This window comes from Coregonus clupeaformis, chromosome 10 (genome assembly GCF_020615455.1).
Source record: "Coregonus clupeaformis isolate EN_2021a chromosome 10, ASM2061545v1, whole genome shotgun sequence".
In the NCBI taxonomy this organism is placed as follows: domain Eukaryota; kingdom Metazoa; phylum Chordata; class Actinopteri; order Salmoniformes; family Salmonidae; genus Coregonus; species Coregonus clupeaformis.
The window spans coordinates 42252821-42313768 of record NC_059201.1 but is presented as its reverse complement, the minus strand read 5'-3'; the positions used below and the strand labels follow the sequence as shown (position 1 = coordinate 42313768).

The 60948-nt window shown below is 43.7% G+C and overlaps 2 protein-coding genes across 8 annotated transcripts in view; both read right to left on the bottom strand.

Annotated features, from left to right (window-relative positions):
- Positions 1 to 2866: 2866 nt before the first annotated feature.
- On the bottom strand, positions 2867 to 52382 carry LOC121575984 (transforming acidic coiled-coil-containing protein 1-like). Of its 3 annotated transcripts, none has more exons than XM_045223035.1 (13): positions 52243 to 52382; positions 27398 to 27501; positions 13470 to 14868; positions 12399 to 12459; positions 11568 to 11775; positions 7673 to 7725; positions 6423 to 6563; positions 6006 to 6082; positions 5816 to 5859; positions 5408 to 5574; positions 4733 to 4839; positions 4315 to 4435; positions 2867 to 4048 (listed from the first exon to the last, which is right to left on the bottom strand). In XM_045223035.1, the coding sequence occupies exons 3-13, from the start codon at positions 14837 to 14839 to the stop codon at positions 3980 to 3982; spliced, it is 2418 nt and encodes an 805-aa protein (XP_045078970.1). In that variant the 5' UTR covers positions 14840 to 14868; positions 27398 to 27501; positions 52243 to 52382; the 3' UTR covers positions 2867 to 3979. The 3 variants fall into 3 exon arrangements, with proteins under 3 accessions (XP_045078970.1, XP_045078969.1, XP_045078968.1); XM_045223034.1 differs by lacking the exon at positions 52243 to 52382 and adding an exon at positions 37564 to 37812; XM_045223033.1 differs by lacking the exon at positions 52243 to 52382 and adding an exon at positions 28646 to 29298.
- A 1933-nt stretch (positions 52383 to 54315) lies between these two features.
- Positions 54316 to 60948, bottom strand: part of LOC121575095 (phospholipase DDHD2-like) — a 10921-nt gene continuing 4288 nt past the window's right edge. For 2 of the 5 annotated variants that reach the window (XM_041887935.2, XM_041887936.2), the window contains exons 8-18: positions 60863 to 60948; positions 60456 to 60664; positions 60050 to 60111; positions 59809 to 59937; positions 59635 to 59724; positions 59252 to 59398; positions 55994 to 56149; positions 55785 to 55890; positions 55391 to 55549; positions 54873 to 54996; positions 54316 to 54776 (exon numbers count right to left, since the gene is read on the bottom strand). The exon at positions 60863 to 60948 is cut by the window's right edge and continues 56 nt beyond it. In XM_041887935.2, the coding sequence (XP_041743869.2) occupies positions 54710 to 54776; positions 54873 to 54996; positions 55391 to 55549; positions 55785 to 55890; positions 55994 to 56149; positions 59252 to 59398; positions 59635 to 59724; positions 59809 to 59937; positions 60050 to 60111; positions 60456 to 60664; positions 60863 to 60948 (1335 nt within the window). In that variant the 3' untranslated portion in view covers positions 54316 to 54709. The remainder of the gene's footprint in view (positions 54777 to 54872; positions 54997 to 55390; positions 55550 to 55784; positions 55891 to 55993; positions 56150 to 59251; positions 59399 to 59634; positions 59725 to 59808; positions 59938 to 60049; positions 60112 to 60455; positions 60665 to 60862) is intronic. The other 3 variants (XM_041887937.2, XM_041887938.2, XM_041887940.2) reach the window with 3 other exon arrangements.

The window sequence follows — 60948 nt, the reverse complement described above, 5'->3', positions numbered from 1 at the left end:
AAGGGGCCTAGCCCGAACCATGAAAAACAGCCCCAGACCATTATTCCTCCTCCACCAAACTTTAAAATTGGCACTATGCATTGGGGCAGTTAGCATTCTCCTGGCATCCGCCAAACCCATATTTGTCCAATGGTGGCGAGCTTTAAACCGCTCAGGCCGATGCATGGCATTGCGCATGGTGATCTTAGGCTTGTGTGCGGCTGCTCGGCCATGGAAACCCATTTCATGAAGCCCCCCTGACGAACAGTTCTTGTGCTGATGTTGCCTCCAGAGGCAGTTTTGAACACGGTAGTGAGCGTTGCAACTGAGGACAGACGATTTTTACGCGCTATGCGCTTCAGCACTGGTTCCGTTCTGTGAGCTTGTGTGGCCTACCACTTCGCGGCTGTGCCGTTGTTGCTCCTAGACGTTTCCACTTCACAATAACAGCACTTACAGTTGACCGAGGCAGCTCTAGCAGGGCAGAAATTTGACGAACTGACTTGTTGGAAAGGTAGCATCCTATAACTGTGCTACATTGAAAGTCACTGAGCTCTTCAGCAAGGCCATTCTACTGCCAATGTTTGTCTATGGAGATTGCATGGCTGTGTGCTCAATTTTATACACCTATCAGCAACGGGTGTGGTTGAAATAGCCGAATCCACTAATTTGAAGGGTAGTCCACATACTTTTGGCCATGTGTGGCCTTAGTGTATGTCAACATATACACCAAGGCTGGGATTAAATCCAAGGCGCGTTAAAGGGCAGCACATTGCTCTTGACTTTTGAAGGTCAGCTGACATGCGCAGCGTTTACTGTGAATGGGATCTCCGTGAATGACGGGGAAATTGCCTTTAGGTACATCGGCTGTCCAGTGCGCTACTCTATAGCGTGCCTCGAATTGAATCCCAGCCTCAAAGTTTTCATCAAAGTTTTACCAAAGTAAACAAAGTTCACAATAATTATCACTTTTATTCAGGAAATGCCTTCTGCACAAAATATATATATATCAATCAGTAAACATCATAGAATCTGTGCACGTTTCGTTCCTCCACTTTACAAATACTGTATGAACAATCAATAAAATAATATTATTTTCATACAATATAAAATGTACACATACTGCAGTGATAGAATGACAAGCAGTTTCAAACAAGGACCAGTCAGACCTTTAAATCATTTGGCAGTTGAAGGTACTGATGATGATGACGATGTTGACAATGATGATGATTCATGAAACAAGTATGATAAGGCAATGGCTCCCAAACTATGACTCAGGTAGGTAGCACCTAAAGTGGGCTTGGGGACAGCTCCATGTCCACATACTGTACTGTAGGTCCTTGTAGTCCTAAAGGTTGATAGGAACCGGTCCTAGACATTGCCATTACATTAAAGGAACTAGTCGTTGTGCTGTTTGGCCAACAGTTAGCTTTTTGTTCGCTCTGACAACATCTATCTAAACAAGAATCCACATCTGCATTAGTACATAGTTTACAGATCCATCATAATCTGTAATAATAATTAGTGTTTTCTGGAAAAGTTATTCTCAGAGCCTACAACATTAACAGTGATGGGCTTTGAGGGCAAGGGAAATATTTGGCAACCCAAGGATTATGGAGATGGTAGAAAATATTTGTCCTGTTTTCCAAAGGTCTGGAGAGAAACTTAACTGTGGCTGCACTACAGAAAGCCAAGCTTACAAACACAGCTCCCTATATAAAGGAAAGAAGAAAACAAAACATGTCAGTTTCAAACTATTCTTAAATAGAGCAAAACTACAATTATAACAGGATATGTCACTATTCCATTGATGGATTTGTTAAGATATTCTTGTCATAGTGCTCATTTGTTCAGCTACATGGGCTAAGGGGTAAGACACAAGGAATATGGATTAAAGCCTATATTGTCTATATAACAAAACATATTTGTTCAAACAACAAATACTGTAACAAGAGTTTTTCCAAATAATGTTGCATTGTTAATACAGAAAACCAAGCACCTCCTCCAGAAATGTGGTGCCACTGGAACACATCTATGAGACTTTAAGTTTGTTTTACATTAGAAACATGGATGCTCATCATTGGAGTTATGCTGATACAGTGAGGGAAAAAATTATTTGATCCCCTGCTGATTTTGTATGTTTGCCCACTGACAAAGAAATTATCAGTCCATAATTTTAATGGTAGGTTTATTTGAACAGTGAGAGACAGAATAACAACAACAAAATCCAGAAAAACACATGTCAAAAATGTTATAAATTGATTTGCATTTTAATGAGGGAAATAAGTATTTGACCCCCTCTCAATCAGAAAGATTTCTGGCTCCCAGGTGTCTTTTATACAGGTAACGAGCTGAGATTAGGAGCACACTCTGTCAAATCTTGGGTGAGAACCTCCTTCCCTCAGCCAGGGCATTGAAAATGGGTCGTGGATGGGTATTCCAACATGACAATGACCCAAAACACATGGCCAAGGCAACAAAGGAGTGGCTCAAGAAGAAGCACATTAAGGTCCTGGAGTGGCCTAGCCAGTCTCCAGACCTTAATCCCATAGAAAATATGTGGAGGGAGCTGAAGGTTCGAGTTGCCAAACATCAGCCTCGAAACCTTAATGACTTGGAGAAGATCTGCAAAGAGGAGTGGGACAAAATCCCTCCTGAGATGTGTGCAAACCTGGTGGCCAACTACAAGAAACGTCTGACCTCTGTGATTGCCAACAAGGGTTTTGCCACCAAGTACTAAGTAATGTTTTGCAGAGGGGTCAAATACTTATTTCCCTCATTAAAATGCAAATCAATTTATAACATTTTTGACATGCGTTTTTCTGGATTTTTTTGTTGTTATTCTGTCTCTCACTGTTCAAATAAACCTACCATTAAAATTATAGACTGATCATGTCTTTGTCAGTGGGCAAACGTAGAAAATCAGCAGGGGATCAAATACTTTTGTCCCTCACTGTATGAGCAAACAAACATACTTTGATATATGCTGTACACATGAAACATTGATTTGCCTTCAAATTATTATAATAATTAATAAGGGTATATAGAGTATATCTAATGGAGCTACATAAAAGATCTAGAGCATTGACCACAAACTGCAGTTTGAAGTTAATATCAAATAACAAGAAGCTACATAGTTATTAAAATAAATGTGCAATCCCATGATCGATTTTTTAAAGAACTTATACTAGCATACCCCTAAAAGCATTGTCCTACCTAAAGAAAGGTACAAAACAATAGAAGATCAACTGAGAGTAGATAGAAATGGTAACTCTATAAAACAAAAAATGGATCGCTCTCCATCTCTAGTAGTTACTAGAATAGCAGCAGAATGATTGTGTAAAGTCTAAACCCGTGGAACGCAAGCGATTGAAAAACAAGAGCCACCAACTCATTGATTGTTGATCTCTTTCCCTGTATCAACAGAAAAATGTCCCCCAATCCCTTTCTGGATCACACGTCTCTGTCTCTTTCTTCAATACTGATAATCCATGATGTGGAACATACTTTACAAACACACCCCACAGTACGCAACGCAACAGGTTACTAGCAGTTACATTTGACATTTAGCAGACGCTCTTATCCAGAGCGACTTACAGTTCCCTCACATAGCCTTACAACAGGGAGAAATCAACAGTAATGTCCATACTAATGCTTTATTTATGCAAAAGTTACGATTGGGCCCTACATGCATATAACAGCTGCACATGCACATTACAAATTGCCACATCAATACTTAATTGGTCCTAAAAAAAAACATATACTCATAGCTGTTTTGCTGTTTATTTGTTCCAGTTGAGAGACAACAGGGGTGACTACTGCCGTCACTCCCTGTGTGTATGAGTAATATTAGCAGAGAAGGGTTTAGATTGTGTTGAAGTGTGCACAGTCGTTTACTAGTGGTGGGGATGGTTAGGCCTTGGCTGCAACGGTAAGGCAGAGCGGAGAGATGTTGGTGGAACAGTACATCCAAGAACTCCAAAGTTCATGATATCAGGTATCAGTCTAATGTTCCGAGCTTTGCTATTAGTTCGTCACAGATCTTTGTGAGCTCCTCAATTTCTTGGTTCTGTGAAGAATAGAGAGATAGGTAGAGATGGTTCAATCAAAGATTCAGCATTTAAATTGTTTTTTTGTGACTAACAAATGCGACATCGTGAAACACTTCCTGGTCGAAATGCGACATTTTGTGCTTCTCATTGGGAACCATTGATAACTAACAGAATTCTTGTATCCAGTTATTATTTTACTATCAATGATTCCTACAGACACATTTCCCCCTAGGGACAAAGTCAAGCCAAGTCAAGTCAATTTAACTCAAGTCAAGTCAAGTACCTTCTGATGGAGAGCTCTCTCCAAGGAGTCTACCTTCATCTGCTCCTTCCTCAGGCTGGCATGAAGAGCCACACTCTCTGAGTCGGCCCTGGAGCGCACTTGGGCGATATCTTCATTTGCCCTGCAACACAGCAGAGAGGGGAACATTAGAGAAAGAAAAAGAAAAATAGAAGACCTCACACAGAAATGAGAGAGAGAGAGAGATCCATAGAAAGATAATGTCCCTCGCCTCAACAGTACATAGTAGCCAAATGAACAATAGGCTAGATAAGGTGTATTTATATTTAACATGATCAGATATTTAACATTTAAACATTTACCGTCTCAATCTCTAGAGTCAAGACTCAAATCATATAAAACATCTGCTGAAAAAGCAGTCGAGATACAATAAATACTAAATTAATGTGTCTGTCGTTACTTGTCTAGTTTTTCCTCTGCGTGGATCTTGAGTGTGTGGTATCTCTGTTCCTCCTGTCTGACGCGGACCAGGTACTCCTGGGCACACTTCTTCAGCACCTCTTCATTCTGCACACACACACAGACAGTAAAAAAAAAGGAAAACTGAATAACCTTGTATCTCCATTACAGGTAGTCATTTTGTAAGCAACAGTCAGTTACAGAAAAAACAGTGACACTAATAATACCATTTCATCCAATTAATAAGTGCTTTTCTAAACATAAAAGGACTCTGTACATCATAACATCAACAAAAGAAGAATAAAAAGTACAAAAGGTACAAAAGGTTCAGTTCAACGTCTAGTTTTGATTTACATTTGGTTGAGTTGTCAACTAACGTGAATTCAATGTGAAATCGACAAAATAAATTGCCATGTCATTGGATTTAAGTTAAAAGTTGGATGAAAAAAATAAGAAATGCCCTTACGTTGATGACTTTTTGCAAATCCAATTAGTTTCCAAGGTTGACTCAGTCATCACATAGATTTTTTGGGTTGAAACGATGTGGAAACAACGTTGATTAAACCAGTTTTTGCCCAGTGGGTCACTTCTTCAACAGAACCTCTCTAGTCTTAATCTAACGTTACACTCACGTTCTTAAACCTTCTCTCTAGTCTAGTGTTAACACGTAGCCTACCTTCTTAAAGCCTTCCAGGACGGTCTTCATGTTCTCGTAGCGTCTGAAGAGGTCAGAAAGTGAGCGCTCCACAGAGTTGAGGTCAGCCAAGGCCTGGTCCCGCTCCAGGATCACCTGCTGGATGCTCTTTTGGGAGCCCAGGACACTCCTCTTGTGCTGCTCGTCCTCTGTAAAGGTCACAGGTCAAAGGTTAGATAGTTGAGGTACATCCGAACAAGGATGTTGGGTCCAAGGGTGTGTCTCAATAGTCTAAGGCTTGTTACTGTTGTCTAGTTCCATGGATTTGCACTGATTTGGAATTAAATGGGTTGGTGAAAGCCATAAACTGGTAGGCATCCACCATATTGCTTTCACCTATCCCATGATTTCATATCAGTGCAGATCAAATGAACTCCTCAATGAACTTACCAATCATCTGTGCAACGGTTTTCTCGTACTCTGCCACTATTTTCCTACAAGAGACAGATAAACACAGGAGAGATATAAATAAAAATGAAAAGGTTTCTTTTCAGTCTAAAAGGTTTATTGTGAGTTTGTCTATTTTAAATATGATTAACTCTGAATTATGGCAAACTAAAACAACAGTGCCATATAATACCTCATCTCTAACACCTCCATGCGGCTTTCTTCATACTTTCTCTTCCATTCATTGGCTTCTATCTCTTTAGTGATTATCTGTTGGGGAGAAAACACTCTAGGGTTAGAAGAAGCTTGACAGCCAGGCATCCATTTGCTTGCTACTTGTTGATTATTTATGTATGTTTACTATAGTATAATATAACAGAAGTACTGTATTATGTGTTCAGTATTACAGTGACAGTCGGCAATCAGGGAACTGGGCCTTTAGCTCAGAGGGCTAGCTCTTGGTGTTACCTAGGTTGTGTTCATTAGGGCAGGCAACGGGAAATGTTTTTTAAAGGAAAATGTGCCTTTCTTATTAGTCAAGGTAGCCCCTCCCTATTTCTGTTTGGTGCCTAATGAACACGACCCAGGTTTTATCAGTCAGTTACTGTACCTCCTCTCTGATCAAGGTGAGCACTGCTGCTTTGTCCATCTCACTTTGCGATATGGTATCCAGGGAGGAGGGACTGCCTTTGTCATCGTGACCCTCACAGCCAATCAACTTTGGCCCTGGGGTGATTGACAGCTCTTCACTCTGTAGACACCAAGGACAAAACATGTCAGTCTGGGCTCTAATGCAAACTGGCTTCTATTGAAAAATCATGACGACTAACAAATCAAAAGATCTAGGCCAGGGATGGGCAACTGGCAACCTGCGTGCCGCATAGCTCTTCTTTTGTAGGCCCGCAGATCAATTTCCAAAAACAGGGCCCCAACCCAAATTATTTATTTATGTAAAAAAATTACATGTAGCAACTCAGTCAGGGTCTCAACTTACTGTTGAGAGTTAGAATAGTAGAATTCACAAGGTGCAATTTCTAAATTTGGTTGTGCATCAGCAGTTTTTATCTTGTTATGTCAGTCACTGACAGTCACTCAATTAGCCATTTCAGCTAACAATGTTTAGATTGGTAAGTTAGTCTAGACAGCTATCGAAACTTGTAGTAATCATGGCCGAATACTGACCGGGCATGCAGGGCACGTGCCCAGGGGCCCTGACCTCCAGGGGGCCCCCATTGATTTTGCAAGTCACTCTCACTCAGATATCATATTAACGTGGCATAAGTAATGGCAATATGTGTAGAATTCCAGGAAATTAGCTTTAAAACTATAAACATTTCTCTCCATCCCATGGCAAAATGGATAGAATTGCAGGATATTAGCTGTAAAACTGCATATTTTTCTCTCTGCCTCATGGCAAAATGAGTAGAATTGCATGAAATCTGTTAAAACATTTCAAACTGTTCACTCTGCCCCATGGCAAATTGTGTCGAATTGCAGAAAACGTGCTTTAAAACTGCAAGACTTTGTGTAGAATTGAAGGAAATGCTAAATTTCTCTCTGCCGTCAAGGCGGGGCCCAATAAAATGATTTGCCCGCGAGGTGGGGGGGCCCCCCAACCACATCTCGCTTAGAGCCCCCAAAAGGCTAGAGCCGGCCTTGGCTACTGGTATAATACATTTAGTTAGCAGAGTTAAGTAGTTTAACTGCACAAATGGATTGCACAAATCAGTTGACTGCGTGTGTGGGTATGGATGAGGGTACACTGACACGCGAGCCACTGCGGCCCCCCATGATGAGTTCAGATATTTTGTGGCCCCCACCCCCATTAAAGTTGGCCAGCCCAGATCTAGGCCTACTTACCAAAGTGCAAATGTCTTTCTCATCCATACAGTGTGTTATCCTCGCCTGTGGACCTGAGGGGGAAAAAATAAAATAATGAATCAGTATCATGAATCAGGGGACGGAGATGGAAAGTCATTTTACTCAACACTTGATTTTCAATGGCCACTAGGTGGCAGTAAAACCTATTATGAGATTCAACAATCCAAGAGGCTCTCCAGAAGCTGTTTTTCTGCTTTGTCTGTCCTCTAGTGTAATCTAATTGAGCTAATCTAATCAATTGTCTAGGACTGCTTCTGGCATTTTAGCTATGTTTGTTTTCTTGCCCCTTTAAGCAGAGTCCCTTTGACTAAGACTTGATTATTGGATACATCTAAATCCAGGGTTCCCTAACTTTTTCACTCAGGCCCCCCTTCCATCATTGGGGAACATCCTGTACATCTTATATGTATTCATGTGATATCTGAGTGACTCAAACATTACAACAAAATCAATGGGCTAAAAAACCTAGCTAAAAAACATTAGCTGACATGGGCTAGTTGATCTGGACATTTCTAACAAGTAAAAAATACTGTAGCTCTCTTAGGTCTGCAATGACAAGAAGAAAACTGATGATGTACTACCCAATTTCAAAATTGCACCTTGTGCATTCTATTATTACAACTTTCAAGAGTAAGTTGAAAGCCCGACTGAGTTCCTTAAAAAAGGAAAAGGAACTAATCTAATAATATAACTAAACTCAATCACAGTTAGAAAAACAGACAGTTCTGTACAATGCATGCCTGAGTGCGCAGACTCTTCACACTTACTAGAGTTTCGCAAGAATACCCTCGGCTACACATTTACTGCAATGTAAACTTGCGAACTTGTCAAGTCTCGACCACAACACTCGCCCGACAGTTGCCCCCCCTTTAAGCAGGGCCATGTAAACAGAATTGTCTCGTTGAGCCAACACTCTTACAGTACAAATTGTAATAGCATAGCAATGTTTTTAAAACAGCTGAAATGTACAGACATTTTCCTTATTTTTTTTAACTTGTTTTATTGAGTTTATACCTGAAATTGTAGCCTTAGCTTTAAATCTGTGTTTCTTTTTTGCTTGACTGCACTGAGCTACTGAGGTCCAGGCAAGAAGCAACACAGGGAATTATCAACATTTTCAGTCGCAATTTCCTTTGACCTCATAATGACTTCCATGTTATTGATAAAATGAAGCCTGGTTTGTTCTGAGGTAACTTTAATACTGTAGCTAGTGTAAGCCTAAGAGCTCCTGTCTAGCTATGGTTCAGCTAAACGTCAGCATTCAGCTACAGCTAGCACGATTACGTGAGGATGCAGAAATGATTTTGTTTCGCTAGCTTGCTAGCTAACGTTACCTAGCTGTGTAGCCTATATTATAATATGAATGACACTGTATGATAGCTTTACTGTACTTTTATATTCGTATGGGAGGGTAGCTGAGGAACCCTCAACTCTGTTCTCTTATATTGAGGCGGAGTTGAGTTTTGATAACTGATCGCTGTATTTACTAGCAACAACATTGAGTCACTATCAGTAGATTTAAATAAATAAAACATCAATTCTGAATACACTTCACGGTACTTATGTTTTTCCTGTACAACTGCGGTCCTTCCGCGGGGTGCTGAAACTCATATTTCGAATAAAATCTTTTAGCGAATACAACCGCCAACCTTTTCCTCGTTGCTCGTACTACATAAATTGAGATTCAATTGGGTCCGTGCTATCCATAATCGTTGGGACGTCCCTACCCTAAATCCTAACCTTAACCCCTACCCTTACCCTAACCTTAATCATTACCCTACCCTAACCTTAACCATTTAAAAGTTCAACTTCAATGTGGTAGGGACATCCCAAGGATCCCGGATAGCACGGACCCAATTGAATTTCAGCTTACGTAGTACGAGCAACGAGTAAAAAGTCAGTGGTTGTATTTGCTAAAAGCTTTTAGAATTGACTGATGGTGACTCAATGTCGTTGATAACAAATCCTGCGACCAATCATCAAAACTCAACTCCGCCTCGATATAAGAGAACAGAGTTGAAAGTTCATTATTTGATCATGAAGCATGTTGTTAGTTAGCTGTGTATGGACGAGAAAATAAACCCTTTAATTGTCTGCAACTGCTTGGGGATTGTTGCATTATTCAATATTGTAATATGTTTTAGAAGAAAAGTTGCTCAGATTGTTAAATGGTTTGTGCTTACTGGCTACTGTGATATTTATGGTCAATTTGAGCTGCGGACGAAGAATGTCACGTTGCCAGCCACAACGAAAGGTAAGGCAAATATGTAATGTGAAGTGAAAAGTAGAAATCTCTTTCGCCACTCTGCTCCTCAGACGCTGCTTAATCTCTCGAAGTGGGAATAGGGCCTATAGAACAGTAAGGAAAGTAGCTATTGGCTGTCCTAAAAGTCGCTAAATGACATCATCACCTAATTTGCATAATTGGCCATGTGCATGTAATTGTGATGGATGCTGTAGGAGAGAGGAATAACGTTGTGGGAGAGACAAAAAGTGAGTAAAAAGCTGTGTGAGGACTGGGCCACCTGTGAGTGCTTTGGGAGGGGGGTGGGGCCCGTAGCACCTGCTGCTCGTTGAGAAGAGTAAGAATGATACGTGCTTTCACGTCAGAGTCTCCAATAACACCAGAAAAAGTCGCTAGATTTGTCGCTAGTCGCTTTTTTAAAAATGTGTCTCTAGAGGGGTCTGAATACTCGCTAAATATAGCAACAAAGTAGCTAAGTTGGCAACACTACTATAGAATAGGCCTAATCAGCTATGTTTCTTCTCCTTTAAGTGCTCTGCTATTTGCTGCATGCTTAAAATGATCTACAGCTCATTTTTAAAAGAAGCTAATGATCATCTGTGGCCAAATCATGCTCTCTGGTGTAGTATTTCGAAAGATTGTATTTATTTCTCTATAGGCACAAGTAATTATATAGCTAATTTGGGCAAATTAAATTTACTTTAAGGGAAGCTTATTTTACCCTAGCCTATTACACGTGCCACCTGTGCCGACATCAATGTGAAAGTAACCGGTGCATAAAACAGCTGGCCTCGAGGCTTACAAGACCAAGTTCAATGCCGATATCAGATTCAAAGCAATCGGCTGACTGACAAAGCAAACTCTGGCACTGTCTCTGCTTTCTTAAAGTGGGAGAAAGGCATGCAGGCTGGCAGCCAGTGTTGCCAACTCCTCAGTAAGGAAAGTAGCTATTGGCTGTCCTAAAAGTCGCTAAATGACCTCATCACCTAATTTGCATAATTGGCCATGTGCATGTAATTGTGATGGATGCTGTAGGAGAGAGGAATAATGTCATGGGAGAGACAAAAAGTGAGTAAAAAACACCCTACATTTACATCCCACCCTGAATGTAAGCCAGGGCGGGATCAGCCAGCAGCGGCTTCCCGCATGCGCGATTCATTTGCAGTCTGGACGCGGAGGGGTGAACATCTCCTGCTCTGACTGCAGCTGGGAGGGACTGCTGCGCGAGGACTGGGCCGCCTGTGAGTGCCCGCTGCTCGTTGAGAAGAGTATGAACGATACGTGCTTTCATGTCAGAGTCTCCAATAACACCAGAAAAAGTCGCTAGATTTGTCGCTAGTTGCTTTTTTGAAAATGTGTCGCTAGAGGGGTCTGAAAACTCGCTAAATATAGCGACAAAGTCGCTAAGTTGGCAACACTGCTGGCAGCTTCTCCGAGCGATGCTCTGCATGGTCCTAAAGCCAGCCTATCAATACGCTAAACAGCCTTTACATTTTAATTGGGATTGGAATGATTTGAGTCTACTTTTTTGTAGCCTACTTTTTTCTTTTTTGAGAGAAAAAAAAGGTATTGAGCTAGGGTATGGCGACTGCCAACTGACATCCCTGCCTGAGAGCAAACCAAATGTACCATCCAGCAGCGCCTGGCTTTTGACATTGGCTGGGCCTTTAGCTGGGCTTTTGGCACACGCTGAGTCTTCTTCTTCCTCCACCTCCACCTCGGCCTCCTCCTTGGCTTTCTGGCCCATGATGCCACTGCAAGCCAGCTTTTCCTCATCGGTGGCATGGCGAACACGGCGGGGCATTCCTTGGACCTGGGACACCACAGCATCCTCTTCCTGTAAACAAGAGAATGCAGTGCCAGCGTGCTGTCAGTCTAGAGGACGATAGAACACTGATGTGATGGTACTAACTGTCATTGCCGTATTAAATTCAATGTATTCCATCTGATAGGCAGTGATAATCATTCTATAATTAAAGCCATAATGTAAAATGTGCATACTGTACCCTCAGAGAATAAGTCCACCAACAAAAAATTATAAACAATGCAGCAATATTCCAAGGTGCATTCCATATGCATTTCAACATGCAAATAGTACTTGATTTCTATGATATTATAGTATTTCTGTTTGGTTTCTCAAAGCATTACATTTGGGGGTCACTTTAAGTAGTTTGATAGTCTATTGAAGTACAATGGGAGGTCATAAAACTTGATGGCACACGGCCTCTATAGACTGATAATCAGTGCTGAAAGATGAGTAATGCATCTGTCAACACGCCAGGGTTGTACTGCAGTGCTAGAGACACACTGATGAGTGTGTGAGAAAGGGATGCACTGGTCAGCATGAGAGGGAAGTGTGTGTGTGTGTGTAAATTAGATGAGGTAACCTACTGAGTAATAAACATTGCAGTGCCACTGCAGCAAGGTTATATTCAGCTGATATTACACACACACACCTACCTGATTGCAGACATCCAGGACCAGGGACTGGTTTTCATACTTCTTCACCTTACAAGAATTCCTAGAGGAAGAACACAGGCAGAGGATTTGTAAATAAAAAACATAGCACTGGTTATTGGGGCACTTGGCCAAGATGAAACGTTTACTGGACATGTAATTGTTCTGGACAGGTATCTAATAAATAGCTGTTGTCTAAATGTGGATGACATTGTAAACACTACAGGTCCCATTGGTCTAGTCAGAGTTGCACACTACAACACTGTTAAAAATCCTATGCAGATAGAAATCTGCTGTTTAACTTTGCAAAGAGTAACAAGGTAACCGTTCAGGAAATAGCCAACTAGCTAATGAAGCTTTTTTTCAAGGAGGAGGGTTCACGTGCCAACAAGCAGTAATGCAGGTCACTAAAAGCTTCTTCACTGAGCTCTCATCATAACAACACATGCAATGGGACAGAAAGCAAAGACGGCAGACCAAGCGAGAGAGTGAGTGGGGGAAGAGAGAGTACTACTTACAATAGAAAACAGAGAAACTTCACTTGTTCAGTGGTCCTGAGGCAAACAAACACAAGGTGGGAGGGGAAGCAGAGAAGGGGTGCATGATAGACAGACAGTGGAGGTTGGTTGGGTGGGAGGGAGGAGGTACAACGGTGGCACAGAGAACATTTTGGGAATGAAGGATGAAGGAGAGAGAGAAGGAGGAGTGAGTAGAGGTGTTCTGCTCAGCATTAGAGATGAAGGAGTTAGGTTTCTAGGGGGCTGAGGGTTTGGCAGCGGGCATCTGACACAAACATTAGGATGCCAGTGACTTTGCAAAAGGCAAAAGGAGATCCACCACCTAAAACAACCTGTGTATGAGTTTAAACTAGTGTGAAAACCATGAGGGAAGGTTTGATATCACATACTGTAGGATAATGAGCAGGAAGACAATTTTAATGTTTTTCTTCTTGCTAGGACAAAGCACATTTCTGAAAACAGAATTACCCTGAAGAAGGCTATACTAGTGGTGGAACACAACGCATGCTTTGGATTGACGTGCTGAAATGCTGAGCTGTAGGTGTAGTGGACTTACTTGATGATCCTGTCCTTGCTTTTCTTTGGAGGCTGGCACGTTTTCTTCTCCTCCTCCAGAGGGCGATCCAGCTTTGGTTTCACTGCTTCCTCTGCTGGCCTCTCAGGGGTATCCAGGGAAGTTGGGTTTTCACTGCCCAGGGCTTTAGACAGCTTAAATGTGTCCACTGAGTCGTCAAAGTTCTGAGGATCAAAGCTGTAGGATCCTTTGGGCAGAACTGGGGAACCGCTCATTTTGCCACCACCACCCCCAAAGGGGTTAAAATTAGGGTCATCCCACTGGTTGGGGTCAAACTTATAAGTGGACTTGGGAATTGGAACGTCATCCAAACTTAAGGAGGCACCTGGCACGGAAAGCGGTTCGGAAGCTGTTTCTGAAACTGTCTCTGCTACCGGTTCAGCTACGACTGGTTCGGGTGTCGGCGTCGGAGCAGGTGCTGTCGTCGTTGCTTTGGCCTTTGGCTTCTTGACGGCGAGCTTGCTGCCAGGCTTTTTACTCAGCCTCCTCGGCTGTGTTTTTTTTACCTCGCCTGCCTCGTCTAACCCAAACTCCATCTTCACAGGCTTGGGCTCCTCTGATGCCTCCGACGATAACTCTATGACCTCCTCAACCTCCATTTTACGTGAGGAACTAGTCCTGCAAAGCGGTGGAGAAGAGCTACGTACAGGCAAAGGCTCCAGTTTGGGAAAGGAGCTACTTACAGGTAGCGACTCAAGTGTGGGCAGGGCATCGGCTGCAAAAGCTGGCGGGGAGTTCTGTATCTTGGAGCCTCCAGTGGCGAACGGGTTAAAGCTGTCGTCAAACTGGTCCGGGTCGAAGTTGTAGCTAGCTTTAGGGATTGTGATGATGTCAATGTCCCCATCCCCCAGTGTGCTAGCCTCGCTCAGGGCTGTCTTTATCTTCAGGGAAGGGGGCTTGGTTTTAGTGGTTTTAGGGATTTTAGTGAGTTTGGCCTGCGGTTCAGAGATGGTCTCAACGGGGTGTCCATTACAAACTGTCTCTGTGCTGCTGGACAGTGGCCTCTCTTCCTCGGGTTGACCTAAGTCCAGAGAAGTAGCCAGTGGCTTCTCCTCAGGTAGGCCTAAGTCCAGAGAGGTAGCATTTGGCCTCTCATCAGGTAGACCTAAGTTCAGAGGAGGGCTGGTCATTGCTTCTCCATTGGCCTGTGCTGGTGGGTCTGCTGTGGAGGGTTGAACCTCTGCAGTGTCTGTTGTGTTGGGAAGTGTTTGGGGCCCATCCTTAGGGTCCACGGGGGCCTCCTCCTTAGGGTTCACAGGGGCCTCCTCAGGAGCCAAGGGGGGCTCAGCCTGGCCCATGTTCTGGTTAAAGAGGAGGCTATGAGCTGGATCCCCAGCTAGGCCAGACACCATCAGCTGTTCATCCTCCTCCTCCAGGGTATCTGGTGAAAGCAGGAGAGAGGATATGACAAATTGACTCAAAAAGCATTAGTAGCTGCCGGAACATAAATACAAAACATAGCCACAAATACAAAAGACGATGATCAAAAATGTAATTTGGAGTGTGCTGTAATTTCAACAAAAAAGCCTTCTCAAGGCAGGATATTAAGAGATGTTAATATTCCTTGGTTGCTACCAATCTCACAGTAACATACAGTTGCATCTGTTTCCATGGTTACGCTTTTCTTTAAAAACCTAATAACATAACAATACATTTGCGTGTTCTGGAAACTCTAATAAGGGAATATGGAAAAGCCATAACAGGTCAGATTGAGAGTGTATGGGTTGAGGGAGCTGTTGCTGTTGTTGATTTTGCAACACTGCCCAGAGGAATGTACAAATGTTTCCTGATGGCCGTCATCCTCACAGTTTTCATGCAACAGTCTGTTGCTAAGAGACAGGGGGCAGCAAAGGCCCTAGTTTATTTATATACAGTGGTGTGGAGGAATTCATATGCTACAGTGTTTAATGCAGCGTTGATCCTCTTATTCAAAATATTTAGAGCTAATCATCACTAAGCAAAGTCAAATCTTTCCATCAGTATGTTTACGTACGTGTGAATGGGTGCTTCAGTGTGTGTGTGTGTGTGTGTGTGTGTGTGTGTGTGTGTGGAGAGAGAACAAGAGAGGGCTGCAGAGAGAGGTACAGTATAACTACAGACGTAGGATCTTAATTTGAGCCAGTTTGCTACAGGAGGAAAATAATCCTGCAGCAACAGGAAATGTGAATTATTATGTGGATTATAATTAATGGACATTTTTGTAGGGGTTGATACATTTTTCATAAGGCAAAATCAAGTCTGAAAAAGTGGAAATTACAAACTTCACCCTTACAAAAAAAGATTGCAGTTTTGAAACTGCAGTAAAAGTGCAGTAACTGCAGTCAACTGTTTCATTAAACCTCAAATACACTACAAGTTTTACATTTCCTGCATTGCAAATTAAGATCCTACATCTGTACAGCTTGGACAGAGCAGATCTGATTAACTGCTCTAGAATCAGTTAATCAAATTTCAGATCTCTGTACCCAGGGAATCAAGGTTATGTTACTGAATCCATCTTTATTGGAGATAGAGAACATGGCTATATTGCTATATTAACAAGAAGACATATTTCTGATAAGAAGTTTTGCTGCAGTGTCATCATTTGTCAAAGTCTCTACTATGCCATTATTAAGTTGGGTCTTGATACTGCAATAATACTAAGGCTAACTCTCACTGGACATAAGTACCTTTGTACTCATTTGATACAAATAATCATAGTATAAAGGAAAATACAGTTATATATTTTATAATATACGTTATACTTATTGTCGGCATTAAGGTTTTTAGTTCAACCCTAAAACAATATAGCACTCGCTTCTTTTGCTGCAGTAGCCAAATGCAGCGCTAAGGACCTATAGTAGAACAAGACTAGACAGCAGGGCAAGCCAATACATTCCCCAAGTTAAGAGTGGTTATATAAGCTCTCTCACCAGGTCTGAACACTTGCAATCAACTTTCTCTTAACTTAATGTTTTCAATTGTTCCTTTGTTCCTCCACAACTCCGATAACATTCACATGGACAGCTATACTGCACATATTTTTGAGAGATGGCTGCTTTTGTCAGTGACTTCTATTCTATTTGAAAAGTATGATCTCCTGCTACTGTGGTCTGACATTGAGGCATGTTGAATGCATTATCCCAGGCCGATAATAGCTATCTATCGTCACAGCGACAAGAGGTTGAGCTTATAGCAAACAATATGTGACTCGTTTCAGGAAACAAGGCATATGTCGGTACTTTACAGGAGAGCCATTTGAACGTAAACTTTTTTTAAAAATCAAAATGCGTTTTTTTGGCAGAAGTGCCTTCTGGAACGTGAACTTTCATGTGCCTTAATAACAAACTTGTATGCCATCTGTAAATACAAATAAAATTGTTAAATTACGAGCCTAGTTGGTTAAGCCACAGAAAAAGACAGCAACCTTCCCACTAGCCATGATTGGCTGAGATAATGAGTGGGCTGGACATGCCGAGAGAGGAGTTCGGATTGGTCTGCCATATAGCATGCTTCTGTCTATTTGAGCTGGTCAGTATGTGTAGGTAATAATGTCTAACGCTGCTTTTAAATTTTTTTATTGTGTAGTGGAGCTGCATAAGTGTTGCTCTCCACTTTCTGGAGGATCGAGTTTTGAAATCAGTGGAATTAGAGTGTGATAGCTAAAGAGATGGAGAAAACACCTGTCTCCAGATTACATCTTCAAACTAAGGGCAACCATGTAATCCGTGACAGGGAGACACGTCCATCATGCATGATGTATACGGATAAGATAGTCTAGCTAGCTACATTTTCAGATATTACACGTTTCTAATTTTGACAGAAAGTGGTTTCATTTCAAGTTAAAGTGTACTGTTAGCTAGCCATTTGCTTGCTAACATTGAACCTGGTTGGTTTGCTACCTGCAGATTCATGCAGGGTAGTAACGTCATGAGTTGGGATTATGGTTAATTGTTTAGCTAGCTAGCTAACGTTAGCTGGCTGGCTCGCTAGCTAACGTTACGTGTATGGTCTTATTATTCGTATCTCAGAGCCATTTGCTTGGCTAGTTAGAGCTTAATGTTAGCTAGCTAACATTGAACCTGGTTGGTTAGCTACCTGCAGATTCATGCAGGGTAGTAACGTCATGAGTTGGGATTATGGTTCATTGTTTAGCTAGCTAGCTAACGTTAGCTGGCTGGCTCGCTAGCTAACATTACGTGTATGGTCTTATTATTCGTATCTCAGAGCCATTTGCTTGGCTAGTTAGAGCCTAATGTTAGCTAGCTAACATTGAAGCTGGTCGGTTAGCTACTTGCAGATTCATGCAGGGTAGTAACGTCATGAGTTGGGATTATGGTTCATTGTTTACCTAGCTAGCTAGCTACAAGTCTTAACAAAAGACTCCACTATGCAAATAACAATTTCAGGTGCGTTAATAAATTCAGTCTGAGTATGCCACAGTACAGAATAACTGATTAATTTACGAACGCACAACACCCGTTGAATATGGCCGGTCTCAGTAAACGTTGGCAAAAAATAGTAATTAAATTGTTGCCAGCAGCACAGTTACAGTCACCAACGCTCTGGATAACATAAAAACAGCCTAACCAGCTCTACTAGGGTGAGTAAAATGGTCAGTTGGGTGTTCTCTCACTGACCATCGCCCTAGCAGAGCTGGTTAGGCTGTTTTCATGTTATCCAGAGGTAAACAATGAACCATAATGCCAATTTTGTGTCTAGCCAATGCTAGCCAGTTAGCTTGGGTGCTTGACTGCCATTGTGAGGTCAGAACGCTCGGATCAACCCTACTCATCGGCCAGAGCATCAAGTGTGCGCTCTGAACGCTCCGAGAGCGAAATTAGATGGGTGGGGCTAAAGCTTAAGAGGGTGTGAACGATGCTGAATGGGTGTAGACAAAGAAGTGCTCTTCAGTAGGCACCAAAACATTCAAAGGCCATTTTCTCAAAAGTGTGATTACAAGTTTATCAACTTTCAAAGCAGAATTACTTTCCCATTGTTCCCTTAAATGCAGTGTATGATATACCATTTTGTAGCTCTGTGTCTCTGCTTTTATCCAAAGAAAAAAAACACAATTTCAAATGTTGCTACATAAGAGCGAATCAAGGCGGTCGGTCACATATTGAAAACAGAACTTTAATGAAACACTGACATCGACAATATAAACATTAGTCAAATTCCAAAGGACCCTTTACTTCTCCAAACATTTTAGTTTTGCCTGCAAGGTGTATCTTGACAGTGGAGAGAGGGCTCTATTTTCTGCTGGTGTTAAGGCGGCGCTAGTGTTTGAGGTGTGTCCTTAAAAACATGATCGAAAGTGCTAATTTCAGGCAGCGCTGATAAGGATATTTAAGACCAACCAAAAGCTGGTTTTAGCGGTAAGGCGGTTGGTTATGGCATGAATTTTGACAGCCTATCCAGCCGTGAAGCACACTGCCCATATGTGCATGGAACAACAGTAGCCTAATGTGCTTTTGGTGCCTGTATACTTTGTATTTAGAAACATAAAGAACTAATGTTTTTTCACATTTCGTTTTATTTGGTTTAAAATCAAGCATAGCCTCCCCTCTAATCAAGACTGTCGATAAAGGGTTTGGCTTCTGAGACCGCTTGGAAATAAATCTTAATCACCAAAGCTTTATTAAAATATAAAGTTTGAGAGGAGTAAAACAGTGAGTTGACATTCAGTTTTTATCTATGCATTGTAGGCAAGCCCACATTATTTTAGCCATGCAGGTCCCATTTTGGATATGCATAAACCCCCCTCCTCTACGCGTCCATGCCCATCATGAAAGGAGAGATGAGAACATCTGTGAATACCGGTGAACCTCGTATATAGAAGTTATCTGTAACCTGTAACAATGGCTTGTTTTCCGTTTCATATGTTCAAAACTCAAGCCCTCCCTTAGGCCGACTATAACGAAGGCTGATTCAACAGCAATGTCTTTTTTATCCTGGCAATTTTATGATATCATTACATTTATTGTTGTAAAAAAATGAATGATTCACCTTCCTGGTTTTATGGTTACAATGTCCATGTCGCGCATGCAATGCAACTTCTGTAGATGTGTGCATGCGATCTGATTTGTAAGATGCTGTCACAGTTCCCTCAGCCAGAACCCAAAAGCAGACCAGGACAAGGAGAGTTGAACGAAGGTGAGGGTTTATTAGATACGACAAAAGGTGCAGAATAATCCAGGGACAGAGCGGGCGGCGTGGTTGAGTAGTTGGGGGTGCAGTACTGGGTCCAGTGATGGCTCGGCAGCCGCCGACCATCAGGCAGAGGTGGGGTGAAGGTTCCGGACGTGTGATGTTCATGGCTAACGATCCGGCAGGAACTGGATGTTTGGCCAGAGCCTAAAAAAGGGTGATGATGAGGGCCAGGTGTGCAGATTGCTGACGGGATGCAGGTGCGGAAAACAAGAGAGCTCCCCGGAGCGTTCCCGAACCCTCGGGAAACTGGAGACTACGAACAGGAAACACTAGTCACCAGACAGGACCCGACTCAGACTGCCGGGATCGTTACAGTACCCCCCTCCGACGAACGCCACCGGGCGGACCTCCCGGAGCGCCAGGATGGAGGCGGTAGAAATCCCTGATGAGGTCAGCATCTAGGACCTGTCGCCGCGGAATCCAACTCCTCTCTTCAGGACCATACCCCTCCCAGTCCACGAGATACTGGAAACCCCGGCCCCGCCGTCTGGAATCCATGATGCGACGCACCGTGTAGGCAGGACCACCTCCGATCATCCGAGGAGGAGGAGGAGGAGGCGGAGGAGGCAACAGAGGACTGAGGAAGACAGGCTTGAGGCAGGAGACATGAAAGGTGGGATGGACTCTGAGCGTCCTCGGTAGTTTGAGTCGAACTGCCACCGGATTGATCACCTTCTCCACCACAAACGGACCAATGAACTTCGGTAACAACTTCCTAGACTCAGTCCGTAACGGAAGATCCCGTGTGGCCAACCAAACCCTATCTCCGATGGTATAGGTGGGAGCGGGGATCCGGCGACGATTCGCCTGGAGCTGATACCGATCCGAACCTCTAAGGAGTGCCTTTCTGGCCCGATGCCAGGTCCGGTGGCAACGACAATATGAGCCTGAACAGAAGGCACTGATAGCTCCTTCTCCTGAGAAGGGAACAGGGGAGGTTGGTAGCCATACAGGCACTGGAAGGGAGACATCCCAGTGGCAGATGTAGGGGAGAGTATTGTGGGCATACTCAACCCAAGGCAACTGAGAGGCCCAGGAGGTGGGGTTGGAAGAGACCAGACAGCGTAGCGTGGATTCCATCTTCTGGTTGGCTCTCTCCGCCTGACCATTGGATTGGGGGTGAAAACCAGATGTGAGACTGACTGTAGCTCCAATGGCCAAACAGAAGGACTTCCAGACAGCAGAGGTAAACTGAGGGCCACGGTCGGAAACGATATCACTGGGCAAACCGTGGACCCTGAAAACCTCCCCTAACCAGGATCTCGGACGTCTCCGAGGCAGAGGGAAGCTTGGCAATAGGCACAAAGTGGGCGAACTTGCTGAATCTGTCCACGATAGTCAGAACGACCGTGTTCCCCTCAGAAGCGGGCAACCCCGTGACGAAGTCCAGGGCCAGATGCGACCATGGACGCCGGGGAATAGGAAGGGGGTGAAGTAGTCCAGAGCTGGGCCGATTGGTACTCTTATTCTGCGCACACACTGGACAGGCAGCAACGAAACCCCGAGTATCCTCGGCCATGGCAGGCCACCAAAAACGTCTGCGAAGAAACGCCATAGTCCGAGCCACGCCGGGGTGACAAGCCATCTTGCTGGCGTGGGACCATTTGAGGACAGCAGGACGAACCGACTCAGGCACAAACAACCGACCGGGTGGACCGTTACTGGGACCGGGCTGAGTCCGAAGGGCCGCCAGCACCTCCTCCTCAATCTTCCACATCACTGCTCCCACGACGCAGTTCCGGGGGAGAATAGTCTCGGTCTTGGACCCACTCTCCTCCGTCTTGGAGAACATCCGGGACAAGGCGTCCGCCTTGCCGTTCTTAGATCCAGGTCGGAACGTCAGGGCAAACTTGAATCGTCCCGAAAAACAACGCCCACCTGGCCTGACGGGAGTTGAGACGTTTAGCCGATTGCACGTAAGCAAGATTCTTGTGGTCAGTCCAGACAATAAACGGTTGCTCCGCCCCTCCAACCAGTGGCGCCACTCCTCCAAGGCAAGTTTCACCGCGAGAAGCTCCCGGTTACCCCCATCGTAATTCCTCTCTGCAGGCGATAGGCGACGAGAGTAGTAGGCGCAGGGATGGAGTTTACTGTCCGTGGAGCATCGCTGCGACAGGATAGCGCCAACTCCCACATCAGACGCGCGTCCACTTCAACGACGAACTGACGGGCCGTGTCCGGTTGAGAGAGAATCGGTGCGTTGGTGAATCGCCTCTTCAAATCCAGAAACGCTCGATCCGCCTCCGGATTCCACTTGAAGGTCCTGATACTGGAAGTCAAGGCAGTTAATGGAGCGGCCACACGGCTGTAATCCCGGATGAATCTGCGGTAGAAATTCGCAAACCCCAAAAATCTCTGGAGTTGCAATCTCGCACCGGGCTGGACCCATTCCAGAACCGCTCTAACCTTCTCCTGATCCATCCTAATCTCACCCCTGGAGATGATGTACCCGAGAAAGGATGTAGTGTGGGCGTGAAACTCGCACTTCTCGGCCTTCACGAACAGGCGATTCTCCAACAATCGCTGCAGAACCTGCCGGACATGCTGGACGTGGTCGGAAGGTTCCTTCGAGAAGATCAGAATGTCATCCAGGTAAACAAACACGAAGAGACCGATCATATCTCTCAGGACGTCGTTCACCATACTCTGGAATACCGCTGGAGCATTGGTCAGTCCAAACGGCCTCACCTGATACTCAAGTGACCCATCGGTGTATTGAAACCCGTCAACCACTCGTCCCCCTCTCTGATCCGGACCAGGTGATACGCATTGCGTAGGTCTAGCTTGGTGAACACCGTAGCACCCTGTAAGGAGTCGAAGGCAGAACTCATCAAGGGCAGGGGATACTTGTTCTTGACCGTGATGTCATTCAACCCCCGATAATCAATACACGGTCGAAGAGAGCCATCCTTCTTTCCCACAAAGAAGAATCCTGCCCCCAGGGGTGATGACGAGGGACGAACGAGACCAGCAGCTAGGGACTCCTTGATGTAGGTCTCCAACGCCTCACGTTCAGGTCGGGAGATACTGTATAACCTTCCCTTGGGGTAGACAGCTCCAGGAACCAGGTTGATGGCACAATCATATGGTCGGTGGGGAGGAAGTGACAGAGCCTTCTGCTTACTGAAAACTTCCCCCAAATCGTGATATGTCTCGGGAACCAGGGACAAATCTGGGGGTTTAGCCTCAATCACCTGACTGGGAACCGAATGGGGGCAGGCAGTCTTGAGACAGTTAGCATGACAATCAAGGCTCCAACTCGTTACCTTGCCCGTCACCCAATCGAACGTGGGATTGTGTTCCTTCAGCCAGGGGTATCCAAGGACCAGAGGAACATGGGAAGACGGCAGAATGAAAAATGAAATCATCTCAGAATGATTCCCCGACAACCGCATCTTAACCGGTTCAGTCCTCATCGTGATACGTGCCAGACTACTGCCGTTCAGAGTGGTCGCTTCAATGGCTTCCGGCAATTGCTCCTTGGAAAGCCCCAGCTGTTCCACCAACTCGGCATCAAGAAAGCTTCCATCGGCACCTGAATCGATAAAAGCGTTAAGCGCTAAGCTCTGATTCCTGTTCACAAGGGTAGCCGGAAGCGGGGGTCTGACAGAGGTACTGAGAGGTTGAAACTGGCTCGCTAAAAGTCCTCCCAACTTTAGCGAGCCGGGCAGTTTGACGACCGCCGGGAACAAGTGGAGATGTAATGTCCCGAGCGACCACAGTAGAGGCAGCAGTTGGTCTTACGTCTATGTTGACGCTCCTCCTTGGTTAACCCGTGCCGCCCCACTTGCATGGGTTCAGAATCGGGAGAGAGGTCCTCTCCACTAATCCTTAGTGGTGGAGAATGATCGACGTGTTCTGGTCCACCACCCGACCCGACTGGGAACTGAGAAGCTGATCGATTGGACGGACCCCATTGCTTCTCCCTCCTTCGCTCTCGGACTCGATTATCCACCCGAATAGACAAGGCTACCAAGCTGTCCAGGTCACTAGGCTCGGATAGGAGATCAACTCATCCTTGAGCTGCTCCGACAGGCCCTGGTAAAAGGCCGCTTGCAAAGACTCCTCGTTCCACCCACTCTCCACAGCCAACGTCTTGAACTCGATCACGAAGTCGGCCACGCTACGCAGTTCCTTGGTGAAGAGAAAACAGACGCCTAGCTGCGTCCCTCCCTCGGACGGAATGGTCGAAGAGCTTCCTCATCTCGGCCGTGAACCCCTGGTATGAAGCCATGCAGGGATCCTGTCGTTCCCAAACGGCTGAAGCCCACTCCAGCGCTCGACCACGCAGCAACTCAATCAAAAAAGGCTATCCTAGCCTTGTCAGTGGCATAAGAGTAGGGCTGTAGATCGAACACTAATCCACACTGCATAAGGAAGGAACGGCATCTTCCCAGCTCCCCCTCATATTTATCCGGCGTCGGAACCTTGGGCTCACGGAGGGACACAACTTCAGAAGCGGCAGGCGAGATGGGTGAAACCGGTAGTGAGTCCTCCACCGGACACTGGCGTTGGTTCTGGACCTCCGTCAGGCCGGTAGAAAGGTTCCGAACTGACAACGCGATCTCCTGTAGTACCATGCTATGATGGCCCAACATCTTCTCCTGCTGGGTAATGGCATGGCGAACAGAGTCCAGGTCCGCTGGGTTCATATTTGGCCGGATCGTTCTGTCACAGTTCCCTCAGCCAGAACCCAAAAGCAGACCAGGACAAGGAGAGTTGAACGAAGGTGAGGGTTTATTAGATACGACAAAAGGTGCAGAATAATCCAGGGACAGAGCGGGCGGCGTGGTTGAGTAGTTGGGGGTGCAGTACTGGGTCCAGTGATGGCTCGGCAGCCGCCGACCATCAGGCAGAGGTGGGGTGAAGGTTCCGGACGTGTGATGTTCATGGCTAACGATCCGGCAGGAACTGGATGTTTGGCCAGAGCCTAAAAAGGGTGATGATGAGGGCCAGGTGTGCAGATTGCTGACGGGATGCAGGTGCGGAAAACAAGAGAGCTCCCCGGAGCGTTCCCGAACCCTCGGGAAACTGGAGACTACGAACAGGAAACACTAGTCACCAGACAGGACCCGACTCAGACTGCCGGGATCGTTACAGATGCTTCCAATTATGTTCATAAAACATAGGCCTATCTGGGAGCAGTATAACTTGAGTGGACATTCTCCCTTTCTATTTATATTGGATCTTTGTCCAGCTACTGTGAAAAGTTTGGATGTGCTGTAAAACCAGAGGCGCAACTTTCACTGGGGACGGAGGGGACATCCCCACATTCTGAAATTGCATTTTTGTCCACCCCAGTTTTATAATTAGAATGTGATACAAAACGACGCAACAGTATGCTTTAGGACCATGCGGACGCCTCAGAGCGGCCGGGTAGGCTGTTTGGAGTGTTTATCCGACTGGATTTAAAAAAAAATATATATATATATGTCCCCCCCCACACTTCTAAAACCAAAGTTGCGCCCCTGCGTAAAACCCTCTATAGTCTGTTGTTTTAATAATATTTGGCCAAGGGGAGAAATTATGGTGCCTGTAAGTGACATTGTTTCTGTCTATAAATCCTACAACATGCTTTTACTTTGCCAGAGATAGTTGAGCATTCAGAGAGTAGGACAAACATCAAAGTTGGTTATTTTTGTGTACACTACTAAACGTACTGCAGCTTCATCCTAGCCTGTTGCCAGATCTGTTTGTGCAGTCTTGCCAACTCATATGGTCTTTATTGGCAAACAGATCTGGGACCATTAGCAAGGCAGCACAAATGGATCCTGGAACAGGCTAGCTTCATGCTGCCAAGAACGGTCCCTTCTAAATGGCCAATGAGCTAGAGTTCAATCTTCTCCACAGCTGGCTGCGTGAGGAGGAGTGAGGAAACATCAGGAGAATGTTTGGGGTTGTGGTTGTGGAATAGAACAGAAGACAACTCCCTCGGTGCGTGCTGCCAGCGAACGCAGCCTTCTCCGACTCCACGGCTCACGAAGGACACTTTCACTACCCCAGGCCTGAGCAAACAAAGATAGCCTGGAAACATACTAGCCTATGCTATGCAATCCCACTCAAAGCAGTTTGAGACCCCCTGCTTTTACAGTCTCATATCAAAACACAGTGGAGTGAACCAAAACAAAGCTCTCAGAGATCAAAGACCCAGAGACGAAGAAATACTTATTTAAAAGTAACTTTGACAGAGTGAAAAGCAGCACGGCTGTCCAACTAAACTACGCCTCCTCAAATACTTCCAAACCAGTCTGAAATCCAACAGGTATGTGGTTGCATTGCATGCACTCTCTATGAGTTTTGAGACCATCTAAATTATCTGCAACATCTACTGGACATCATACAATGACAGGGTTTGAAATTAAGTGTTTCAAGTATTGTAAGTAGGCTACTTCAAAATATTGGGACTGGGACTAATATGGAAACTATTATTGCTTCACTGACTTGTAACGGGGCTAATAGATCCAAACTGGATCAATATATTGGAGACATTTCTAGATCCCTCACAGGGTAAGTCACTCTCATGACTTTTAACCCCTCCCATAGACAATTGAAAACAAAGAGGAGCAACTGCTTTTGTTCACGGCTGACCTCCCAAATTCCATAGTCCAAAGCCAATTCCTATGCAGGCCGTAGTCCAATTCTCTTCCCTTTACTTCTCCAATGTTACAATGTTAACATTTTATTTGAGCCACACATGCTATTGTTGTGGAGTGGACTCCCTCAGTTTTACCTGAATGGCAAATATAAGTCCTTTATTCAGCCGATGACTTCCCACTGGGCACAGACGTCAATTCAACGTCTTTTCCACATTGGTTCAACGTAAAGTCATTGCAATGACGTGGAAACAACATTGATTCAACCAGTGTGTGCCCAGTGGGTTCTCTCTCACAACAAGTGTAATTGTTGGTGTGAATAAGGTAATTGTGTAATTTAATATCAAGCTTTAAGTGCTGTGTAACGTTAATGGTCTTCATGAATGTCTAACAGTCAGATGCATACCTAGAGAAGTACGGTAGGCAAACAAAGCACATCTGTCTTCAATTACAGTGGCAAGGTACACTTCCCTCCGTTTGGCCACATGTCAGACGGAACATAGTTAAAATAGCTTTACAGTAGGTGCAGTTTAATCTAATGCAGTAGCAGTCCTTTGAGAGCAAATGCAATCTGCAGTTTCAGTTGAGAAAACATTATTGATCGACAGAGTCATCAAAAGGTCTGAAGGACTAATCTACTTGATTCCACCAAACACTATCTTTTGTTTATGAAAACAGCCTATTGAAAACCACGTCTGAGGTGACTGTTAAAAATTGAAGCACCATGATAGCGCGCACACACACATGGTTCCCCACAGGAAGTGCAAAACAGAGAAACAAAATCTCTCTTGTTACCATGGAAACTCCAAAGGAAGCCAGCCAGCTAACTGTAGATGTTGTGAGGGACTCTTTTTTGCTATAATATCCCTACAATATCCCTTCCTGTGAAGCTGCTATGTGTGGTATGTCATTATGACATAGTTATATGCTGTCATGTTGTTGTTTTTGTTGTTGTTTTTGTTGCTGACTCACGTGCCCAAAGTAATTGCCCTTCGGGGATAGATAACGTAATAATTTTTTTGGGGTTGAATTTAATTAAATATGTGCAAGTGATTTTCAGCATGTTTTGTGCCTACTTCTCTCTTTCTGTCCTTGTGTGTTGAAGGCAAGCAGCAGTGGTCTCACCTGCTCTGTCAGTGGTGAGGGTCTCCAGCTCTCCTGGGACTCTGAGTGGAGCGTGGACAGGACTCTGAGCCACTGGGGTCTCAAAGTGGCCCTCTGAGTCTGAACTGGAACAGAGAGAGAATGAGAGAAAGAGAGAGAGAAACAGGTAGAGAGAGAAAAAAAAGAGAGGTAGATGAGTATGATCATACCACTAGAATATCTGGAAATGCAAACTATTATGAAAATATCATTCTAGTATGTGTACTAATGTAGATGTTCTAGTATGTGTACTAGTGTAGATGTTCTAGTATGTGTACTAGTGTAGATGTTCTAGTATGTGTACTAGTGTAGATGTTCTAGTATGTGTACTAGTGTAGATGTTCTAGTATGTGTACTAGTGTAGATGTTCTAGTATGTGTACTAGTGTAGATGTTCTAGTATGTGTACTAGTGTAGATGTTCTAGTATGTGTACTCATTCAATGCAATGTGTTTGCATTGCTGTCATGTCCAAAACCAGTTGGGTACAAGTGATAAACAACTAGCAATAGTAGCTGTGACCGAAAACAAGACCCACCACCATCCAAAGTTGTGCTATATGTATAGCAATTAAACACTGCTATAAAAACATATATTTTGCACGATCGTCTCTCTCCATCGCTATCACAAAGCCTTGAGTGATAACACTATCATCAAAGGCAGGGTAGTGTTTTGCCCCAACAAGGAACAGGAGACAGAGGGCACAGTGTGTGCTATATTAAGATGACATCACTCGTTGTACCTGTCTGCGGTGCTGGGGAATAACGAAGTACCTGAGACATTGTGAAATACTTACACAAACGTCACACACACAGTCACGCATTAACCAGTAAGCCTCTAACACAACAACAGACATGTCTGTTTGGAAGAACCCCATAGTAGAAAGAAACGATGTAATGGTCAAATGCATTTTCTTCTCTTTCTCTCTCTCTGCGCATTCCCTCTTTAGAACAACACTGACTTACAAACCCCACAGGTGGACAGGCAAAGCAGGTGCCCCTCTCCCCCTCCTTCACCCATATGACACCCACTCTCCCCCTCCTTCACCCATATGACACCCACTCTCCCCCTCCTTCCACCATATGACACCCACTCTCCCCCTCCTTCACCCATATGACACCCACTCTCCCTCTCCTTTCCCCATATGACACCCACTCTCTCCCTCCAGCTGCCTTGTGGGTCTTTCACTCTGAATGCTTCAAGGTTCCAATGTAGCCCACAAACACACTCGCCTGCAGCCTTGAGATCCATCTTCCTCCTCCTCCTCTCGCTTCCCTCTAAGGGGCAGCTGTCCAACCTCCTCCTTCACCCCCTGGCCCTCCTCCTCCTCCTCCTCACCGTCCTCTCCCTCCCCTGCTCCCCGGACCGCCGTCCACGTCCACTTGGCCCAAGACACGGGTGACAGCCAAGACATCCTCCTTGACAATGTTTTCGGCTTCCTCCTTTGGTCTGAATAGCGTAGACACTATCTTCTTGAGTTGTGTCTAGATAGACTAAATCAGTTCTGTGGTGTCTGAATAGACACTATCTGTTTGAGTTGTCTCCAATGGTTAACCAGTTGTTTCTATCTTATTCTCTCCTTCTTAAAGATGGCTCAATAAACCACCAGTTGTTCTTCATATCTTTAGTAGTAGCTCCTCTGGACTGTTTTCTTCTTCATGTTAGTGAAGGTGCTCCTTCCACTCTCCACTCTGCTGTTGATGTTCTGTTTGGGAACCTTTTCTCAGAGGGTGACAGAATGGAAAGAAGCTTCCAGTGCTCTCGCCTTTTCTTGCTCCCTCTCGCCCTCTCTCTTTCTGTCTGTCACGCTCCCGCTCTCTCTGCCTCTGTGGCAGAATACCACAGCAATGATCAGCTGGCTTCCAGAGTGCTGCCTAGCTCTCACTCTCACTCTCTCTCTCCCCCACGCTGTCTACATCAGGGCCAGTCCACTGTGAAAGAACATGGGGGGCGAAAGGAAGCTTGTGGTTCAAAAGATTGCTGTGCTCCCTGGGCCAGTGAGTGTGGCGGCCCCTGTGGTGACAGAGTGGTAGCTTCCAGTCAGGCAGCTGTTCCACTCTCATGCAAAAAGCAGAACAGGGAAAACGAACTGGGGCTGAGGAGAGTCTGGTGTAGCAGAGTGGTGGAGTCAGTGGAGCTCCACGTTTTACTGCACAGAGGGTTTTGGAATGTAGCCTCCCGAGCTCCCCGCCCTCAGGCTGTTTAACCGTTAACCGTTTCCCTCCTCCTCCTCCTCCGACCCGACAAGGCGGCAACAGCCAGACATGCATGACTGGACCAGACCGGGGAAACCTGTTCTGTCTCATAGCCCCCAGTCCCTCCCTGGTTCACGGACCCAATGGCCCCCCGTCACTCTCTGGCTCATTGTCCCAATAGTCATCGATTCCCTTCTTTTCCTAATTTCCTTAGGATGCTATTTTCCTTTCCTAATTTCCCTAGGAAATGTTCCTGTCCTTCATGAACGCTGACATGAAAAGGTCTTTATTGGTAAAAGAAATAGGTAGAATCCTGACCCTATCTTTTCTTAGCCTAGCAGTGAAGAGCGTTGGGCCAGTAACCAAAATGTCGCTGGTTCGAATCCCCGAGCCGGCAAGGTGGAAAAATATGCCGTTCTGCCCTTGAGCAAGGCAGCTAACAACAACTGCTCCCCAGGAGCCGATGACATGAAGGTCGATTAAGGCAGCTCCCTGCACCTCTCTGATTCAGAGGGGTTGGGTTAAATGCAGAAGACAAATTTCGGTTGAATGCATTCAGTTGTGCAACTGACTAGGTATCCTCCTTTCCCTTCCCTTCCCTCAAGCCGATCAGTTGTCACCAAGAAAAGGAGATAAGGAGAGGAAGCCATTTTAGATGATTGGGACACAACCTAGCTAGCTATCACTGATACCACTGATGGCTGCTTGAAATACTTGAAGAGCCTGGGGGAGCTGGCTGTTTGTTCCCCTCCAGTGATTTATGTTCAAGCTGACATCAATATTATGCTTCAGTTAAAGAACCACGAGAGCGCAGCCTGTCCATTGTAGACGAGAAAAACATTTTTACTCTGCCAGAATTCTTTCCACCATGAAGAGGGTGAAGGCTCTCTCTAGTTTAGGTTTCTGCCGTGTGGTTTGAAGATGTGGTTGAGAAAGTCAGAATATTTTTTTTAATGATTTATCCTTCTATTGTGTTTTCCTACATTGGAGAGTTATTGGTGATTCTATCAATGTTGTATTTCTGATCTATTTTCCAGATATTTTCCATTGTGTTGGGTTAAAAGACTAATAAGCCTTAGCAAACTCTCTAAAGTGTTTGTTGTCTGAAATACCCGTCTTGACAACATGCTGTCTCCCATCGACTACTACTGCAGTGAGGAAATGAGGTGAGGTGGTGTAAGAACAGTTCAACCCAAAAAGCACGAAAAGGTCAAAGTGATCCAGAGAGAGTTGTGACACATGGTGATCTAGGTTTGTACAGCATTCAGTTACATAACCACTGACTGTCACCATAGATCTACATTATCTTCTAATCTACAACAGTCAATGAGATTCAGTCAAAACTGCCCAACTGAACAGCCTGTCCGAAGTGTAGAACTAAATTAAGCCATAAAGCATATACGTATTAGCATACTTATAATCATACTATTCCATCAATAACGTTCATCAGCATCAAAGTAAAAGGAATTGAGGTGTGTAGGCTACCCGCATACACATCACACATGGCCCCTTCACTGCTATATTACGAAACATCAAAAACAGATTGCTTGATTAAAATGCAAAGGCTGTGCTTGTTCATTCTAGTATAAAACCGACAGCCATACACATCAATGAAAAGGGTGAGGCAATGTACTGTGGGGTGCATGGGCCCCATTCCAAACAGGAGACTACCCAGTCTTGTAAGGTAAGCTGCTGTTACCTGCTTCTCCACTACTGCTGCTCAGGAGGATATGAGACTGCCGTTCTGTTATGTAACCCAAAGAGAGCTACATAGACAGGCTTCATATTTCAAACACACACTGAAAGTTATGAAGCTGAGGAAAACAGAAACCACATGCCACTGAAATGAGCAGTTACGAAATCATGTCCCACTTTAAACGAACAATATCTGTTAAGGCTTAATGAAGCTGTCGTAAAGCCTTTATAAAGCCTGTAGAATAACTAAGGAGTGCTGGGACTGCTGATAGTGGCAATTAGATTAGAGATTAGAAAACCTCTATTCTCCATTAAGTTTACACGGAATGGAAAATTGTATTTGGCGCTCTGGCTTACATTAAAAGGAATTGAAGTAGTAATCTGAAGATTGCTGCTGGTGTCTGTTCCCAGCTACCATCTACCGTTGTGCCCTTGAGCAAAGCACTTCATCCCAAAGTTGCTCCAGTGGCGGAGCACAACACAGGGGAGTTGGGAAAGACAAAGTACTATACAAATATATTCAACCAACCTGTTTAAAAAAACACGACTTTCCTCAACATTTTTGGGATTTCCAAACCATTCACAGAAGAGAGTGTGTGTGTGTGTGTTTCTTGTGTATCTAATTGGCTGGTGGGTGTTTCCAGTGGAGCAGACCAGACCCTAGCTATTAAAGCTCCAGACAGGTTCCACCCAGCCTGCAGCCACTGGCCTGGCTTCATCTGTTAGATCCCTTTGTTGCTGTTGGGGAGGTAGGGGAATAAAGGTGGACGCTTCTATATGTGAGGAATTCCAACAAGCCAGTTTCAATGGGGAGTGGCCTGGCTACCATCCCACTCCATATGTATGGGTAAACGGGATCCTCTCTGAGACAACAGTGAGCCAAATACACACAGACGACAGACAGTGAAACAGTCACAGACAGACACACACACACACACACACACACACACACACACACACACACACACACACACACACACACACGTGTAAAGAAGACAGCAAAGGAATATAACACATCCCCTAACACATTGTCTCACTGTCTCATCAAGGCACGTCCTCACTGACCTTAGCAACCTCTCACTTTTCTCAGCACAGATGTCACCAACAAAAACCCATCTGTGTTGAGTCTTGATGTCAGTCTTACTGAACATCCAATAACAACAACAACCTGGTATAGCCTTGCACAACAGCCCAGCCTGCTAACATTGTGTCTTTAGTGAGCCAAGCTGGGAGGAACAATAACAAGCGTACAGAAGTAGAAATCCTCTTTGGCTGCAGGCCCTCATGTGCTACTTCCTCTGTTCTCTTTTACCAAACAGGGTGGAACTAAGATTGAGATGTCCGTTAGTTAGGGAGGTGAATACCTCTGCAACACAGCATACACTAGTTCGTTAACACATACACACAGGCATGTTTAGAGACACCCAACTCTCTCTTTCTCTGATCTTGCAACCCGCTCAAACAGGTTCACTCACTATTTCCTTTACACACAAACAGTGCTTGCATTTGTAGTGGGGTTTGTATTAGGCAGGCCCTCTGTCTGTCCTCACTGGTGCTATTTCTGTCTCCAGGCAGAGGAAGGTCTGTTATGTAAGGCAGGGCCCTTATTTCCTACTTCTTCACCGCAGTCACAGTCTTGTCCTCTACTATAAAGTACTAAGCCTCTTTTCTCTCCAAACTTCTCATGATGGGAACTTTGTAGCTGCTTGGTGTGATTCATGGTATTCAAAAGGGGATGTGAACTCTCTCTCTCTGAGTGAGAGTGAGAGAATGAGATAAAGTGAGAGGGAGAGAGAAAGAGTGAGACAGGATAAATAATAAGTAACACATGTTATGTGTATTTTATTAGTTTACGTATTATACCAGCATCTGCCGGCTGTTGTAAGCCCCTATTTTGCATAGCCATATCGGGAAGTGACTCTATTTTGAGCGCAGTGATAATGATCATTGTTATTTTCTCCCACATCACATGCTGCACCTGTCCAAAAACCTGACAGGAAAAATCACCACCCACTGCACAACACAGGCCCAAGAACACAACATCTTATAACAGTTATCTCAGGTGTCTGTATTAATGCTTGTTTTCTTTTCTTCATGTATTGTCAGAGAGTTGTAAAGATGGGTAAAATGAAAGTCGTTTTTCTAGTCTACACAGTTTGAGGAAGTGGAGACCACATCCGCCTACAGACATGACTATGTGTCTGTTGACATCTAAACTGCTATCCAATCATGACTTGAGACAGACCAACCACCTTTCCTATTTATGCCTTCCCTCAGTATGTTCTATCAGCCATGTGTCTACCTAGTATGTAAGGTTACATTTAGCCTGGTCCCAGATCTGTTTCTGCTGTTTTGCCAACACAAAATCAAATCAAATTTGATTTGTCACATGCGCCGAATACAACTGGTGTAGACATTACCGTGAAATGCTCCTAGTGTTATTGTCACACCAGCACAAACATATCTGGGACCAGCCATGCTATGGGCCCTGGTCAAAAGTAGTGAACTACAGGTATATAGGGAATGGGGTGCCATTTTGGATGAAGCCTAAATAAGATGTGACTTGTACAGTCTCCCCATGGAAAGTCACCTTCATGTGATGAGAGAGCCATCTGGTGGCAGAAACAGTTCTGATACTGCTCCAGTGCCCTCTAACCCCATTCTGTGGCTGCCCTGAATTGCATTTATGTTTACCTCTTTAATAATATACAGCTATATGGAATCAAATATATGATACTGTATGTGAATGTGGTAAATCATACAAAAGTCTCAAATAAGGTTATTTTTGGTTTCACGCTATCGTACTTCCCTAGTCTTGTGATGTATTATTCACTCAGCTATTTGGAACAAACTTGAGAAAGGAAGTGGTTATCAGGTTTTGGTCATTTCTGACATATACATTTGCTAAATCGCCACAGTGAGTCCTATAAGAATCAGGCAGAGGGTGTGCTAGTATGGATATTGGAACATAGCCAAGGCCTTGAGCACCTGTATGCAGTGTGACTGGTGTTATACCAGCCAGCCCTGCCCAATCCAGGACACTGGATATGACAAATGCTGAGAGGACAAAGTCCTATCTGATGTGAAAGGATACACAGATACCTCCTGACTGAAGTGACCCATGTTTGCAATGCAAATAGGATGTGTGAAGGGCTTTTATAGTGGGAGCCTTTGCATTTTCTATCTGTGTAAACACCAGGGAATCAAATGATAGGCATATCCTGTTTTAGAAGGATAGTTCAGTTCACCCAGGATAACATCTGACTTATTGTATAAATTGGGTGAACTATCCATGTAGTAAAGGTTTTTAGATGATATAGCACAAAGTCACCATAGCTTGAGTCTAGTAAAGTATTAGCGGCTATCTTTATCTATTAGTGATGGGGAGAAAAAATCGATACAGTTATATATCGCAATATTATTTTTGGCCGATATTATATCGATATTTGACTCCACTTCTGCATCTTCTTTTTAAATAGTAAGCCAACATGTTTTCAGCACTTTTATTTCCCAGACTGGCCAATTTCTTATGCTTTTACTTGTCTCTCTGCAGCAGACATATAGCAAACAATCTGTTTGGAACATCAAATCGCAATAAAATCGCTGTATCAAATCACAATACATATAGAATCGTGAGGATCGTAAGAATTGCAATTCATATCATATCTGCACCTAAGTATCGTGATAATATCGTATCGTGAGGTCCCTGGCAATTCCCAGCCCTACTACATTATCTATATGATTGACTTTAGAAAGTGAAAGAACCTGACACCAGTGGTGGAAAAAGTACTCCATTGTCATACTTGAGTAAAAGTAAAGATACCTTAATAGAAAATGACTCAAGTAAAATTGAAAGTCACCCAGTAAAATACTACTTGAGCAAAAGTAAGTATCAAAAGTAAATGAAATTGGTCAAATATACTTAAGTATCAAAAGTAAAAGTAAAAGTATAACTCATTTCAAATTCCTTATATTAAGCAAACCAGACGGCACCATTTTCTAGTTTTTTAAATTTACGGATAGCCAGGGGCACACTCCAACACTCAGACATAATTTACAAACAAAGCATTTGTTTTTAGTGAGTCCGCCAGATCAGAGGCAGTAGGGATGACCAGGGATGTTCTCTTGATAAGTGTGTGAATTGGACCATTTTCCTGTCAAAATGTAACGAGTACTTTTGGGTGTCAGGGAAAATTTATGGAGTAAAAAGTACATAATTTTCTTTAAGAATGTAGTGAAATAAAAGTACAAGTTGGCAAAAATATAAATAGTAAAGTAAAGTACAGATACCCCAAAAAACTACTTAAGTATTACTTTAAAGTATTTTTACTTAAGTACTTTACAACACTGCCTGACAATCATCTCTACACAGCAGGAACAAAAGTTCCCCTGTGGCAGAAGATTCAGAGGGAAAGGTCAACCTTTCCTCAATGTTCCCCCGCTTCAGAGCCCGATTTAGATCAGTTAACCGGCTTACAGGACTGTCTATAGCAGAACTTCTGCTGATACACTTCTTTCAATCAATAGTAGTTGACTCTAAACTTCCAACTCCCACATTAATCACATACAATTAGCTGAACATCTTATGGCTTCACCACCGTGATCGGATATGGATCTATCTAACGTAGTCAATCAGTAACAGCTTACCACAATATTGATCTATGTTAGCCTGCTGTGCTAAAGCCTAGGCATTAGCTTTGGGAGCCAACACAACTCTTCATGTCTCAGGCAAGGTTTATTCATCAAATGAGCACGGTTCCGAACCACCTCCATTACACAAACAGTAATGCAGCATTTATTTATCTTCTAGTGCGAGGTACAGTTTACTGTATTAGTAAAAGCATGAGGGTTAAATGCATCCATTACTCCATTACATCCACTGTCTCACCTGTTATTGAGATGGCATAACCATAGAAATAGAATTACAGTCCATTGACTTGAATGGGGGTTCTCCATTCTATCTATTCTATTGCTGTGTGTATAACCTGCAGGGGGCAGAGTGGTCCCCTTTGGGAGAGACAACTCCTCATGTAAACGTTGACAGTACAGGGAGGACTAGCGGAAACCCAGGAGCTATTTCACACAGTGAGATCAGTCAGTCAGCCAGTTAACCTTTCCTTTGGCCAACAAAACATGAAGAGATCACTTAGGGTCTCCGTTTCAATCAACAACTGTAAAATGACATCTCAGTTCTTGGAGATGCGTGCATGCACACACACAAACACAAACACAAACAAACAGGCAAGCATGTACTAGAGGGAACGGTCGACAAACATGTTTGACACTGTACATTTCTAGCCTGTTTGAAGCCTTATCAGTGAGTGAATGAGGGTGTGTGAATATTTGCATGTGTGTGCAAGAGCTCGTCTGAACAGAGACCATTCATTCACACTCTAGTATTAAACACATGGAGGTGACAACACATTGCATACACTGACTGTTTGCTTATAGTGTATTATAACTCTTATAATACACAGCATAATTCTTATAATACACAGCATAATTCTTATAATACACAGCATAATTCTTATAATACACAGCATAACTCTTATAATACACAGTATAACTCTTATAATACACAGTATAACTCTTATAATACACAGCATAACTATTATAATACACAGCATAACTCTTATAATACACAGTATAACTCTTATAATACACAGCATAACAAGCAACTGATCTCAATCCATTTCCCACAGCTACTTTGTCATTTTAAATCCTGAAATGTATCAATCGATTTGAATTATAAGACATATAGCTTGCAAAAACTAACAAAGACTGTATCTATAGACTATCAAGCTGTAAAATATGGCATAGTGATGATATTGTTATACTGTAATAGTTTAATGTAGACATTGGTTAGCTAAAGTCTCCCCAACACTTTGTTTTAAACTAAGATGATATAATGTTTAAGCTACTTCCTTTCTAGTCAACAAACACTCTCACAGGTCACAAACGCCTCAGTCATAGCCTATTCATAGCTTCTTCACTCGTCAGGCCACAACAAAGTTGACAAACCAGAACATCCAAGTGCACAGTCAATTCCGCCTACAAGACGCCACAACCTCTGACAAACAAGAGCTCCTGAAACATTCAGCATGAATATAATTGACCCAATAGCTCATTTAAAATAGTCCACTCCACGACTGAGGCCATTTTGACATGCCTCTGTAGAAGTACTGTTATTAGACCGTTATCAAACTTCCATTGCTGTTACTGTAAGTACAGGTATTAGAGAAAACAGTTACTTCACTCACATGCTACTTGTCTTCCTCTTGGTTTTGTTTGCTGCCCCGCCGGTCTTCTTCTGTTGGGACTGAGAGCCCCCCATGTTGACAGCAGCTCCCTCTACCCCTCCAAGGGGACTGGGCCTTTACCTGTCTGTCTGTAAGTCTGTACACGTGCGTGCTCCTTCAAGTGTGCACATGTGGGTGTGGGTTCAGTGTCATCCCAGCTCAAGTTAGCCAGCGTACTGTCCCATCCGTGTTTCTCTGACTACTGTACTGCTGCAGTGAATGACGCTGCAATGTCCATCTGAAACAGCCCTGATACTCTCCCAGGCTCTCTCAGCTGGCCCAAGCCTCCTCCCTCCCTCCCTCCCTCCCTCCCTCCCTCCCTCCCTCCCTCCCTCCCTCCCTCTTTCTTTTTCTCCCTGTCCCCTCCTCCCTCACCTCAAGCACACACACACACACACACACACACACACACATACACACACACACGCAAACACCAGGGAACAGACTGTGGTAAACATTTGGCTGGGAGTTATTGTACACTGTAATAAATCCAGGTGGGGACAATCAAGGAAGGAGGCTAAAAGGTACAGTAGGTAAAGCAGGTCAAGTTTCTTTGTCATAAAGTGATGTCATGTGGGTATAACCGGGTTGCATCCCAAATGGCACCCTATTCCCTATAGTGTACTACTACTATAGTGTACTATCCATATGGCTCTGTTCAAAAGTAGAACACTATATAGGGAATAGGGTGCCATTTGGGACTCATCCCCAGATAGCACGCACACAACAACCCATGAGAGCAAACAGGACTCTGCTTGATGTGAAGACGTGGTGTTACATACTTCTGGTTCAACCTGTTTAGCAAGGAGGGATGGTACTGTGTTTTGACTCAAATCTAAATGTCAACAGCAGTCCAGTCATTCAAAACATTACAGTTAGGGAGTGAATCTGACCTCTCTGAAATGAAAATGGATGGCCCTCCTTTCAGCAAAATATATTTTACCTAAACCCTCCCTGAACGCTTGAAAAAAAACAAGCGACCCTTCCCTATACCCAAAATAATAATTAAAACAAAGTGGAGAGCAGAGAACATATCTACCGTTTACCCTCACTTCTTGGACAGACCAGAGCCTTAGATATGCCGTTTTAGAAACTGTTCTTCATCCTGTAAGCATTACATGGCAACGCAGACATTTTGATAGCACACAGGGCTGCGGGCCAGAAAGTTGTGGGTTCACAGACCACCGTGGACAAGAGTAGGGGTGGAAAGATCTCCTTTATAGTAAACGCATTGCATGAATCATCATATTTGCAGGTCAGAGAAAAAATTGCCTTTTATAAACATTTAATGCAATTCTACGTAATTGTACATATTAGCAGAATGTTTATTTAATACCACACAAATTACTGAAATTACAGGCTAAGAAGGGACAGAGAGATAGGCCTATGTGTTCATCTTATCATATTTCTCCAATGCCAAATCAGAGTGTCTTGTTTGCAATGAAATTGTCCCTGTTTGCAAATAATTACATCCGAGAGGTCATTAGGAAACTGAGCATGGTACTTTCAAAAGTTAGGCCTACCTTTCCACCCCAGACAGAGTAGGCCTACCAACGCAGAAATATGTAAGCTTTAACTGCTGGCTACTCTTCTTCCGTGTGTTACGGATACAGGTATCCTGTGTTTTTGTGTGTTTCTCTCCTTCTGCCCTAATCACAGGTGTCCTGTATGTTCCTGATTGGTGGTCGTTGAGGTGTCTGCTGATTGGACCAATCAGTGAACATTCCTGTGAATAGCACCACCTGTTACTCGTTTGTTCAATCACACAGCCCATTGTATAAAAACCAGTCTTGTGTTTGTTGAGAGAGAGAGAGACTTTTTCCATATGTGAGTATAGACACGGTGGTGTCCTGTGTGAATTGTGTACTCACTAAGTTGTTGGTTACCCTATTGGTAACTTTATTAGAATATATGTCTTTACCTGAGTGTGGATACTGTTGTATCCTGTGTAGTGTGTACGTATATAATTGCTGATTACCCTGTTTGGTAGCTTTGTGTGTTTCTGGGAAAAGGGGAGTTTAAGCTAGTTGCCCTTGGGCGTACATTACCCGTAGGAAGAACTCTGTCTATAAACACTAGTGAGACCTGAGCGGACCACCCACTGTATTTTTGTATGGTAGCAGTAGCCTAGCGGTTCTTGAGGCAGGCAAGATCAGTTTAGGGGGTTTTACACTATTGTTTCATTTCTTGGGTCCTGCTCAGCCCTTTTTCCCAAACCCTTACCGTGTGTTCAGCAATAAACACTTTGTGTTTGACGGTAGTTCATGGTTGTTGTGTCATTTTTGGTTCTCACTGTTCCCTGCCACACTTATAATTTACATGAATTTATGTTACGGGTCTCATGTCCATCCACCCTAGATGTTTAGAGCCACGGGGTTCGTAACATAAAGTGGGGGTTCGTCCGGGATCCTATCTATCCCATGATACTCATGTAAATTAGTCAGTGTCTGGTTCAGTGTTGAGCTTGGCAGCTGTAACTACCTGTTTTTTTTGTTGTGTGTTCAGTAGTCGATGGCTCGTGTTGCTAGTAGGATGGCTACTTTTGAGTTGGAGGCATTTTTGGAAAACCCTACGTGGGGGGTTTTTGAGAATTGCCGTAGAGTGGATCTACAGGTTTTGGCTGACCACTTTTCTGTACCCATACCGAGGGGTTTAGTGAAAGCAGAAGTTAGGGAAGTAGTGCTAGCGATATTGTTAAACGAGCGAGTGCTTGAGTTACCGCCGCCTGAGTCTGCTGCTCCGGTAGGGGATGTGGTTGCTGTTCCTGTAAGCCCATCAGTGTCTGAGGACGAGGCTAAGGCTCCAGCCACATTGCCCCGTTATGACCCACTCTCCCCACTGACTGACAGTGATGCCAGGATCGATGTCCGCTCGACACGGCTCCAAATGGAGGCGGAAGAGCGGGCACAAATCAGGCAAGACAAGCTGGAGATGCGTAAGCTAGAGGCAGAACTGGAGACGCGTAAAATGGAAATGGAGATGCGTAAGATGGAACTGGAGGTGCGTAAAATGGAACTAGAGGCAGAAACAGCGAGGTTAGTCTCTGCTAATACTATGCCTGCTAGTGAGCCATCCTCACCAGCTGTGTCATCTGCTACGTTTGATATTAGTAGACAGATCACCTTGGTACCTGTGTTCAGGGAGTCAGAGGTTGATTCCTATTTCAGTGTTTTTGAACGGATAGCGGTAGCATTGAAATGGCCCAAAGAGGTATGGTGCCTATTACTTCAGTGTAAACTAACAGGTAAAGCCCAAGAGGTTCTGGCAGCGCTACCTCTTGAAGACAGTTTGAATTATGACGTGGTCAAAGCTACTGTTCTTCGTGCCTATGAGCTTGTTCCTGAGGCATATCGACAGAGATTTAGGTCTCATAAAAAGTCTCCTACTCAGACTTATGTGGAGTTTGCTAGAGACAAAGGAAATCTGTTTGACAAATGGCACAGTGCTAGTAAGGTAACTGATTTTAACTCTCTACGGGAGTTAATCTTGTTAGAAGAGTTTAAAAATTGCTTACCCGAACGCATTGTAGTTTATCTGAACGAACAGAAAGTATCCTCACTGTCGGAAGCGTCTGTATTGGCAGACGAGTTTGTGTTGACGCATAAGAGCATGTTTTCAGCTCGTACGGAGAGCAGGGCTGCGGAGTTGCTAACTTTTAGTCCTAGTCGACCAGTAGTACATCCAGCACGCCCAAAAGATGGGCGTCACTGTTTCTATTGTCATAAGGTGGGACATTTGGTTAGTGATTGCTTTTTGCTTAAACGCAAACCGGGGATGCCTCAGCACGCCAGGCCACCAACGGGTGTTGGGCTGATTCGTACGGTTGTAAGGCCGGAATCAAGACAGAAGCCTCATAGTGAATGTGGTTTGAAAGTCCCTGTCCTAGATCACAGTTATGAACCGTTTATTTTTGAGGGGTTTGTTTCTATATCGGATGACGAAGCGTCTCAGCGTCCAGTTAGAATCCTCAGAGATACTGGTGCGGCGCAGTCGTTCATACTAGCTGATGTGTTGCCCTTGTCTAATAATACATATTGTGGTTCCAGTGTGTTAGTACAAGGAATTGAAATGGGTTTCGTCCCAGTGCCATTGCACTTTGTGAACGTACACTCTGAGTTAGTCAGTGGATTGTTCAGAGTTGGCGTACGTCCTATGTTGCCAGTAAAAGGTGTGACATTTATAATGGGCAACGATATTGCCGGAGGAAAGGTGATACCCGTATTGGAGGTAATGGATAAAAGTGACCAGTCTCTCTCCGAGGAGCTGGCACAGGGTTATCCAGATGTGTTCCCCGCTTGTGCTGTCACACGTGCTCAAGCACGACAAGTGGGTGAAGTGGTAGATTTGTCAGACACGATTCTATTCAGAGAGTGTGACCCAGAGGATAGTTCGGGTGCTACTTCTGGTAAGCTGGTGCAGTCTGACCAACAGCCCAGAGAAAGGAAGAAGGATGTGGAACTTGTTGCTGAGGCAATACAGTTACCAGTTACTCGTGAGCAGCTGATCGCTAACCAACAGGTTGACATTAGCCTGGCTAAATGTTTTTCTAGTGTTGTCTCAGAGGACGAGCTAAAGAAGGAAAACATGGCATACTTCATTGATGGTAATCTCCTCATGCGTAAATGGACATCCCATGTTGACGCTGGCGGAGATTGGAATGCTGTTTACCAAATAGTGATTCCTACAGCCTTTCGACAAAATGTTTTATCCCTCGCTCATGATCACCAGTGGTCCGGACATCTGGGAGTCACCAAGACGTATGATCGAGTTTTGCGACATTTCTTTTGGCCTGGCTTAAAGCAAGATGTGGCTCAGTTCTGTCGGACTTGCCACACCTGTCAAGTAGTTGGGAAACCGAACCAGGTTATTTCCCCGCGCCTCTTTGTCCCATACCGGCCATAGGTGAACCATTCGAACATGTGATGGTTGATTGTGTTGGACCATTACCAAAAACAAAATCTGGTAACCAGTTTATGTTGACAATTATGTGTGTGGCCACCAGGTACCCAGAGGCCATTCCTCTGCGAAGGATTACTGCTCGGTGGTGAGTAAAGCGTTGATCAAATTCTTCTCAACTTTTGGATTACCTAAGGTGATACAAACTGATCAGGGTACGAATTTCCTTTCTAAACTTTTCAAACAAGTGTTAAAATCCTTGTCAGTTATACACCGTGTGTCAAGCGCATATCACCCAGAGTCTCAGGGTGCGCTTGAACGTTGGCATCAGACCCTGAAGTCTATGCTCCGTAAATATTGCTTGGAATCTGAGAAAGATTGGGATGAGGGAGTTCCTCTAGTGTTGTTTGCTGTCCGTGAGACAGTACAGGAATCCCTAGGGTTCAGCCCAGCTGAACTGGTGTTTGGACACACCATGAGAGGACCTATGAAAGTCCTTAAGGATCAGTTTTTGTCACAAGAGTTGTGTGTGAAAGAAAATGTGTTGGACTACGTTAGTCGCTTTCGTGAGCGCCTACATGCTGCCTGTGCTCTAGCAAAGGAAGCGCTGTCTTCCTCACAGAAACGGATGAAACGACACTATGACACACAGGCTGTTTCTCGTTCACTGCAGCCAGGTGACCGAGTTCTTGTGTTGTTGCCTGTGCCAGGAGCGTCATTGTCAGCACGTTTCTCTGGTCCTTATGTCATTGAAAAGAAACTAACTGAAACTGACTATGTGATACAGACTCCTGATAGAAAACGCCAATCTCGTGTGTGACACGTTAACATGTTGAAGACATACCACAACAGACCCGTTACTCAGGTAGACAGTCCAGAGAAACTGGCCGAGTCGGCTGTCTCTGTTGCTGCTACGGCTGTAGTGGGAGGTCATGTTAATGATGTGGACGGAGATGGTTTGGAGTTGCGCAATACTCAGCAGCAGTGTGCTAGATTGCCCAATTCAGAGATGCTGCTGTCTCTCCCGTCAAGCCTGATTCATTTAACGGACAGACAGTCAGATGATATTGTGAGACTATTACACAGTTTTCCGTGTCTTTTTAATGATGTTCCTACAGGTACAAATGTGTTAGAACATGACATTAATGTTGGAAACGCTGCACCTATCAAGCAACATCCTTATCGTGTCAACGTCGCTAAGAGAAAGATAATGAGGGGTGAGGTCGGTTATTTGCTGGAGAATAACCTGGCTATGCCAAGTTCAAGTCCTTGGAGTTCTCCGTGCATTCTGGTTCCTAAACCTGATGGGACATCCAGATTATGTACGGACTATCGGAAAGTCAATGCGGTCACAGTGCCCGACTCGTTCCCGTTACCCAGACTGGATGACTGTATTGATACTGTTGGTGCTGCTACCTATGTAACCAAATTAGATCTTCTAAAGGTTACTGGCAGGTGCCGTTAACCCCACGTGCCTCCGACATCTCTGCCTTTGTGACCCCAGATCACTTCCTACAATATGCTGTCATGGCATTTGGGATGCGGAACGCACCAGCCACTTTCCAACGCCTGGTTAACACAGTATTGGCTGGAGTTCCTAATTGTAGTGCTTACCTTGATGATCTGGTAATTTATTCAACTGAGTGGGCTGATCATGTTAACACTCTAAGGGTAGTGTGTGAACGTCTAGCAACCGCTTCTCTAACCCTGAACTTAGCAAAGTGCGAGTTTGGGAAGGCCACTGTTACGTATCTTGGTAAACAGGTTGGCCATGGTCAGGTGCGCCCTGTAGATGCCAAGGTCTCAGCTATAAACGCATTTCCCGCACCTACCACCAGAAGAGAGCTACGCCGTTTTTTTAGGGATGGTTGGCTACTACCGTAGTTTCTGTAAAAATGTCTCTGCGGTAGTTGCTCCATTAACGGATTTGCTCAGTCCGGCGAGAAAATTTGTATGGTCTGAAGATTGTTGTACTGCTTTCAACACTGCTAAAGCACTCTTGTGTAGTACTCCTGTTCTTGCTGCCCCAGATTTTGAGCGGCCGTTTAAACTGGAGGTAGATGCAAGTGCCAGAGGTGCTGGTGCTGTTCTACTGCAGCAAGACCAGAGTGGAGTGGACCATCCTGTCTGTTATTTTTCACGGAAATTTAACAAATGTCAGACAAACTATTCCACCATTGAACAAGAAGCTCTAGCTTTGTTGTTAGCTCTGCAGTACTTTGAAGTTTATGTTGGTTCCAGTGCATTACCAGTGGTAGTGTATACTGACCATAACCCCTTAGTTTTTCTCCACCGGATGTACAACCAGAACCAACGCCTTATGCGTTGGGCACTTGTCGTGCAAAATTATAATTTGGAGATCCGCCACAAAAAAGGGGGTTAGATAATGTGATGGCAGATGCTTTGTCTCGTGTTTGATGATCTAGGTTTTTTTTTGTTATCCCGACAGGATGATTATTGAATTTTGGGTGTTGTGATAGTACGTGTGTCGCAAACCATTTTGGTTTGCTCTTTTAAGGGTGGGAGTGTTACGGATACAGGTATCCTGTGTTTTTGTGTGTTTCTCTCCTTCTGCCCTAATCACAGGTGTCCTGTATGTTCCTGATTGGTGGTCGTTGAGGTGTCTGCTGATTGGACCAATCAGTGAACATTCCTGTGAATAGCACCACCTGTTACTCGTTTGTTCAATCACACAGCCCATTGTATAAAAACCAGTCTTGTGTTTGTTGAGAGAGAGAGAGACTTTTTCCATATGTGAGTATGGACACGGTGGTGTCCTGTGTGAATTGTGTACTCACTAAGTTGTTGGTTACCCTATTGGTAACTTTATTAGAATATATGTCTTTACCTGAGTGTGGATACTGTTGTATCCTGTGTAGTGTGTACGTATATAATTGCTGATTACCCTGTTTGGTAGCTTTGTGTGTTTCTGGGAAAAAGGGGAGTTTAAGCTAGTTGCCCTTGGGCGTACATTACCCGTAGGGAAGAACTCTGTCTATAAACACTAGTGAGACCTGAGCGGACCACCCACTGTATTTTTGTATGGTAGCAGTAGCCTAGCGGTTCTTGAGGCAGGCAAGATCAGTTTAGGGGGTTTTACACTATTGTTTCATTTCTTGGGTCCTGCTCAGCCCTTTTTCCCAAACCCTTACCGTGTGTTCAGCAATAAACACTTTGTGTTTGACGGTAGTTCATGGTTGTTGTGTCATTTTTGGTTCTCACTGTTCCCTGCCACACTTATAATTTACATGAATTTATGTTACGGGTCTCATGTCCATCCACCCTAGATGTTTAGAGCCACGGGGTTCGTAACACCGTGGCTTAACCCAACGAGAGAAGGTCACAAGTGTTTCACTTCTACTGTACAGAGAGTAAATTGTTTAATCAAATGATAGTGACAGAATTAGATTACTTCACAAGCAAAGTCATGTTTTTGTCTCCTTGGCTATAGAAGGTTGTAGCTCTGCCTTTGAATGTCAAAGAAAGGAAACAATGATATCGATATCCCCATATGTATCGGAGTGATTTCGTGGGTATTTTACAGCTTGTTTCTAGCATAAAGCATCGCGGACCAAAGCACTGTTATAGATCACTTTATATCATCGGATCTGTTTTATTTTCTTCAATATCTTAAGCTAACAAGGGGTAGGCCTGTGCTTTTTGCCATTTTCTTTAATAAAAGGTAGGCCTATGGCATACCCTCTCATATCCGCTCAATTCGAGTCTTGGTTTGAACTTCACAGCCCTTCACTGACATGGAGGTAGGCTATTTAAGGAGTGCATGGTGGATGGAGGAATTGACCGACAAATCCATGGATATAGAAGAATATAGCCTAATGAAGACATTGAAATTAATTATGCCTACTCGAATGTACCTACTTTCAGCACCATGTGCTGTCCATTTCAGATTGTTTGTGCCGCCGCTGCCGCTTCAAGTTTCAGCACCACAATGTAAGTTACTAGAATCTGGCTTATTGTGAGGTCAATAACTCTGATAAATACATAATGGGCAAGAAACATATTGTTTTTAATCAAATCAATTATAGTAGTAGCAAGCTATCAAAGTTGACCTCTGGTCCTCCTTCTCATCTTCGCGCTCTCCTCAACTGAACAGAACTTAGGCTAGTCTGTGCGCAAGATTGTGAATTTTTTGGACAAGGCCTAATAATTTAAAAGAAAATTGAAAGAAACCGTTGACTCTCCTCCTGAACTGCCACCGTAGCCCTACACAGCACAGCTATTGGTTAAGCAGCACACAAAAACGTTTTTGATCAGCAAGAGCAGAGCAGGCCGGGGCTCAGGGTTGGAATATCTATTGCCGTGTGTAATGCAGCCTAGTTGTATTTACAACATCCCAGCATCTATCTTAGAAATGTAACCTTGCTCTTTGCTTCTCCTAGCATGCACTTCATAGCCAATAGGCTATGGATCATTTGATTGTCACCACACTAAATAGCGTATAGGCGCACTTGATATTGCGCACCCTGGCACATCGATATATAGCCTAATAAGCAAAACATTCTAAAACACTGAGAAATATTGACATTTCATCAATTACAAATTACATGACCCTCCCCTGGACTAGATTTTTAAAATACTAAACCCTACCCTTGACTGAAATTGAAAAATCATGACCCTCCCCCACTTTCCTCCAGGTAACCATTCTGTACATTTCGATCCGTCCCTTATCAGGAAGCGATTATCTGACCAGATTGCAATGCATGCAACTCCTGCGAGTTGTGGTATTTGGAACTCCCATTGGATTAGAAGCTTTCCCATCTATTTCAAATGTTACGGTACTTTTTGCACAGATATGTGCTCTTTTGCATGACAAAAAGGTCTGTGTTAGCATACAGTAAGAAAACCGATGCAACTTGCTGTGACAAGGAGGAGACATATGTAACACAAGATACTTCCTTTCTAACAGTTATGAATCCACATCGGATCAATCCCATGAATAAAACAAAGACCTTATATCCTTTTGTCAAAGAAGAACCATGGGAAAACTTTAAGCCAACTTTGTTTCAGGATTCAAGGATTCAAGCTCCCACAAGCCAGCAAGAACCGGTTCTGCTGCTCACACTGACTAATCCTTTTAGTTGCTGAACTAATTTACCACATAATGCTTCATTTCAGATTAACAGTCTACCTGGAGGGTTGGGCCGTCAAAACCTGTTGAACGCAATCAGTTTAGAAAGTGAATTAATTCAATTAATTCATGAAGAGCCCTCATGGGAACAATGGGCAGCGTTAATTCAATCAATTCATGAATTCATCAGTAGTTTCAAGTCTCAGAAAAACAAAACACAGGGATTGAGATTAAGGGTTGCCCTATTGACTGAGGCAAGTGACCTGAGTGATCACGCAAGTTGAGTCTGCTCTGTGGTTGCCCCACTGGGGCTGTGATTTTTTTTTTTATACTGATAACAACCAACATGAAAATAATTCCAGTAGTCTGGTCTTCCAGCTACTTTACATTTTCAGGCAAGCAATCATAATCGGGCAACCAAAAAATGCCTTTCAGACCTTAATGTCAATCCCTGAAAACATGAGATTTCATTAATACTGTAACAACATTGCCACAATGCTGCTCCGGTGACCTGTGCATAATAACAAAGGTCAAAGTGAGGTCACTGTCACATTGTAGTCATAAATACCAGACACCTCTCTTTCACACACACACACACACACCTAGCCATGTCTACTGTACAGATTACATACTAGAGATGCATAGCTAGCCACTAAAGGTAGAAACTGTCTGCTACAAACATGTTTCCTATAGACACTACATGTGGGTGGCAGGTAGCTTAGTGGTTAAGAGCGTTGTGCCAGTAACCGAAAGGTCGCTGGTTCTAATCACCGAGCCGACTAGGTGAAAAATCTGTCGATGTGCCCTTGAGCAAGGCACTTAACCCTAATTGCTCCTGTAAGTCGCTCTGGATAAGAGCGTCTGCTAAAATGTAATATAGAAGTTACAGTAAGAAGAAGAATGCATCTTCATTGACCAATCATGGTAGGAGGCCTATTTGTCCGTGTTCACAATACTGATAGCCTTTTAGCCGACGCCATGGCATTGTCACCTCACCACCTTGCTTTCACAGAACAATTAGAATTATTTTCAAAGAGGATCATTGATCTTCATAGACCATGTTCACATTGAGTTACATGTTTAAGAACATCAAATCAAACACTGCTTGAAATTAATTTGCTTAAACGTTTTATCCATCCATCTTTTTGAGAACCGATTTAGTGAATTGTTATTTTACTGTAATCACTTTGGGACTGTATGTTATTACAAATAGTGGCATTAAACAGGTTGGCAAGAAATGTCAGCAAAGACTAGGTATGAACAGCCTGACATCTAGTGGTAGACTAAGATAAATGGTATTATTGGTAGTTCTTACAGGCATGACATGATTTCCCAAGGTTTGTCATAAAGATCTTCGACATCATAACTACAGAACTTTTTACACTTTATAGTGTACTTGCTTTTAGGGATGTTGACTCCCCTACTCATACAGGCGGCCTAATTGCCACGATGGAACTAATAATGACCACTAATATGGGTCTAATGTGACATCATGTTAAAGTGATCCAAATCCATTCCGTACATGTTTCAAGGTGTTATGATGGGGAGGTTACTAGGCAACCTCACATACAGACCAGACACATCTGGGGTAGGCCTACAGTACATCCTAGCCAGCAGCAGTGACAGCGCAGTCTTACTCAGCGTTGGGTTTCCATTGAGAGGCAGGGGACCAAGCAATGCGTGGGTGTGAAACAGCACAGTGTTGATTCAACATCTCCCTATCACTTCCTACTCAACAAATGATAACTCACCCACATCAACTGCTAGGGGAAACACTTAAAAACAACAAACTCGAAGTCCCTTCCATAATCACAAGACTATAAATGGCACGGTCATGGAGCGTCTGGGAATCTCTCCCTGTAACTCCCTTTTCTAATACTGCCTGCTCACATATTACAATGATTATTTTCTAATACTGATCACATATTCCATTGTTTTCCCCCTAGTGTTACTCAAAACGGTAGGCCTCATGAGTTCAATATAAATGGATTGAATTCAATTGATTTCAATTCAGAACTTTTGTGCTAGCAGCCATGGATGCCTTCACCACCCAAGAGAACTCCTGCATTCCAGTTCTCCAAAATGGGAACATTGTGGGAATTTCTTTTCATTCCCAGAAACTGCAGCTTGCTTCCCTTCCATATGTGAAAGACCGGACTGGGGCTGTGCCTAAAAATATTATGCGCCATCAAATCCTTACTTCCTCCGTCCATGTTTCCTCAATTCCTCTCAAAGCCCATCGGAGGAGAGGATCCGAGGATCCCTCCCTCTGACCTCCTTCAATGAGCTTTGAGAGGAATTCAGAAAGAAAATGACGGAGGAAGAAAAGCTTTGACGTTTAGTAACTTTTTCAGACAGCCATATGTTGGCTGCTCCCGCCCTGTTAACCCCCACTTCCTGTTCAGCTGAGCCACAGCCTCTGCCTGTGTCTGAGAGTGACCTCATCTTCCTTCCAGAAATGCCAAAAACACCACAGCACATGATGCAATGTGAATGCAAGTTCGAGGCAAACAGTAAGCCAAAACGGAGAGTTTATAAGAGTTCTTCACTCGTATTCATTCAGTCATAATGTAACTGGAAGAAAACACATGGAAGGAAATGAATGTTCCAGCATGCTGGTTATCATTATTTGACCCTCCGTCTGAGCTGTGCTCTTTCTGGGATTGACGCTGTTTTTGTGTGCAGTGAAAGAGGAGTGTGCGTGTCTGTGTGTGTGACTGTGTGTGCGCGTGCATGTGGATGTATAGGCCCTGTATTGTAAGCCATGAGTAGCACCCTGTTCACTTCAGACAGACTTTACATTGCCTTATGTATAATGCTGCGCGTGTACGGTTGAGCCTTGCCTTGTGTTGGCAACTGGAACGTTGGTCATTGGTCAACATGTGGAAGATCTGTGGAAAGAATTTCCTGTTGATGGACAATAACCACAATAAATCGATTGATTCATCAATCAATGTGAGAATCACACTGTGAGAAAGGCAAATGCACTGTTGTGTGGTGCGAGCGTGTGTGTGTGTGTGTGTATGTGTATACACGAAAGTGAAATCCTTGACCAAAACCCAGGTTTAGAACCGAAGACTATCCTCCAGTCCTCTTATTAGGCCTCCTACTTCAAAGAATCTCAAGCTACCTCACCTTATATGAAGTCACCTTTCAGTCAGATGGGTTTTCTTTACTAGGAGGGTTAAGCAGTGCAGCCTGGCTGTGTTAGCCTCGAATCCAATCAAACCTGCCCTGAAGAAACCCAAGCCGTTGCACTCTAACATTAACTAATGGTGTTACGTAAATAACGGTCTGTCCCCACAAAAAGCCGGTTCAGACTTTTTCATTTCACAACTTTCCTTTTTCATCCAAATATAGGAAGCCATTTTAAGTGTGTTTAATTAGAGCAGGGATTAATTATCCCGTGATTGAATAAGACTTACATAAACACAATACAAACATGTGTTAGAAAAACCAAGCCGAAAACAACAGGCTCACAGGCATGAAAATGTACAAACTAGCAGTGCTCACACACGATCAAGGACACCGGCTGTGGTGTCAGCTCAGCTAGTTGTTTCTAGTGTTAAAGAGCTTATAACATTGCCACACTCTCACACTGTAAGAGTGAAAGTCATGAGAAGAATGAAGGCTTTAATAGTAATCCTCCCTTACCAGAACCCCCCTGTCTAGACAGTTAATGGAGAGTTTTGGGAAATGAGGAATTACATTTGATTCAAGCAGAATGGACAGGCTACAAAAAGAAGTATGATTCAGTAGAAGACACATTTTGCTCTCATTGAATCTCATTCCTCAGGGACTACCGATAACCTATATATTATAGAAATAAAAATATATTTGCATGTGAAAATGTCATGGGATGCATTTGCTCCATTGATTCCCCTATGTGGTTGCACTTTACTTGAACCTATGTCATAAGGGCTACATAAAACGGTTATAATCATGACACAACAGATGCACAGTCATGACTAGGCTACTGGTGTGATCTTATGCTAACTGACTTTACATGGTCATAATAGCCGACCTTCAATAAAACAAACGATCTATCATAAACAAGAAACTATAGGGCCTGTGTTAGTCCATGTTTGATTCATAGGAAACTTGGTGAACAGAAGAGACTATGGTTTCAAATAATGTTTTAAAAAGTAATTGCTCTCATGGAACGTTACTCTATAAGTAGATATTGTGACGATCGCCTAGTCTTTGGTGTCTGCACATATACGCTGTGTGACTTTTAACATGCAAGTAGCCCCCTGTAGCTCAGTTGGTAGAGCATGGCGCTTGCAACGCCAGGGTTGTGGGTTCGTTTCCCACGGGGGGCCAGTATGAAAATGTATGCACTCACTAACTGCAAATCGCTCTGGATAAGCGCGTCTGCTAAATGACTAAAATGTAAATGTAGGTAGTCATGTCGCCCATGATCTTGTGCCAAAGTGAGTTCAATAACTTTTTCAAGCAAAATTCTACTTCAAAATGCAATACAATTAATATTCCAAATTGGTTATCTGATGTTAAATTTTAGTAGATGCTATCACGATACATAACATAACGGTATCACTATCCATCTAACACTATAGCGCTTTACATTTTTACAGGCAACAAGTCCACACAGAGCTGGCGATTATAGCCAATAGTCCAAAAGTTAAATGTCCTACCTCTCCAGTGAACTTTCCGGATAAATCCGCTATCCAACTTTCAAGAGAAGTCAAAGATGATGTTATGACGTTATTTTCTTCACACTGAAAACGTTCCTTGCAAAGCACGATGTGATGGGCAGTCCAATGTCCCAACGCGAATTCTTCAAAGAAGAGAACTGTCCTGTGGCGTATATTCCACGCGGTGGGTGACGCGGATAAATGGGAAATTAACTTTCTGGGGACTATATACCAGGAATGTGACTTAAAGACACAGTCAGTTAATATACGACAAGACATGAATGTTACAGATAGGAACACGTGTGGTTACCTCTCTTTGGAGTGCAAGGCTAGATAGGCAACAGTGTGTCATGGAGTCTACATTAGCCATTAGATAAGCCTATTGGTTGCAGCAGACAGTCAAATCCTTGCAGGGTTTATGTCTGTTGTTCATAATTTACTAAAAGTACACACACACACACACCTAATACAGTGAGGGACAAAAGTATTTGATCCCCTGCTGATTTTGTACGTTTGCCCACTGACAAAGAAATCAGTCTATCATTTTAATGGTAGGTTTATTTTAACAGTGAGAGACAAAATAACAACAAAAACATCCAGAAAAACGCATGTCAAAAATGTTATAAATTGATTTGCATTTTAATGAGGGAAATAAGTATTTGACCCCCTCTCAATCAGAAAGATGTCTGGCTCCCAGGTGTCTTTTATACAGGTAATGAGCTGAGATTAGGAGCACACTCTTAAAGGGAGTGCTCCTAATCTCAGTTTGTTACCTGTATAAAAGACACCTGTCCACAGAAGCAATCAATCAATCAGATTCCAAACTCTCCACCATGGCCAAGACCAAAGAGCTCTCCAAGGATGTCAGGGACAAGATTGTAGACCTACACAAGGCTGGAATGGGCTACAAGACCATCGCCAAGCAGCTTGGTGAGAAGGTGACAACAGTTGGTGCGATTATTCGCAAATGGAAGAAACACAAAATAACTGTCAATATCCCTCGGCCTGGGGCTCCATGCAAGATCTCACTTGTGGAGTTGCAATGATCATGAGAACGGTGAGGAATCAGCCCAGAACTACACGGGAGGATCTTGTCAATGATCTCAAGGCAGTTGGGACCATAGTCACCACGAAAACAATTGGTAACACACTACGCCGTGAAGGACTGAAATCCTGCAGCGCCCGCAAGGTCCCCCTGCTCAAGAAAGCACATATACAGGCCCGTCTGAAGTTTGCCAATGAACCTCTGAATGATTCAGAGGAGAACTGGGTGAAAGTGTTGTGGTCAGATAAGACCAAAATCAAGTTATTTGGCATCAACTCAACTCGCCGTGTTTGGAGGAGGAGGAATGCTGCCTATGACCCCAAGAACACCATCCCCACTGTCAAACATGGTGGTGGAAACATTATGCTAAGGGGGTGTTTTTCTGCTAAGGGGACAGGACAACTTCACCGCATCAAAGGGACGATGGACGGGGCCATGTACCGTCAAATCTTGGGTGAGAACCTCCTTCCCTCAGCCAGGGCATTGAAAATGGGTCGTGGATGGGTATTCCAGCATGACAATGACCCAAAACACACGGCCAAGGCAACAAAGGAGTGGCTCAAGAAGAAGCACATTAAGGTCCTGGAGTGGCCTAGCCAGTCTCCAGACCTTAATCCCATAGAAAATCTGTGGAGGGAGCTGAAGGTTTGAGTTGCCAAACGTCAGCCTCGAAACCTTAATGACTTGGAGAAGATCTGCAAAGAGGAGTGGAACAAAATCCCTCCTGAGATGTGTGCAAACCTGGTGGCCAACTACAAGAAACATCTGACCTCTGTGATTGCCAACAAGGGTTTTACCACCAAGTACTAAGTCATGTTTTGCAGAGGGGTCAAATACTTATTTCCCTCATTAAAATGCAAATCAATTTATAAATTTTTTTACATGCGTTTTTCTGGATTTTTTTGTTGTTATTCTGTCTCTCACTGTTCAAATAAACCTACCATTAAAATGATAGACTGATCATGTCTTTGTCAGTGGGCAAACGTACAAAATCAGCAGGGGATCAAATACTTTTTTCCCTCACTGTAAGTGCTCAATTGCAACAAGGACATGGTCGAGCTAAAAGTGTGAATGAGCAGAATGGCAGCTTAAATGAAAAGTTGGTCATAGTTTCCATATTTGTAAACAAATTAGAAGGAGCCCATAATCATATAGTAAATTTAAAATGCATTCTTACGCAAACAGTGCATTAGGTATAGACCAAAAATAACAGTTTATGTACATTAGTAATCTCCAGATCAAATCACAATTCAAATTAAAATCACAATTTATTTAAAGTGCATTTACCAGAAGCCTCAATACACTTTACAGAAAAATAAATAAAAATGAAACCATAAAAATGTGATGCATCCTGAGTCTTCTCTAGTAGATGCATGATACACAACTCAAAAGATCCATCCTTTACATTGACATCTGGAGATGCTAGAGAAGGATTCCCTTCCCCTCGTAGATTTCTCTCAAAAGCAGCAACACAGTATCCTCAGAATCCCTGAAACACACAAGAAAACACGAAATACTGCAGAAAACATGTAAGCTATTTCAATACAGCATGAGTCAGAGCCAACCCTAGCTCAGTTGTTCTTACCAGTAGCACAGATGGCTCTGAATAGCAAACAGATATTCGTTGAAGCTCTCTAGGGGTTTCTCTTGAAGGACGTAATCAAACCGACGTCCACCATTCAACATTCCAAAACTGATATTCTTAATCTCTGTAGGTGAGACTGTACAGTTTTAGGCCCTACTACCTGGAAAACAGTATTGATGGAACATTCCTCTAACACAGTTCAAACTTTATTGCCTCCCCAGGGACATTTGGTTGCAGGCAGGGGTAACATGATAAAAATACTCATAGTACATACAAAAAACATGTCACACAAAGGACAAATTACACCGAAACATCATCATATTACATTAAGTTGCTTTTAAAGGCCTACCTGTGTAGTAACGCTGTAATTACTAGAGAACAACAGTGGAATTTGTTTTTGAGAATATGAAGAATAAAGTAATGCATGTATGTAAAAACATTGCACATGGTTCCTAATAAATGAGTGAATAAATGAATGAGAGAACGAAAGTAATACATAAATGACACCAGTCTCTCACCTTCTGACTCCTGAGGTGGCAGTGCAGCTGTGGTTCCTACCCTGGCCACTGGGGGCAGTGTGTTAACAGGTAGCGTGGTGAGGGTCTGCCACACACCACGGAGAGTACTGATGGAGAGCAGCAGATCTGAGCTGACTCGCGTCAAGCTGTCTTTCAGCTCTGGGGGACACAACGTCAATACAGGGTCACTGCATGGGAACACAAGGTGGATGAAAGCTTCCACACGCTCACTGGATAGCAACGATGTAGGCCAGTGTTTTTACATTATCAGGCAGGTCAGAGCTTTAGTAATGCTCCCTTAGGGTCTTAACAAAAAGCTCATGACATATGGGGCTACCATATCTTGAAACGTTTCTGTAATGTCCAGATCAAAGCTTCACGCCTCAGGTCTCACCGAGATGCATCCTCTTCCTGCCCTTGTGATGTGGGATCAGCATTGGGGGCAGGTCCACCCCTGGAGACACCACCATGGGCTCAATCCTGAAGGCCACCGGGTCATACTGCATGGAGGAAGAACACATTGTCAGGTCCTTATGAATATTCATGACTTTGATTGACTTTAGCTACACTAAGCATTCACTAACACATGATCCATAAACATACTGGATGGTAGATGTTGTAGAAGCTCTTGCAGGTGGGGAGGCTGTATTTGGGGTCGATCCTCTTCAGGCCGCGCACCGTCAGGAACATCCCTATAGGAGACCCCAAGGCAAAGAAGGCCTGCGGCTTGAAGGCCAGCTGAGGGTACACAATGGACACCTGGGCAGGAAGGGAAGGGGTTAATGATTACAGTTTTTCTCAGTCGCTTTGGTGCATTTCTTAGATCAAAAGTGCAATTCTTGATACTACTTGTACAAATTCCAAATCATCTAGTCACTTGTGCACATCATTAAAGCAATTTCTTATTCCTTTGAACAAATTGCAATTGCTTTTGTACATATTGCAATTGATAATGTACAAGTGTCAGCTTTTTTCCACATTTTCAATTGCTCATGTCATGTTGATCAAAATATAGTAGATGGTTCTCTGTTGAATAGTCTTACCCCTCAAAACATCTAGGCATTAGTTCCTTGCATAAGCCATTACATGCAAAATTGTTGAACTATTTGTCATAAACTGTCAAGCATAGTTTTACACATTTCTATTAGACCTTTTGTACAAAAACGTAAATTGCTGAATCGTGCAGGTGAAATTAACCCTCACTCATGAAGGAATGTAAAGTGTTAGTTCAACCAACAATCAACCAGTTGTCTAAATTGCTCAAAGGTGCATCTCATGAAGAATCAATTGGCAAGCATATATAGACAGACCACAACACAGAGTTGCAATTTTCCAATAATGGATGGACCAGGAAACGAACAGGGTCAACAGCCAAGAGGAGGAAGAAGAGGAGCAAGGATGCGTGGTGGAAGGCAAAACAGAGGAAGAGGCAGAAGAGGACATAGGCGCATATCTGATGACATAAGGGCCACTATTGTAGACCATGTTGTCAATCATGGCCTTACAATGGCTGAGGCGGGTCGAAGGGTGCAGCCGAATATTGGGAGATCAACCGTGTCCTCAATAGTACAAAGCGTTTCGAAGAGAGAACAGGTATGTCCACCAATGTACAGTGCACTGTTACTGTATATAAGCAGTATACTGTATACTTCCTACAATGCTTCATATTACAGTAGTCCACTTGTATTTCACAGCATACAGAAATATACTCTATACAGATACATACTGCACCTTACATGCACCCACCTGTATGTTTTACAGTAAAATGTGTGTTCGCATAGTTTTTGTCTATGTGAAAGTGTGCGATGCATCACTGCATTTTTCCACACATAGGACTGCAAGATTACCTCAAACCGGTGGCAGAGGACGCCTTTTCACACCTCAACAGGAGGAGGCTATTTGCACCATGGTCCGAGCAAACAATGCCATGAGACTCAGGGAAATACAAAGGACCATTATAGAAGACAACGATGTCTTTGAAAACATCCATACGGTTAGCATCTCAACCATCGACAGGGTGCTGCATAGAAACCAGATGAGTATGAAACAGCTGTACCGTGTACCATTCCAAAGGAATGAGGACAGAGTTAAGGAGCTACGGTACCAGTATGTACAGGTAAAACATATATCTATGTAACTACTTTACAGCAACATTTTATAGTGTTACATAGTACAGTAAGCATAAACTGCACACATTTCCATTGCTGTGGAAGGAACATGCAATATATGTACATTTTATGTCACTCTTCCTTACCAAAACAAATTCAACTGTGTGTTCTGGGATATAGCGTATAATGGAGTTGGAATCAAGTGAACCCTCTCACAACTTTGTATACGTGGATGAGGCTGGCTTCAACCTGACCAAATGCAGAAGGCGGGGTCGGAATATCATCGGTCACAGAGCTACTGTGGATTTGCCAGGCCAACGGGGAGGAAATATCACCATGTGTGCTGCTATTTCGGAGCATGGTGTCCTAACCCATATCCCCCTTTTAGGGCCATACAACACCCAGCATCTACTCAACTTTTTTAGAGACTCTCTACAGGGCTCTCATCCCTGATGATGAGAGGGGTCTGTTTAGAGAGGATTTGCCAAAGTATGTGGTCATTTGTGATAATGTGAGTTTCCATCGATCAAACATCATAAGGCAATGGTTTGTGACCCACCCGAGGATGCTCATAGAATTCCTCCCACCTTATTCACCATTCCTTAACCCAATTGAGGAGTTCTTTTCAGCATGGAGGTGGAAGGTGTACGATCGTCAGCCACACACACAGATGACCCTGCTGGCTGCAATGGATGCAGCATGTGAGGACACCACAGTAGACGCCTGCAGAGGATGGATAAGGCATTCCAAAAGATTCTTTCCACGTTGCATTGGAAGGGAAAATATCCGGTGTGATGTGGATGAGAATATGTGGGCTGACAGACAGGAACGTCTGGATGTGTAGAGACAGCACTAGAACAGTGCTGTGGGCAAAGTTGTGCCTTAGGGGTGGTTTCCTGTGTTTCTTTCTAATTTAGTTTTTTTTCCTTTGTGCCCCTTGGGTTGTCCAGTCTCTTTCAATCAATAACCCACATACAGTAATATGTAAATAGTACTGTTGAAATTGATATATGCCATAGAAGTGCAGCCTTGTGCATTTTCAATACAGTAACTGTCATCCAAACTGTAGCCTAAGTTTACATCAGGTAATACTGTCAAAGTACACAGTTCCATTGACAACATGCCTAAACATTTTGACAACCTTGTTCGTGAACAATGACTCAATGACTTATCATTCTGATGACACTGACATGATTGGCATGAATATTTACTTTTGAGAGATGTACTAAGGATTTTTAGTGACTGACTAGCTTTAGAAACATATCTATTGTATATTGCAGTTTGTACAAATTGTTCTGAGAAATGCACTTATTATTTTGCACATGTTAGGGATGATGTGAAAAATGCACCAAAGCGACTGAGAAAAACTGTAATACTAATTCAGTATGCCCCATGTGTAAATTCTGAATTTCTTCACTTTCTGTAGCTAAGCATGGCTATCAAAATGTATCAACATTTAAAAATGAAATTAAACATTTAATTCATTTAGATTTTCATTTGTATTTGTTGGGCCTCATGTTAACTGCATCAAGACATTCTATTACTTTTGTATACTCTTTAGCCAGTAGTTCTGAAAGTAGCACTCACGAGCCAAAAGTGGTCCCCGAAAATTGCATACTACTTCACATATGTGCAGATATGTGCACCATGTCATATGTCCTCTCTCTCTCTCTCTCTCTCTCTCTCTCTCTCTCTCTACTGTATGTGCATGTGTACATGTTACAGTATGCAGTCACTGTTGTTGTTTGTTTACCTGGCCAATGCCAATGTCAAAGTTCTTGAAATCCACTGGGCTGGTGGAGGGGGCGTCTGAGAGGGGCGTTGGTTGTTCTTGGACCTGGGAATACACACCTGGAACGCCAGGAACTGGGTGGGATGTTCCTGTCATGGATTCCTGCTTCTGGGCCGAAGGGTGGGTGGGTGGGTGGGTGGGTGGTTAGGTAGGTAGGTAGGTAGGTAGGTAGATAGATAGATAGATAGATAGATAGATAGATAGATAGATAGATAGCACAATAGATCCAATAGACTGGAATGTCAGATCAAAGAAGCTTGATTTTTAACACAAGGGGAACATTTCACATGATGGTTATGTTCGACAATGAATAGATCCATTTGGAAGTGGATAGGATATCATACCTCTCTCCATCTCTTCAACAAGCACATGATCTTCTTGCGAGGCCCCAAGGGTATTCCCAAGTCCTTCAAGTCCTTCTCTGAACAGAGAGCCTAGTCAATAGACAGAGGACACACACACAGTTAGAAAGTCACAGACCCACACACACACGTGCACACACACACACACATGCTTACCAGTGATTCTAAGTCCATCTGCTCCTTTGTAAGCATTTTGAAAAACTCGCCCAATCCAAAGTTCCTAAGTGTTTCCTCAAAGCTCTCAAAGTTAATGGAGGTTGCTTCACTTGGGCTGCTGACGCTACTCTGAAGCAGAAGAAATATGGGATCAACATTGAGCTAATCAGAATAAATATGCTGCTGGTTGTGGCCTTGACCAAAATGGAGCTGTACATTTTGGCAGTAGCCTACTACTTACTATCTTTTCATCTGTGTTATGTATTTCTTGATTTGTCAGAAGGTCAAAGAGGATCAGAGAACCTAGAAAAGTCATATAAATAAAGAATATGAATTACTATAATGGCTATCAATACTACACTCTTAGAAAGAAAAGGTGCTATCTGGAACCTAAAAGGGTTCTTCGGCTTTCCCCATATGAGAACCCTTTGAAGAACCCTTTTTGGTTCCAGGTAGAACCCTTTACACAGAGGGTTCTATATGGAACCCAAAAGAGTTATACCTGGAACCAAAAGGGGTTCTACCTGGAACCAAAAAGGCTTTTTTCTAAGAGTGTAGTTTTTCCTAATAAAGTCTAAAAAGACTGATAGAAGAAAAAGTTATAAGGGGTCCAAAAAAAATAAAGGAGAGGTCTATGGGGTACTGACCCAGACTGTGTCCAGTCAGTGACACTGCCCCAGTGAATTGTGGGTGGCGCTGAAGGAAGATGTGGTGGAGGCGGTTGATCTCTGAGGCCACGGTGTCTATGATGGTCTGGCAGTAGGTGGGGCTGTTGTAGAAGAACAGGTCCAACACCGTGCTGTTGCTGAACTGACGCAGACGACTGATGCTGGGCAGGGTGATCCTTTGGATATCCCTGTTGGTAGGAGGAAGGTAAGAAAGGGTTTGTAATAGTGTGTGTGTTGTGTGCGTGTGCATGTGAGTGTGTGCGTGTGCGTGTGTGTGCCATTCTTTTGTGTTCAAGAACACAAAACCCAGTAAACAGATGATTTAAACAACAAACAACACAACAACAGCACTCAAAGCCAAATGATGGAAGAGTCCAAGGCCTTACTCGTCCACCCCAGTGGCGTCCCCATGCAGCACCTGGTGCCAGTTGACTGGCAGGTACTCCACACGTCCCATGTGGGCGCCATCTTG

What these genes read in the sequence shown, in the direction of transcription:
- LOC121575984 (XM_045223033.1), bottom strand. Translation starts at nt 28,827, where the DNA reads ATGTCTTGGCTGTCACCCGTGTCTTGGGCCAAGTGGACGTGGACGGCG. An exon ending in GATGGATCTCAAGGCTGCAG is followed by an intron (nt 27,502 to 28,645) that starts GCGAGTGTGTTT and finishes TCTCTGTTCCAG; the next exon opens with TTCAGACTCAGAGGGCCACT. An exon ending in ATGGAGGTGTTAGAGATGAG is followed by an intron (nt 5,860 to 6,005) that starts GTATTATATGGC and finishes TGTCTCTTGTAG; the next exon opens with GAAAATAGTGGCAGAGTACG.